This window comes from Pholcus phalangioides, unplaced genomic scaffold, assembly GCF_987345545.1.
Source record: "Pholcus phalangioides strain wild (caught in Gottingen) unplaced genomic scaffold, Ppha-v1.0 ptg000012l_1, whole genome shotgun sequence".
Taxonomy (NCBI): domain Eukaryota; kingdom Metazoa; phylum Arthropoda; class Arachnida; order Araneae; family Pholcidae; genus Pholcus; species Pholcus phalangioides.
Genome location: NW_028301605.1, coordinates 11242736 through 11314824, shown reverse-complemented (window position 1 = coordinate 11314824; position 72089 = coordinate 11242736). Strand labels below are relative to the sequence as shown.

Genomic DNA, 72089 nt, shown 5'->3' with positions numbered 1-72089 from the left:
TCAAAGGTCGTATGAAAATGGATCGTTTTCTTTCAAGGAAAAACACTACATAAGTCACCGTAAAAAAAAAATTCAAGTTAAAAAAAAATTCTAATAAATTTTCTACTAAACCGACACCATCGCGAGAAGAAATTTTTATCATCCGATGCTGAAGGAGCGTGTATCCCCCCCCCCCATATTCTTCGCGCAATATTCGAAGGAGAAACGATGCTTGTTTTCGAAAATAGTACAAAAATTTCCCTTTTACCCTTATTGTCATAATCAGCGCGGTTACGGATAGCGCTCTTGATAAGCATTAATAGATAGCATAGGCACGGAAACCTAGAAAGCTGACGCCCTTTGAGCCCCTCTCCCCAATACAATTTTTAAGGGGATACTGAGCCCACCCACCCCCCCCCCCCAATTAATTTCTAAAAATTAAATGCAATGCACGTTCTCTCTGTCCTGCTTACACGCTTGAGTCTCGTGTATACGGGACGACAAGCAACTTTATGCCTTCCTTTCACCCCCCCCCCCAATATTTTTTTCATGTCGGCGCCTCTGATAGATAGTACTGCCCAAGTGGGGCTTACTTAAGTCATGAAAATCGGTCAATATAAGAGGATTTAGTAATATCAAAATTTTGATGAAAAAAAAAATACATTATCGTACTTACGGCGTGGATTCAACAAACATCTTCTTCCGCATTACATTAATTTCTTTTCGGACACCATCGAAATTACAAATACAAACACAAAGGCCTCAAGAGGCAAATCGCCCAACGAGGTGGCTGAAGCTGATATGCATGTTTGAACCATGAAATGGGTCCATCCGTTGTGTAACAAACACTTAAGATATGTGACTTTTTTGCACGAAAGTTCAAGACTGCTCGTCTGTAATTCATATTTTGGTACTTCCACACACGTTATCTTTGGGTTTAAGTAATTCACGAATTTGAACGAATACATTACAAAAATTTCCTATTACAAAGTTCCTCAAAGTGAGCGTCGGGGTTCCTAGTGGTGTCGTGACGAGCTGTTGACCATTGATGTTTGTGTCTGTTCCCAAGCGGTTCTTTTATAAAAAAAAACCCAGCATGCAAAAAGGCCATAGCCGTAGGTGAATGAACAGTGATGCTAAAATTATGCCCCCACCCGCATCCTGCCTCAGGGTCCCGAGGCTAGGCTCTTTTCGGGCCACAATCTGTATTGAATTTATGAGGTGAAAATGACGAGAATCGTCTCGGGGCCCTGAAACCAGCTGCACTTTTTTGGGGGACGATAGCTCCAATAATGAATAGTCATTAGCAAAACCAGTCATTCCCAGATGGTGTTGAAATCTGCGACAGAAGGCTTTATCGATCAATTACAGTTACAATACAACTGGAATGTACAGCGCATATTCGGGGGGGGGGGGGTACACACACTTTAGCTCTGCTTCCTTCCCCTGCCCCTTCCCACCCACAACCTGCCGCAGGGCACAGAGGCTATTCTCTTTGCCGAGCCGCCACTATAGTGAATTTTTTAACGTGGGAAAAAAGAATGATTGGAATCATCTCGGGCTCTGAAACCAGAATCCTGATCCTAATCCCATCTTTGTGGGGGTTGGGGGGAAATGGCTCGAATAATGACAATATTCATTAGTAAAACCAGCCCCCGGGGATGCAGGACCCCAAATGGTGTGATCTGTGACAGTAGGCTTTACCGATCAATTTACAGTTACAATACATCTGGAATGTACAGCGCACATTCAAAGGGAGAAAAAAACACTTTAGCTCTGATGAAACAAGTACGAATTTCTGTGTGCAATATTCGTTTTTTTTTTTTGTTTTTGTTTTTTTTTGCCCAAGGCCCATATTTACAAAGGCTTCCTTTGTAAAATGGTCTGAGTTTTCGAAAACTGATGTTTTCCTCTCGTCCCCCCATCACCTCCTTGTGTCCATTCATAGCCTGAATAGTCCTACTTTGGGAAACACCGATTCCAACACTCCACCAGAGTTTAGTTCAGAGTTCAGTTTAGTTTAGTTTTCACGACTCGAGGTTTATAATGACGAGCGATCTTCGAAACGGGCAGCGCGAATGTTTGGAAGAATTCATTGAAATGTATAGGAATAAGAAATGCTTGTGGCAGGTGAAAACTAAAGATTGCCATAACAAAATTAAGAAAGATGATAGTTATGAGAGATTGGTGTGGAAAATGAGAGAAATAGATCCTCTAGCGAAAAGAGACAGTGTTGTTAAAAAAAGAAACAGTTTGCGAAGCAATTTCCGAAAGGAATTGAAAAAAAAAAAAGCTTTGAGTAGAGGTATCTTGATCCATTCTGAGAAAATTATGCCAATCTTTTGGTGCAAATCTCAATTCCTGTAATAATTTAACGTGCGAATATTGTTGCCTTTTTTTTAAAACCAATCTTTGTACCACGTTACCCGTTTTTTTCTTTTTTTTTGAGTTAATAATTTTCAGTGCCGTAACCAATCCATTTACACCCAAAGCATCATCTGTGGAAATCATACTAGAAAATTCCGAACTTTATAGACTATGAAAAAATCCGAACTGATCAAAAGACCGCGAAGACAGAGATCGAAGAACGAAAATATCCCCACAGATTGCCTAGAACCGGTTCCAGAAGCTTCGCCTGCACAGGTATAACTGAATGGTGTGGATGCATCGAACCGTTCAGTTATGCCTGCGCAGTTATGCGGCATAACTGAACGTGTGTAGGCCCCTTTAAGAGACTTAATTTCTCTACTATAGGCACTTTAAATTCGTAAAAGTGGGGGAATACACTTTCGAGGGGATGTTTTGCGACAGTCCTGTTGGAGTGGTCAGCCAATGATTTTTTAAGCGTCGTGGTAAACACAAATCACGCAGTTCAAATTCTTGACCAAGACTTGGGATTGCTTGAAAAAAAATACGTCAACCACCTTTTTTCAGGAGGGGTCTAATTGTTCAACATAAATTCGATGGATTCGAAAATCTGGTGGTCAATGATCGTAGTGAAATTTTCAATTTTATCGTTGTTATATCAGTTTTTTATGAGTTATAAGTTTTTTTAGCATCTTTTGAAAAAAAAATGATTGGACCTTTACAATTAGACCAGAGACAATGGTTCAATGCAATTGACCAGACTAGAGAGTTCCACGGTTAAGTTAACGCGAAACCTTCGATATCTACAAGACTTTTCTTCGGAAACCAAAAATCGCCTGATATCACTGTAGATGGTTTTTGTATCAACATCAATGAAAAATTTTACAGCTTATGACATTCTGTAACTCTAGAGAAGCTCTCACGGAGACCTTATTGGAAACTAACAGACGTCTGAAAAAAGGTAAGTCCATTTTTTATGTTTTTTATCTTCCCTTGATGTGAGTCTTGAATAAGAATTAAACTGAACTACCGTATTTTCTTGCGTATAATCCGCAGATGCGAATTTCGCTAGTTTGAGGATGGAAAAAGTACCGTGAAGTTCGTAGCAGGGCGTATATCCCTCAGGGAAAAAAATTCCATTCACCAATTTAATTTTGAGGTATAGAAGGGGTTGTTTGTATCGTTTTTGCAAAAACAAAAATGTCTATTTTTCTATTTATACGCCATAGATAAATCTTTAAATTAATTTAAAAAATATTTACTTCAATTCAAACTTCTAAGAAAAATATTCGGCAGATACAAACGTAGCGGTATATAGTGTCCTCAATAAGAAATGAATTTTTAAACGTATATAAAAAATAAATCCGTATATAATATACGGTAAGTTTACATTGTGATTTCCATGGAAAACAGAAAATAAAGTAGTACCCCTCTCTCTCACATATTTGAAACAAAAGAATGAGAGTGGCAAATCCGTTTCGAACAAGATAAATTTCAGATATAAGTATCTTCGTAGAGGTGAAATGAGGTATTTTAAAGCTGATAAAATCTATCTATCTATATATATAAAATTTGTGACGATTGGTGAGGTGTATACGAAGCGACGAACATGAAGCATTCCTTTATTTTGCATTAACCTGCGAAACATACAACCCTTCGTCATGAAGGTTAAAATCGAACTCTTCGAGAATGTCTTCGTCTCTCGATACAACTTAAATCTCACGTGTCTCGTGAATAAAAGTATTACTGTACATCCTTGTTACAGCTTGCCTGTTACATACTCCCCGTTTGGTTTCGCGGACGTTCCGGCAAGGAACCAGCAATAGGCGTTATGGGAAGTTGTTCAGTGTTCTTGTTAGTTCCAACTTTGAGTGGTCGTCCCTGCTTTCGTGATGACACTACGGATACAGCATCCGGTTTCACACATGGTGTGAGAGCAGAAGTACGATATACGCTGACAGAGACACCCGATTTGGCCGGATCAGCGACTATGTACCTCGTAGGCGATCTCTGGGCTAGCACAGGGTACGGTCCATCTCGTTGTGGCGTGAACTTTGTCGACCAGTTCTTTCTTCGAGAACTCTGCTTGGAACCGTTGTTAACATAACCTTTGCGTTCATCCCGTTTTTGTTCCACCTTCTGCTTCACAGAAACTCTTGTAAGGCTTCGCATGGGAGTCAACCTGTTTTCACGACTTCTTTGGGCATGGCTGCGAACTTCTGATCGACGCGCGTTAGGGTTTTGATCAGAATATTTAAAGCCGCTCCCCCTACATTTATCGTTCCTCTCTCTAGCACTGCTTATACTTGTTTGGGTCTTTGACTCACGGAAGCTATTGCTAGACGTTATTGTTTGGCTTGGCATTTTACAACGATGCCGTATGGAATAATATCCTGGTGATCCTGGACTGCGTCGCCTGGCACCGGAAAGTTCGACTCGTTCGTTCCTGCGGAAACGTAAGTCTAGTACTTGCCTGCCTGTCGGAGTAACTCGTGGTTGCCTTTGCACCGGTTGGTGATGAACACTTCTTGCGGATTGGTGGATTTCGCTATGGACAGCAGGGCGTGGATAGCCAGAAACATGACGTGGATAGTCACGGATGCGACCTGTTTGGTTCCTGAGACGTCTAGACCGATCCCACCGCTGAGGTTACGATGCCATATCACCATGGGGAACTTCGCCTTCGGGAGTGTCTCCTCCCTCTGGACTGAAAAAATTTTCATTCCTTTTCCACGACCTGTTCAGCACTTGTTTCCGTTGCTCTCCTTCAACTTGTCGTAGTTGGCAAGAATTCATGCTCTACTACATGTTGAACAGTTTTAATCGTAGACTCGTTCACAATGTGGAATCGCTTCCGAGTGTTTTCCCCGAAGCACCATTGCCTTCGCTTGAGATCCAACACGATACCAGCTTTCTCTAGAAAGTCGATTCCCAAAAGAGTTCTGTTACCGACGATTCCAGGAAGAACTATAAATTTCGTCCTGAGTCGCTTCCATTGGATGTTGACCAATACCGTTGTGGTCCACACATTCACCGTTGATTGCTGTCCGTTTGCAAGACGCATCTCGATAGTTTCCCGATGGAATTTGGCGTTTTGCTCTTTCAAAATACGATGCAGAGTATCACTTGCGATACAGTGCGTAGCACTACTGTCGGCACAGGCAGTTCCCATTTTGCCGTTTACATGAATTTTTAACAATGCTACGGGTTTTGTTACAGAAGAGCATAAATTCAGTTCCAACTGACCAAACTGAACGGTTGTCGCTGTGGTTTCAGGATTACAGGTTGGACACTGCGCTCTAATTAACCCCGGATATCCGCATCCATAGCAACTTACAGGTCGCTGTTCATCCAGACTGATCATGGGAAGTGTCTGTTCATCTGCACGAATCCCTGGTTTTGATGACGTCCATGGATATTTCCTCGGTGTTTGCTTTCGACGACCCTCGACATCGTACTGCTGGTTGAATTTCTTTGTGAAAGTACTCCTGGCATCTTCATACGCATCGAGTTTATCCGCTAGTTCCGATGGGGAGATCAACATGGCCCATACATCGATGAAATGTTCTTTCACTTGTGGAGGGCACTTCTTCTTCATCTGATCAGCTATGATCAGATTAATCAAGTCCTCGAATGTTGTGACCTTAACTTCTGTTAACCACCCTTCAAGATACGTTTTCAACTCAAAATAAAAATCACGCCATGAACTCTCCGAGTTCTCTACAAAAAGCTGTCGAAATCTGTCCGCATGTAGCTTAAATCGCTTTAACAGCAGTTCCCTGAGATACCGATAGTCCTTGAACTTCTCGTCAGGCTCCCTGGCACAGATACTAGCCACCTCCTTCGGTAAGCTATTGATGAGATACGTAAACCACAATTCTTCCGGAATCTGGTGTAATCCCATGTGTCGTTCGAACAGGACCAGGAACAATGAAATGTCATCTGATGATTCAAAACGCGGAACCGACACTTGAAAGTCCCGATTTGTCACAGCCGGTCGAACGGAAGCTTGGCCCTTCTCCGCTTCTATCCTCAGTCTCTCGAGTTCGAACTGCATTTCTGCTCGCCGGTTCCTCTCTTCGGCATCTTCCCGTCGAATCCTCTCCCCTGTTTCTTCCCGTCGAATCCTCTCCTCTGTTTCTTCCCGTCGAATCCTCCCCCTGTTTCTTCCCGTCGAATCCTCTCCTCTGTTTCTTCTCGTCGAATTCTTTCTTCTGCTTCTTCTTGTCGAATTCTCTCTTCTACGAGGGTCTGTGCATAGCCCACTAAACAATTATGTCTAGTCGGCCGTGGTCTGTGGCACTTCTTTTGCGAAGACCTCATAGTATTCTTTACTGGACGTAATCAGCTTCTTCAGCTCTATCACTTTCATCTCGGGTTCGGTAGGTTCGCCCATCTCTTCGGCAAGGCGGCGGAGTTCGTCTTTTCGATATTTCGCCAAGTATGCCATTTTTACTCACTTGGTACCTAATTAGGATGTCCGCTTAGCTAAAAACACTCACGCGTCTATTTTAAAAACGTTGGGTGCCAATGTGACGATTGGTGAGGTGTATACGAAGCGACGAACATGAAGCATTCCTTTATTTTGCATTAACCTGCGAAACATACAACCCTTCGTCATGAAGGTTAAAATCGAACTCTTCGAGAATGTCTTCGTCTCTCGATACAACATAAATCTCACGTGTGTCGTGAATAAAAGTATTACTGTACATCCTTGTTAACAGCTTGCCATTTAAACAAATTAACAAATTCATTTTCTGTCTGTCTGTCTGTCTGTCTGTCTGTCTGTCTGTGTGTGTGTATGTTCTCTATACAAATCCACAATTTTAGATCGATCGTCGCCAAATTTTGCATATATACCAAATGGGACCCGACTTGAACGATAGGCTACTTTAAAATTTCGTCAGCCCAGGGCAAATGACCCCGAATGGGCAAAAAACCGTAGGGCAACAATGGTTATTGGGCCTCAACAATCACTTTCCGAACGTTTACTTTGGCTACCGTGGTTCCCTAGCAATGCGTTTAAGACGTGTATATGCCTTTACAATGGTTTGTCATTTCTTAAAGGCTGTCAGTATATCTTATATATAAATGTGAAAGTATGTATGTATGCTCTTTATACAAATCTACAGTTTTAGACCGATCGTCGCCAGATTTTGCATATATACCAAACAGGTCCGGGATTGAACCGTAGGCTACTTTAAAAGTTCGTCAGAGCTGGGAAAATGCCCCAAATGGGCAAAAAAACTGTCGGGCAACAATGGTTTTGGGGCCTCAACAATCACTTTCGGAACGTTTACTTTGGTTACCGTGGTTCCCAACAATGCGTTTCAGACGTGTATAATGCCTATACAATGGTTAGTCACATCTTTAATGCTGCCAGTATAACAGTTTATTCCTTTATAATGGTTTGTCACTTTTCCAATCCTCCCAGTAATTGAAGAAAACCCGGGAAGAGCCAGATATTTTTGCTTGCCAAGGGGCCATTCAAGTATTACGTCAGCATCGATGGGGGGAGGGGGGGTTTCCGATTCGCTGACTTTTGATGACAAGGGGGGAGGGGGTTTGGATGATGCTTACGTCATCAACCACCTTTTATGAAGATATGAAATATTCTTAACGGCATCTTATTCGGTGCTACAAAAACGGAAAAACCTTTCGATAGTTATTGGGCAAGCGAACTAACATTCTACCTATTGATATAAGTGTTCTACAGAGCCACTTTAATGATCTCTAAATGTTTCACGGATCCTTAAAGTGCTCTGAAAATGTTTCCGGGCCGCTTAAGTGCTCTGGAAATGCTTCCGGGCCACTTAAGTGCTCTGGAACTGTGCCACTCATCACTCAAGTGATCCGTAATTATGCCGCTTATTATTATCCGTAATTATTTCCACTTGAGTAATTTGGGAATGTTCCGCGGGTAACTTGAGTGATGTAGAACCACACTGGGGCCGCTTAAGTGCTCTAAAACTGTGCCACATGTCACTCATGGGATCTCAAATGAGCCACTGGCCACTTAAATGCTCTGGAATTGTGCCATGGGTCATTTAAGCGAGTTGTAAATGTGCCGCTTAGTTCATTTTAACAAAATTAGGTTTGGGGGGGCAAGCCACATCCGATAACCTTCAGGGCTACATTTGGTCTGCTGGTCAAGGTGATATATGGCTTAAAGGGTGGGTAACAGTGAGTTTCTTGAAGTGAAATTTTGAGTTCTTACGCTTGAAATAGCATTGAAATTAACATAAATCGACTAATAAAATAACATATAAAGTATATATTGAGTAAGGTATTTTCGAAATTTTAATTTTTTGCATTAATTGTTTTCTTGCATTAAAAATATATTTTTCGTCTGTGGGGGGAGGCGCACGAACTCCCTATGCCCCTTCCCGCGTACGTTACTGATCCCACCAATAGGAGGTAGGGGGTGCGTTAGGATGTAGGAGGCAGTGATGACAAAATCTTGCTGACAAGGGGGGAGGGGGTCAAAAATGGCTAAAAATTTGCTTGCGTAATACTTGAACGGCCCTCTATATATACAGGGTGTCCTGTAAGTGCTAATGCGGCCTTTATCTCATCAACCGCCCAATGTATAGATATAGTTTCAATTAAAAAAATGCTTAAAAGGTGTTTGTATAATATTCGCTGCACAAGCTGGACGCATGACGTCGCTAACATGTCGCTAAAAATGTTCAACGCCAGCTGATGAACTAAATGCTTGCCTCAAATCATCAACACTCTGACACGAAGTTAAAAAAATATCATTATCGATCAACATACGAGCTTCAACTGCAAAATGACTCAGCACTGCTATCATTTTTACATCAGTTGATCAAACTTGACAATGGAAGAATTCCCGTAGATCCAAGCACTGGACTGATTACGTTCCCAAATGGATTTTTCCAGTTGTTAAACTCAGTTCAAGAAGTTGCAGACAAAGTCTTCCCAAACATTCAACAAAAGCACCGACGCCATGAGTGGCTTTGTGAGAGAGCGATTCCGGCATCGAAAAATGACAGTGTGAACAAGATCAACGAAAAAATTCTAAAAGTTATTCCGGGAGACACCACATCTTACAAATCGGTTAACACTGTCACAGACACAGCGCAGACAGTTTTGTATCCTGCAGAATGTCTGAAGGGATATTTTTTGGATATTCCGGATGTTCCACCGCACAACTTGACCCTCAAAGTCGGAGCACCTCTATTGCTTTTAAAAAATTTGGAGACACCGAGACTCTGCAATGGCATCAGACTCTGTGTGAAGAAATTGAAGGATTACATCACTGAAGCAACGATTTTAACTGGATGTGCCAAAGGATAGAAGACGTCTTCATTCCACGTATCCCAATTATCACTGAAGAAATGCCATTCACTTTCAAGCGATTACAGTTCCTGATTCGTTTAGCTTTTGCCATGACAATCAACAAATCGCAAGGCCAGTTGTTAGCAATGGCAGGTATCAACCTACTTGCGCCCTGTTTTTCACACGGACAGCTTTACGTCGCCTGTTCGCGTGTTGGTAATCCTAAAAATTTGTACATCTACACACCAGATGGAAAAAGAAAAAATATTGTGTATCCACAAGCGATTGCCTCAAGTTTTAATGAAAATATTTAAAATAAAAGTAATTTTTTCTTACTTGATGTAGAAATTTTTTTGATTAAGAAATAATTAATAAGCTATATATATATATATATATATATATCTTTTACGGGGCGAGCAACGTCGCCGGGTATCAGCTAGTGTATAATATTTATGCCTTTTTATAATGGTTTCAGGGCCATCTTAACAGCATCATGGGCCCCCGGGCCAAGACATCTTTCTGAGGCCCTACCAGGCAAATTCTCGGAAATTTCAACCAGATTTCATTTTTGTGAGGCCGCTTTTCTCTTGAGGCGCCCGGGTGGGCCCATGCCTTAAGACGGCACTGAATGGTTTGCCACATTTTCAATACTCCCAGTAATGAGGGTTTTTGAATGACGTCGTAATAATCATCAACATCGCTTTGAGGGTCAAGAAAAGGGTGATCCTCATAGAAATCAGTGCTAAAATTGCCGATTCTACTGTATAAATGCGGAAATTTGGTGGGGTTTTCTGTCACATCAATAATTTTAAAAATTGTATTCAATACTCGATTTTTGAAATATTGAGTTCGCTTAGAGGTATAAGAAGCCCAGGAGATTAAATATAAAGTAATTAGCCGGACCTACTTTCGAGTTGGATATCCATGCAATACCACTGATTTCAACTTTTTATTTATATCTTCTCAAGCATGAAAATTAATGCATCCGTATTGTCTTTTGATATTCAACTGCATAAATTCATGTTGTTTAGGATGTTTTAAAATGAATTATGGGCCCGTAAAAAGTACATCGAAAAAATTCCACAGCTTTAATTAAGCATTTTTTAAGCAGAAACAGGCAGAGATGGATAACTTGAAGTTCAATGGGGGCAGAATATCAAGCATATCGAAATACCTGGCAGCCTTTAAAAAAAGAAAAAATATATATTTATTTTTACGTTTCTTCAAATCTAGATTTGTTTCTATCATGAGTTGCGCAGGAAGTCGCCATATTGGTGATCTTAGACACGGTCCCTCAAAGAAAGGGAGATATCACGTGATCCAAAAAAGCCTCATTGAAGAAAACCCGGGCAACGCCGGGTATTATAGCTCGTTCATAATAAAATAACTTTATTTGGAGTCCTCCAGAGAGTATATACAGTTTTTCAGCTTCTGTGCATCGGTGGAGTGCTCTTCAGAAACATGTAAAAACACTCACTGTTAAACCTCTGAATGAAACACGATGGGAGAGTCGCATTGACAGCGTCAAAGCTGTCAGATTTCAGACGAAAGAGGTATATCAGGTGCTGATGGAGATATCGGAAATATCTGATCCGGGTATGCGGCACGAAGCCTGCTGTCTAGCCGAACAAGTTTCGGATTTCCAATCTTTAGTTTCGCTTTGCTTATGGTATGATATACTGTTTAAAACATACGGCATAAGCAAAACTTTCAAATCAAAAAACATAAACTTAGTTGTAGTCAATACCTTGATTGAAGGAACATTAACTAGCATTTCGTCTTACAGAGAAGACGGATATGCTGAAGCAAGAAAAAAAGGCTGACGGGATAGCAGAATCTTTAGAAATAGAAGCAAAATTATTTGAAGACGTACGAGTTAGGAAGAAAAAGTTGTTCGATTATGAACCACCAGACCAGGGAGCAGTGGAAACTCCAGAAGATAAATTTAAGCATGAATTAATTCTTTTACCCCACATTAGATAAAACTTTTGTATCCTTACAAGAGCGCTTCATGCTATTGAAAGAGCATTATGCCTCGTGGGGATTCCTTTATGACATAGAGTTTCTGACAAATGAAAATTTAACTTCCCGCTGTAGAGCCCTTCATTTAGCTTTGCAAGGGGACAATGATGACATTAGTGGAACAGAGTTGGAGCACGAACGCAAAGAATTGAAACATTTTATTCGTCCGGGTTCGCCTATCCAAGTTCTCCACTTCATCAAGGAATCCAATCTTCAGGATTGCTTTCCCAATGTGTGGGTGGCATTGCGGATTTTATTGACCATTCCGGTGACCGTGGCAAGTGCCGAAAGGAGTTTTTCTAAACTCATAAAGACGTATATGCGTTCGACGATGACAGACTATGTAGTTATATTTTTGTATTCCATTTATGTAGTTTTTTTTTTAATAATGTGATCAGCACGTATTCCCAAGAGATTGTTACGACCTGTCCAGGGAATTTGTTAGTGTTAGTAGACATCCATGCCAGACCCAGGATTCGAACCCAGACCTGCACAGTCAGAAGCTAGCTCCCTAACCACTGGACTGGCAGGCGGCGAGTTTGTCTGTTTAGTAGGTTTATCTAGTTCTAACTTTTCCTAAACTAAGCACAATCTATTTTCGGGAATCAGAATTAAAAAAAGTAATTACAGCCTTTGTGATTAATTATTGTGTATATTTTGCGTAAATGCGTCATATTTTTAAATATTTATTTGTTAATACTATTATTTGTTAATACTAGATTAGTACATTTTTTTCAATGTTACTAAATCTCCTAATTAATTAAGTATCACTTAGTTTTGATGGTTGCTAAAATGTTAATTACAGGAATCCTTGTATAAGAAGAGGGCTTGACCAACTTCGTTCCTGTAACTGGGGGGGGGGGGGGCGCCGACAGTAGGTTTTGCACCGGGAGCCACTTGGTCTAAGACCGGCCCTGCTTACAGCGTTTTCCAAAATATCATGAAAAACGTTGCAGGAAAGAAAACGCTTTAAATGGGAAATTTCGATAAGTGTTAATAAAAGTTAGGATTACGAAAATAAATCGTACTAAGCGAGAAATCTTTCGCAGTGGGTACGTTAAGCAGAATATACTGTAGTAATTTTACATTAACCTACATTTTCAAATACAGTTCTAACGTATTTAAAAAGGTTTTTCCTTATTTGTATGAATTCCAGTACTTGATTTCTTTACTTCTGTTAATTAACATTAATTAAACAAAAACAGCAATAAAAGATTGGAAAAATGATCAAAGCTATCGAATTAGGCCCGTAGCCAGAAATTTCGTTCGGAGGAGGGGACCACTTTCATTTCGGGGGGGGGACCAAAGTGATGGAACAATAGATTTAGCCATCCTTTTCCCCTTTTTTCGGTCATTTTCTCACATTCCGGGGGGGGGGGGCAGACCCGCTATGGCTTTGTATCGAATTGCAACATTTATTTGATAAATATGATGAAACGCTTTAAAAGTACGTCAGAAATGTATGCCTGTTCAATATGATTCGAACCTCAGCAGGTGGACCACGCTAATTATTATTAATCATTTATAAATGTTGCCAAATTAATTGAAATGCAATTTCCTCTCAATGGGTTGTGTTTGATAACTAGAGCCCGGATGTTAAAAAATGCCTTAAATATGTTTTTTTGGCTATTTTCAAGCTTTCCTATAAAAAAATGCCCTTTTGGATTTTTTTTTTCTGCCATAAATGCCCATTTTACCATAGTTTTAAGTTTATTGGTGCATTTCAGAGGCCATAATATGTAAAGCTTGGACATTTTGAGCATTCAGAAAAAAATGGTTTTTTAAATTTTTTCCACACAATCCTTGGTATTAATTTTCATCAGAAAGTATCCTGAAACACCCCCCCCCCTCCTCCAGTTTCAGCTCCATTTAAACGCAATGGAGGTACACATAGTGAGGTGGCCACGAGGTACTGGAGTGGCGTTATAGCGACTAGTGACGAAAACAATTGTATTGTTTGTTCTAAACCGCACATACTCGGGGAGCGATACAAAGAATAGAAATAGGCTACTCAACGAGGTGCGGGAGTCGAACAAACATGTTTGTTTTCACCTCGATCTGCTGATTTTTGATATCTGCTGACTGGTCCGTTCTCCCTTTTTTTTTCCTTCCCTCTTCCGCGTAGGGGTCATCATCATCATCATCATCATCATCACACCATTACATTTCGTAACCCCCCCCCCTCCGGCCATTTTCTATATCCTCTTCTTCTACTATTCGCGCACGTCTCTTCCTCCACCCCTATGCATTTTTTCTTCCTAGTCGCAACTACCGTACCGCTTAACCTATTCGCTCCACTACAACTGCAGCCAAAGTGATCTGAGAGATAGGGAACTTGGTGTTACATGAATTAACTTTACTTTGACCGTACGGTGTTAGCATATGACCCCCCCCCCCCACATTCTGCAGCAGCTTTCCCAGGCTGGGATATTTGGCGGGCCTCCTTGTCAGATGTTTCACAGGCCCCAAAGTAGTGAATTTACTGCATGAAAAAACGAAAAAAGAGTGGTAAGAATCGTCTCGAGTTCCCATCTGGATCCCTGTCAGTCGCCACCCCCCTAAATTTTTCGGCCTGGAGCAGTTCCCCTTCCTGCCCCCCCCCCCCCCAGTTATGCAAGTATACGTATTATGAGCCTGCAATCAATTTCACTAGGATAATAATGTAGTTATTATAAACTCTAATTGAAACAATAGACGGATTGAGTACAACCAATTTTTAAGCTAGTTTTTGGACCCTTAATACCTAAGTTTTTAGTTATTTTCCCTTCTTTCTATAAATAGTAAATGCCTTTTTTTGTGCCTATTTCGACCATTTTTAATGCCTAAACTCATGGGCTCTATTGATTACGATCAACTATAACTCGAAAAGTTGGGGAACGACTCCATAAAAATGCTTTGGGGAGGGAGGGGGGGGGGCCCGCAAAACTTTTTCTGCACCGGGCCGCGAAATTCTTAAGCCCGGCCCTGGACACGACCCACAATTTGGAACTCGATGTGGGCATTTGGGGGGGGGGAGTAGAACTTTATCAATTTATTGTACACACCTGGGGGAGGGGGGGGCGGTAGCCAATTTGTTTCGAAACTGCGTCACAACAAAAACCCGTTTTTACGGGACCCGATCGTTTCGCGCTGCCCCCCCCCCTTCCTCCCAGTGTAGTTGTGGCCAGGGCCGCAACTAGGGGAGAGCAGGTGGGTCTCGTGCCCCGGGCGCTGGACTCGGGGGGCGCAAATTTCATTCCGAAACGTCTCCTTCAACATTACAAGGGGTGTCAAAATGCGCGCTGGCTCCGGGTGACCAAGTTGCGGCCCTGGTTGTGGCACGCGTGCTGCTCACCCTCGCATCCCCCTTTTCATCGGTTAGAGAGAGATCTTGGAGACCCCCACGTTGACGCCACCTTCGTGGAAAGTTTCCATTATAGCCAACGACTGTTGCCTGTGCGGTTGTCTTCTTAACGCGGTTCAACACCATTTTGAACAGAAAATCGGTTTTGCCGCTCTAAGGCTGCGGTGTTAGTGGAAGAGCGAAGAGTTATAAGAATAGCGACTAGGGGAAGGAGAAATGCATCGGGGGTGAAGGTAGAGGTGCCCGCACATAGTGAGCGAGGCGAAGGAGGGGTTCTGAAATGTAAGGGTGTTATGATGATGATGCCTCTGCAGAAAGGGGGAGTAACGTACCAATCAGCAGACAGTGAAAATTCTTTCCTCACGGTAAAAACAAACCGGATTGTTCTTGTCGCGCCCCTCGTTGAGTGGCCTCTTTGTCTCGCTGCTCGAGTGTGTACGTCGCTCGTCTCTATTACGCACACCTCGTGGTAGGGTGAGCGATAGGTCTTATATGCTCGACATATGCCCCCCGGTACCACATTGGAAAACTGAAAGGGGGGGGGATGCCTGCACGCGCTCACTCTTAGTGACACCACTTATCGCAATTTCCACGATAGATGGCGCCACTATTCGGACGAAAATGACCGGTCGAAACAGCAATTTTTCCGAACTCTAAAACAGAAAAAGAAACAGCAGGTTTTGGTGGCTATTGGTCAATGGGAGCCGCGGGAACCCTAAAAAACAGTCATGTCTAGGGTCACCCAGCCTCCTTTTTTTTCCCGCGTCCTCCAACATGTGTCTCTTCAGTGACGGGAGTGAGTGTTTTTTGTGGTTTCAAACTCCCTCCCCAATTGACCAATAGCCGTCGAAATTCCCAAAATTCTTTGTTCCTGCTTTTTTTTTTTTAAGTTCTGTTTCAGAGTAGGGAAAAATTGTTGCTGCGCCGGTCGTTTTTTGTCTAAATAGTGGCGCCATCTATTGTGGAAATGGGGATGGCGTCACTAAGGCTAAGCGCGCGCAAGCGTCCCCCCCCCCCCTTATATACACCTGACCAGACCAGACCAGAATTGAACTTTAAGCCGATTCCCAGCCCGCGAGGGCCAACTGCCTGCATAAAAACTGGCCAAGAAGGCCTGTGAAGAAGAAAATGTGTACATGTTTGTAGATAGATATGTGTTTGCATGAATGTGTAGTGTATGTAAAAAGAACTGGTCAAATTGGTGAAAAGTCATGATCTGGCTATAATCAGGCAAATGTCATCACAGTTCACAGAAGCAGGTTACACAATCTGCAGCTAGCAACATCTATTCGAAGTGGAATGGGGGAAAAAACATCACGTGGGAGTCGTGACGCAAAAACCCCAGCTGTAACATCAAAAATGCAATACAGGTAATAAAGTTCTGTTTCAACTCAATGCATCAGATATCAATGGGGATTTACCATTGACAAATTTTATGTAAGCAAAACAATCCAAAGTTCAAAAAGAGTCTTCTCATTTTCTTACACCTTTTTCAAATGTACATCATATGCAGGTCAAGTTCAATTGGGAAATATATGTGTATATACAAAATTCAATAATGAGAAGATACAAATCGAATAGATGCGAATAAATGTCAAAAGTGGATAGATACATAGTATGCAAGTAATGTGAGTATATACAATTGAATGAGAGAATTTATGTATTAAAATAGTATGTATACAATGAGATTTGTAGAAGAAAGCATCTTTACAAATTCTCCCATGTAAGGCGCCCAATTTGTTTGGACCTCCTATATTTCCTTAAGCAGTCAGCATCATAGTCAACAATTTCCCTCAGATGTTCGAATTGGGAACTAAACATTCGCTCGAATTGATCATTGTTTAATTTCTTGATGTATGTGAATATGTGAGGTATGTCCAAGTCTTGTCTGATGTTTATTCCACGAACAAGCCAAGGGGCTCCAACAAATCTTCTGAGTATTTTGTTCTGCATAGTCTGTAGTTTTTTGATATTCGTTTTACAAGCATGCGCCCAAGCTGGCGAAGCATAGAGTAGAGTAGGCCTTATTATGGATTTAAAAAGAATAATTTTGTTCTTTAATGAAAGTTTTGCCTGTGGAAATGTGATGCGATTGAGCATACCCATAATTCAATTAGATTTGTTTATTACATGATCAATGTGTGAAGAGAAAGATAGATTTTTGTTGAGGATAATTATATACACCTAGCATGTTCGTATGACTTGTATTTCCGTGGTCTTTCCCGTTTCCCTCCTCATTTTTGGCCCCACCCTCACATTTTTTCTAGTGGAAACGTCCCGTTTATTCCCGTATTTTAATTGGTATTTACTTCTCGGGTTTTCTTTGGGCTATTGCAGTAATAATTAGCAATCTTCATTCACATTTAGCAATTATTTTCCCGGCGACGTTCAGAAAATTAGGAACCCCACACGAAGAAGGAACATTCTAGCCCCTCGAGCAGAGTGACTGTTTTCTTCTTCTGCCAGCCCGCCTCACCACCCCCCCCCCTTCCTTTCCTGATTGGCTAGAATAGAAATGTTAACCTCTTAACATGTGATCACTCTCGGAAATTTTAACCAGATCCCATTTTCATGAGCCCCCCTCACCTCCGCTTCTTCTCACGACCTTCGAGCCCACCATCCGTTGAAATAGTATTGGGTGGCGACGATTGCATCCCGTGATAACGGGACGTATGATCGGAGCCGTTTTGACGCATGGGCCTACCCATGGGTGGGGGGGTGATACGGAGATCTCGTTAAGATTTCGGACATCAAGCATATAAGTTGGTACACGATCAATCAGGTAGGAGACCTCAGAAAATACCAATTTGTCCGAGTGGCGCCCACCATGATCTTAAGACGGCCCTACGCATGATGTTGGCATAGGTGGGGATTGACTTGGAAGTCTGGGGGGGGGGGCTACGATGATGATGATGTCAATTTATATATACATTAGATGAGTCGACCCCACCTTTGACGATGAGGGGGGGGCAATTTCCCCCCACGCCCCCCCCCTGTATCTCCGCCCATGGTTGCAGGAGAATTCGAAAACACACAGTCAGGAACGAGGAAGGCTCCTATTTCGCCCTCCCGAGCCTCCCATTGGCTCTCAAAATGAGCGTCGGGGATGTTTTCTAGTTTTTTTACCCACTTCAACTGGTATAAGTATGCACTGCCATCTGTTTTTAAAGGTGTGAACAACTGTCATCGGTCATTAGATGGCAGCACCGAAAATGTGGTGTCTTTCTCTCCCCCCCACCCCCCACCCGCCATTGTCAGCTGTTCCATAGCGAACCGGGCTCGCACCAGTAGCTTCCCTCCATCAGGAACACCTCGGCCCGAGAGATTTCTTTTTTTTTGTCAGTGGGGAGGCCCGAGATACATTCACTACAAATTGCAGACTAATGTACAATGATGAAGAAATGAAACCGTAACTACAATTAACATTAACCAAGCTGTGGGGGGTGGGGCGATTTCGGGTATACACTTTCACAAAATGTTAATTCTGGTTATTCGAGACAATCTGACAGGCCTTGCCTCTCCCTTGTAGGTGCTTTCGTCTTGCCGGGGGTCGCAGATGACGGGCTTTGGGAGGTGGGGATCGTCGCATTCTAATCTGGGCGAGAACGGGTGAATTCCGTGGAAACATATCAGTTCTTCGTTGGAGAGCTTCGGTCGACCCTCCCATTCGCTCGGCCACGGTCGATTCCGAGACCAGACCAGACCAGCATCAAAATTTTTCCCCCATTCCCAGCTCCAAAGGGCTGATAGTGGGAATAAAGACGGGCCAAGATAGGCCTATGAAGAGGGTGAAAGTTGTGTATGTCAGTTAGTGTGTGCATGTACGGACCAAGGACTAAATAGGTGCCATGTTGCACAAGAATCCGTAAAGGAAAAAACATATTTACACACTTTGTACAGTCACTTATTAGTATCTCAAATTTTCCCAATGAAAATGAAAAATTTGTTTTGGCCTCTATAAATTTTCCTCCGTGCGTTGGATCGAGGCGGAGGAGTTTCATCATAATTAATAATGTTTTTTATATGCTGAAATTCAGAGTTATTCATTAGCTCAAATTGGTTTTTATTGAGCTGTTTTATGTAAGAAAAAATTTTAGGAAGTGAAAGGTCGTGGTGAATGTTATGATTACGAATGAACCAAGGGGCCCGTACAAATCTCCTTAATATTTTGTTCTGCATTCTTTGCAAGATTCTAATATTTGTTTTTAACGTCGGAGCCGTTTTGGGGAAGCGTAAAGTAGTGTGGGTCTGAGAATTGACTTAAAAAGTTGTATTTTATTTTTGAGAGACAGCTTTGCCTTGGGAAAGGTAATTTTGTTTAACGCTCCCATAATTTCATTAGCTTTAATACAAGCGTATTTGACATGAGGTGTGAAGGTCATTATCTTGTTAAAGATACAGCCAAGATATTTAACACTCCTAACAGGCCGAATTGGTTGATCGTCAATGTACAATCGGCGAAGCGGTGGGATTTTTCTGCGTTTGGCAAACCAAACAAATTTGCATTTATCTTGGTTGAGCACATCGTCATTTTCTACGCACCAGTCAGTTATTTCATCCACAGTTTCCTGGAGGTTATTTACAGCCCTGTTGACCGTTCTTGCACTGCACAGGACAACCGCATCATCGGCAAACAAGGCCAGAATTCCAACATCGGGTGCAGGAAAAGTGTTGATGTAAACAAGAAACAACTGTGGCCCAAGATGGATACTTCCAAACTAGATGGATACTTGCCAACTGTGGATACTTCCTTGGACGAGGCTCTAATATTTTTTTTTGAGGATAAAACATCACCATTCTTCACCTGAAAAGTTCTTCCAGTGAGATAGTTGTAAAAGAAAATGATAAAGTGAGCAGGAATTCCAGAGTCTATCATCTTGGCAAGAAGTGTAGGGTGATCACACCTATCAAATGCCTTACTTATGTCGAAGAAGGCAGCAGCGACAAATTCAAAATGATTAAATGATTCAGTGATAAAATCAGTGACACGGATAAATTGGGTAACACAAGAGTGTTCCCGCCTGAATCCATGTTGTTCAGGACGGATGATGTTGTTGGTTGTCAAGAAATTTTCAAATCTATGAGCAATGATTCTTTCAAAAACCTTACTTCCGTTAGAAAGAAGACTGATAGGTCTGTAGGAGCCTGGAAGCAGGGGGTCCAGACCATTTTTATGAATAGCACGAATAATTGAGTGCTTCCAAGGGTTTGGAAAATAATGAAGGTTGATGGGGCTGCATTAAAAATATTAGAAAGAGTAAGAAGCATGTTATGTGGAAGGTTCTTAAGTGCTAGGTTACTAATATCATCGTGGCCGGAAGCTTTTTTAGTGTTAAGCTTGTTAATGATGTCGATAACCTCCGTTATGTCAGTGGGTTCAATATGCTGTGTGTGATTATGCATATGATAATGTATATATTCAGCTACTCTTCTCCTAAGAGAGACTTGTGTATCATATGGCTGAATCTGATTAGGTGAAAATTGTCTCGGAAAGGATGTGGCAAAAGCGTTATCTATTTCACTGTCTGAGACAATAATACCACTGGGGCTTTGCAACTTGTTTACTATATTAAAACCCTTTGGTTTACAAAACTTGCATGCTTTCCATATACTATTATCCTCTGTGGTAGCAGTTTCAATGAAGTCAGTAAACCTGCTGTTTACATGATTTTGGACTTCATTTTTTATTTCTCTGTTGAGCCTATTAAGGGCAATTTTGTCTGTTCCCCTTCGATAACGCTGCCAAAGGCCGCGAATGTGATTTTTGTGACGAATTTTTTGAAGGATGTCTCTAGGTGGTCCATATTGATGTTCAGGCTTGACAATTTCAGTAGAGGATTCTTTAAGAGCATTTTGCATGGACTGCGTGAATTGAGTAACAGCATCATCGACACTCTGTGCAGTATTTAGATCATCTTGTGACACAGTGTGTACATTTTTCAAAAGGTCTTGATATACAGGCCAGTCAGTTCTCCTCACAATACGCTTTTTGTGAGTACATAGAAAATCAATTTGAAAAAAGATGGGATTGTGAGATCGAAGAATGTGTTTTGTATACATTTTAATGTTGTATAGAAAATTTTTTGAAAGGCTAAAATCAATAACATCAGGTTGATACCTGACTTGAGGTGGAATATGTGTGGGTGTTCTCGTGTTCTTGACGAATGTATGTTTATGAATTTGTTAAGACAGTACCTTCTCAAAACCCTACCACATCTATTTGAGCCAAGACTATAAAAAATACCATTTTTGCAATTCCAATCTCCTCCAATTAGCGTTGGTAAATTTGAGCTAAAAATGTGGTGAAGAAGAGGAATGTCAACGCTGTTCCGTGGGGGTTTATAAATTGAACAAAAAATCATTGTTGTTCTGTTGATAAGTATGTTTATAGCAATAGCTTCCATTTGTGTAGAGGAAGGAAGAGGAATTTCGTAGAAGGAAAAAGAATTACGCACAAAAATTGCGACCCCACCGCCTCGATTATGTAATCTATCTTTGCGTACACCAGTGTAACCATTAATTTTTAATTGCTGGCTAGGTAAGAGCCAAGTTTCATTCAAAATCAGGATATCAATTTAACTATTAAACAGTTCTTCTTTGAGGTTGTGAATACTTTCCTTGATGCCATTGGCATTCCACGCCATCACAGTTAATGGCCGTGATATTGAATCTTGTAAATAAATAATTGTTAGGGAGTGAGAGGATGCTAATCAGAGCTTTAACCGACAAATTGACTTTTTCTGTTGAAAAACCAGCAGCATATAAAAGTCCAATAAACATTCCCTTAAAGAGAATAAATTCCGGAGAATTTTCAATAAGTTCTTGATGAGATTCATTTGTGTTTACATATGGTATGTGCACAAGGGGGTTCATTGTATTATTATCACCCTCAAGAGCAATATTTGCTCCCTGAGGGTTGCAGTTCAAATCGTATCTCATATCGGGTATCAAATTTTGTGTAGTCGCATCAGATTGTTCAAAGTTCATTACATTGGGTTGTTCACAAGAAGAGATATCTGATGTTGCCGTAATATTGAATCTGTTGGTATGAAGTTGGTGCAATATCTCTCTGAAGGAAATTTTAGCATGTAACTCAGTGAGTGATAGCCTAGCCTCTTTTACTGATTGAGTGATTGATTTACCCTTAGCAAGCGGATGGATGCCAATTTTAATTGTATTGTGTAACTCAATTTGTTTTTTAATGTTGTCTTGAATTTGATTGTGATTTTCCATTTGTTCAGTGTTTTCAAGAATATTCCACCTCTTTTTTTGTGTGGAGGGGCTGATGGTGAGTGTTCCAGTAGACGGTGAATCATTTTCATCAAAATTTATAAGATCTGTGTTGATATCTGTTGCAGCATTTTCATTTAAAGCAGCGCTTTTCCCGCAAAAGATTTTTGTAATTCAGGAGGAACCCGTGGGATAAACACTCGGTCCCTATTTGTGTTAGCTATAGGTCGTTTTGGGCAGCCTGAGTATGTAGAGGTATGCTTATCGCCACAATGAAAACACCAGATTTTCTCAGGGTTCCCCTTATCTTGACATAATTTTGTTTCGTGAGGGGAGCTGCAAAACGCACAAATAGGTGTCCGTCGGCACCTATAGGCACTGTGTCCGTACTCCTGACAGGAGCGGCATTGCAAGGGTCCCTGTACACTTCTGTACCTCTCTATCTGAATGTTGAACCAGGCTATTTCCGTAATGTTTGCAAAAAGCTTCTCTGAAACTGGAATTTCCACCAGAAACAGCGGGAGAGCTCTTCCCGTGTGAAAATTTCTCATATTGTAACCTTTAAGGGGTTAAAACTCTTATTTTCGAGGTTTGACTAGATATCATTAGTATTTACATTGGCAGGCAAGCCTCTAATTACAAATTTTAGAGTGCGTTCACCAGGTGTTTGATAAGTGTAGTATTTATAGTGCTTCTCATCAAAAATTCTAGTAACCAGCCTGTGGTCCTTCTCTGTGTATACTTGAAATACTAATGTGTCCGTAGTCGTTTTGAACTGGGAAGGCACCTCACATTGCTTCTTTATTGACGCAAAATCAGTGAGCCATTGTTTGCCCGAGTCTGATAAAATGATGGGGGGGGGGGATGCCCTTGTAGCCCATTAATCTAGTGTTATGTATTGGGGCTGCCATGTTGACATTATGAGTGTTCCTATTATCAATGTTATTAGCAGCTGCTGTTTGTACAGATTTCTTTTTTTTCCTTGACACAGAAATAAAACCATTGTCGTTCACATTAATATCACTAACCTCATTGTTAAATGGTAAAGATTCAATTGGAGGGTTATTATTAAGACCATTATTACTATTATTGTTGGTATTATGTAAAAACTAATCAACTTTTCCAGGCTACCAGCTAACACCCTGATTTATAGGGGGCTCATCAGCAGGCCTATTGGGGCTGTTTTCAGGTGATATTGGGTGCAACACAGTTCCAGTTCGATTATTATCTACTTCATCAGAAGTATTACAACAATCATTTGACCTTTCAGTACCGCTGCTACTCGACGATGACGAAGAACTGTTGTTACCATTAGAAGAACTAGTGGTAGAAGATTTACTACCATCAGTACTGTCCCCATCAGTACTAGAATCAGATTGTTGTCGGCAATTTTGCCCATTATTATCAACAGCATTTTCAGATCCCAACTGGGAGTCATTAGAAGGGGTCCGTAAACAATCACTCACCAAGTCACTGCAAATTTCCTCAGATTTATCCCTAGATTTCTCCAGAGAATTGGTCATCTTTTTCTTTTTTTTCTCCTTCCCAACTCTATGAGAATCATTTTTCGGGGGTGACATCAGAATTTTTTTTGAACAAAACAGATTGCTTATGTTTACATGATTCCAAATTTAATGCATCAAAATATGTTATAGAATTTAACACAAAATTTTCATACTTCTGTATCTTGTCTTTATTACAAGAAGTTTCCCGCAAAACGTAATCCGCCATGACAATTATGTCAAACTCTTTAGCAAGGTTACAGTTATTACCAATGTGACTAAGATCATCACTCTCATGGTTTTTTTTTTAACAAAATCCAGCAACAGTTTCTCAAATTTATCTCTAATCTTCTTAGATTCATGAGCTTCAGTAGCCCTTGAAAATAACTTCCTAACAACCTCGAGATTGGAACTTGCAAAAGGGCAAATACGGCCCATATTTACACGAGATACCACTTACCTTGCGCAGGAAAATCTCTATCCAACAAAAATGCACAATGGGAAAAAAAATTTGGGGCAGACGTAACACTGGGGGGGGGGGATAACAATTAGCCCAAATTGAGAGCGAAGACACACGCAGATCCTCAAGAGACCGTTATTCCGCATTGCAGATGTCCGTACAGCCAATGAAAATCCTCCTCGATGGCAGGTCGCAACCAGCACCGTAGAATACCTGAAGTCCGTAGCGCAATGGACGAAGAACCCCGGAGCGTTATGATACTAACGCTAGCGTAATTCCGGAACGATATTCACTCGGCAACGAAGAGCGAAGAAAAAACACGTCCGCTCGCTTTGAAGGCTGTTTCAAAAGTTATGTCGTTTTAAAGTTTCCACCAATCACTGCACGACCCGCCGGTCCAGGGGTGGACGGGCTCTCTTTGGTCCACCCTCAGATACAAATCCTTATAACTCGCGAACCAGTAGTCACAGAGCCATGGGATCACCGCCAAGATCCACTGAATGACCCTTGGTTCAAAGGATGGAATGGGTCCCGATGCCCGCTGGTGACGGAGAGAGGAACTTTTTTTCAAAAACGTGTTTTCCAGTTGCCTCTGCCTCTTCCCTATACGTGCTTTCGTTTTGCCGGTGATCGCAGATAACGAACCTCCGGAGGTGAGGATCGTCGCATTCTAATCGGGTCGAGAACGGGTGAATTCCGTGGAAAAATGTCAGGCCTTCGTTGGAGAGTTTCGGCGAGCCTCCCATTCGCTCGGCCATGGTCGATTCCGAGACCTAGATCTTTGTCCCGTCTTCCTACGTGCAACCGTTCAAAAGTTAAGTCGTTTTAACCTTTCCACCAATCAGCGAATGGCCCGCCAAGGGTGGGCCAGATATCACTCGTCCACCCTCTGATATACAAACCCTTGTAACTCGCGAACCAGTGGACGCAGAGAGATGGGACCAACAGCTATTCCACCAAATCCACGCTCGCGGAAAAGATGGCATGTGCCTCGAGGGCCCCCTGGCAACGGAAAAAGGAACTTTTTCGGGAAACGCCTGTTCTGGTCACCCGGCGATAAGCGGGAAGAAAAAGAAGGGACTGCGATTTTTCCCCACTGACACGACAGCATAGGTCGCGACCTCGTGGTGTCGGAAAAAGGAACTTTTTCTGGGGAAAAAGTATAAAATAAAACAAGCAGTAATTTGACAAAACACGCTGAACAGAGAGAGGCAGTGATGGTAACCCCGTCAAGCAAAATTTCCCACAAAAATTTCCCTTCTGACTAAATTTTTCCCACACATTCCGAAATTTTTGCTGCCATCTATCGGTGGAAATATGTAGTCAATTATTTTACACTAGAAAAGCATTGTTTGGCATTTATATATTATTTTCAACAGAAATTCTTTTGTTTGACCAAATTTCAAAATTTTTCACAAACGCCAAGAAATTTCCCATATGGACCAATTCTGGCCAATTTTTCCCACGAATATGGGAAATTTCCCACGAGTTACCATCACTGGAGAGAGGTGTCTCTCACATACAAGAAATCTCGTATTGTAAAAACTCAACGAACTACTTATAGTACTGCTGTGGTGGCGCTTATATATATACCGGTGATTTCCAATGTGGGGCCCACGCCTTACAGGGGGAGCCAATTTGATTTTTCAGGGGAGCGATTTGAGTTTTTCCATGAAGGCTTGGAACATATATTCCGAACTATCTTCATTGTTTTATTTCAGTTAAAATTTCTAACAACTCAATCAGTTCAAAATTTTTAAACAATTTCTTCCTTTTATTTTTCTCTTTCAGTTGAAGGGGGGTTTGCATAAGGGTCCTTAATGATTTGTGATCCATGGAAAACGTGTAATAGTAAGATAAATTCAACGGACCCCCCCCCCCTTCCCCTCGCCCCGTGCCAGTAAAATGAGGAAAAAATGAAGACCGCGACACACTCCTTTAAAAAATGATATTCTGCGTATAACAATGTAAAACCAATGAGTTAACTATTTTCTCATCCATGCTCACAGAAACCCCCCTCCCTGAAGTCTCTCCGAGGTGGACCCCTGATTAACCCTTTATATCCTGACGGTACTTTAAAGTACCGCTTCAATCAAACGTGGAATATACCTTCGTAATATGACCACTCTTACTGACAGTATTTGAAAGTACACGATGAGCGTAGTTCCGACAGGAGTCAGTCGATGGCAGCTGAACGCAGAATTTATTTCATTTTTGCTGCGAGCATTTTATCTTTGCCATGTAGCATTTTGCAGTAGAGTTGATTTGCGTGTTTGTTTATTTGAGTGAATTTGGCGACTAATTACCAATTTATTGGTGCTATTATTTTTTTATTCTACATACTGTACAGGTAAGCATTACCTACATTTCAGTTGAAAACTACTATTTTGTTTTCTATCATAGGGTCGAAAATATATGGCGGTACTCTAAAGCGGTGGTCCTCAACCTTTGGAAGGCCGTGGCCCCTCTGTTGATTTCTTTTATGTGTGAGTGGAAGGCCCGGTGATACGCACGGCTAATGGGGGTAAAAATGAATCGATGAGCTATTCACGGCCCGATTTGAATGGTGTCAGGGTCCGGTACTGGGCAGCGACCCGGCTGTTGAGAAAAAGTGCTCTAAAGCACCGTCAGATAATGAGAACGATTTTTTTCCCCTAAAATCAAAATTACTTAGGAAAACAAAAGAAACCGGGTGATTTTTACTGGGGCAACTATATTGAGTCTTCCAGATCGAGATGGGACGAAAAAATACTTTGTAGCACCAATGGTATTCATCAATGGGCGTAGTGGACAAGGCAGATATGCTGCGCTCACCATATGACAGGGACAGAAATTCAAAGAAATGGTGGCACAGACTGTTCTTCGCGATTCTTGAAATGGAATATGTCAACGCCTATGCCATTTATAAAGAAAGACATGGAGATATTTCACTATACTGGAGTTTCAAAGATACTTGGCAATGGGACTCATAGTTGAAAGAAAAAGCCTAGTAAAGAAGAGAGATCGCCCCACTGTCAGCACCACACCAGAACAGCTAAAGAAGAGAACGAAGAGTAACTTTCCTGTTCTCCCAAAGACATGCAAACCGTGTCCAACTTAATTAATATGGCGACTTCCTGCGCGACTCGTGAAAGAAACAAATCTAGGTTTAAAGAAACGTAGAAATGAATAGGCCCCCCCCCCTTTTTTTTATGGGTGTTAGGTATTTCCATTCCCTCCCCCTGAACTTCAAGTTATCTATTTCTGCCTGTTTGAGCTTCCAAAAATGTTTTATTAAAGCTGTGGAATTTTTTCCATGTACTTTTTACGGGCCCATAATTAATTTGAAAACATCCTAAACTATATTAATTTATGCAGTTGAATATTAAAAGACAATACGGATGCATTAATTTTCATGCTCGAGAAGATAAATAAAATGTCGAAATCAATGTTATTGCATGAATATCCCACTCAGAAGTAGGTCCGGCTAATTAATTTATATTTAATCTCCTGGGCTTCTTATACCTCTAAGCGAACTCAATATTTCAAAAATCGAGTATTGAATACAATTTTTAAAATTATTGATGTGACAGAAAACCCCACCAAATTTCCGCATTTATACAGTAGAATCGGCAATTTTAGCACTGATTTCTATGAGGATCACCCTTTTCTTGACCCTCAAAGCGATGTTGATGATTATTACGACGTCATTCAAAAACCCTCATTACTGGGAGTATTGAAAATGTGGCAAACCATTCAGTGCCGTCTTAAGGCATGGGCCCACCCGGGCGCCTCAAGAGAAAAGCGGCCTCACAAAAATGAAATCTGGTTGAAATTTCCGAGAATTTGCCTGGTAGGGCCTCAGAAAGATGTCTTGGCCCGGGGGCCCATGATGCTGTTAAGATGGCCCTGAAACCATTATAAAAAGGCATAAATATTATACACTAGCTGATACCCGGCGACGTTGCTCGCCCCGTAAAAGATATATATATATATATATATAGCTTATTAATTATTTCTTAATCAAAAAAACTGGGAGTATTGAAAATGTGGCAAACCATTATAAAAGGCATAAACTATTATACATATACTAACAGGATTAGAGAAGCGACAAACCACATCGTAAAGGCACGTCTCATATACACGTCTGAAGCGCATTGCTAGGGAGCCACGGTAACTAAAGTAAACGTTCGGAAAATGATTATTGAGGCTCAAAAACCATTGTTGCCCGTCAGTTTTTTTTTTTGCCCATTTGGGGCATTTGCCCTGGTCTGACGAATTTTTAAACTAGCCAGGTAAGGTTCAAATCGGGTCCCATTAGGTATATATGCAAAATTTGGTAACTACCGATCTAAAATTACTGATTTGTATAGAGAACATACAAACTCACACACACGCACACAGACACACAGAAAATCAATTACACTCATGTCCATAAATTAAGGATAATGCCAGTTCCGGCAAATAAAGGTTCAGAAACAAAACAAACGTTACTTATTCATAAAGCCCATTTATTTAACAAAAGATAAAGAACAAAAACGATGGTGTATGTATGATACCATTCATAAAAACTACGATTTTTGCTCCCTGGAGCAATTGTAAAAAATATCTCCTTTACAAAAACTTACTATTACATGGTTGGTATGATGGTTAATACATTGTATGTCTCCCATGCGATGAAATACAGTCCGTACAACCAGGGTTGTCTTAAGAGCATCATGGGCCCCCGGGCCAAGTGGTTTTTCTGAGGCCCTACCTTGTAAATTCTAAAACATTTCAACCGAATTTCATTTTTGTGAGGCCCGCTTCTCTTGAGGCCCCCGGGCCCATGCGTTAAGACGGCGCTGTGTACAACGCCTAGGCATGCTGAGTATCAAATTATCGATCTGATCTTGGGGAAGATCACTCCACTCAGCAAGCAATGCTCTCCGAAGTTCCGGTACACATGTAGGAGGTGGTTGACGGGCTGCAACTCGTCGGCCAAGCATGTCCCACACATGCTCTATCGGATTCAAGTCAGGTGAGAATGCTGGCCATTCCATACGGGTTATATCCTCAGATTCAAGGCATTCGTTTACGATGGTTGCTCGGTGAGGACGGGCGTTGTCATCCATAAACACAAATTCTGCGCCCATGGCACCCCTAAACAAACGTACATGTTGTTCCAGAATGATGTCCCGATAAATTTGGGCTTTCGTGGTTCCGGTTTGAACATGCAGATCTGTTCTGGAACCCAGTATAATTCCACCCCAAACGAGCAATGCTGCACCACCGTAACGGTGTCGTTCAATGATGTTGTCTTGGTGGTAACGGGTACCTGGCGTTCTCCACATGAAAGTCCGACGTGAATCAGACTGCAAGCTAAACCTGGACTCGTCGGAAAACATCGCACAAGCCCACTGTGACGATGTCCACATCGGGTACTAAAATGATCAAGGTACTAAAACTGAGTCCCCCTTCTGATGCAAATTCTGATGTTACACATACACCTTCTAATGATCGCTCATCAAGTAATGAGGATGAAAATAGGGAACCTAGCGAAATCACTGACCAATTGTCCCGTATTTCGTGTGCTGTTGAGGAAAAATCCTCTGTGGATGACCCTGATTTATCGAATAGTGCTTCCTCGAGCAGCACTGATGGCACTTCGGGTTCTTCAACTTCTAACGGCACTAGCAGTGACGGGACTTTGAATGGTCTCAGTTCAAATAGTGAGGTGGAGGACTGTAACCTCAGCCCATCTGTCCCGCACAAAACAAGCTGTGAATGTAGGTGCTAGCACCTCCGGAGTACACGGAGAGACACAGAATGCTAATGATATTGCTAATGCAATTATTTCTGATGTATTGTCGAATGACAAATTGCAAACTCTAAGACGGGAACTCTCCTCATCAAACAACAATGAGGTAATGGTTCCTAATACAGATAAGGACTTTATTACGGTCACTCACAGAAAGAAAAAATTACAAAACCCCCTTCTGATGGAAGTAATGACAACAACATTGCCCATGGTGCAAACGGTGTTGGGAACGCGAGAGCCAACAGACAAATGGGACATAAAACATTCCTGCTATAGTCCTCTCTACTTGGGGTAATGATTGGCTCTCTGATTTTGCATCAATTAAACGTTAGTGTGCTGTACCTCCCCAATTTAAGACCACATCTAACACTCTAATCTTTCAAGTATATACTGAACAGGAGGACCACAGATTGGTCACTCGGATTTTTGATGAAAAAAAATTTCAATATTTCACTTATCACACAATATTGGTGAAAGGATAATCTCTCTTCTCTCTCACCCAAAGCCGTGGAAGCATGCAATGATCAAAGCTATACACAAATCGGGCTCGGCCCCATGCTACCAGCTTCGTTCCAGCCCATAAGTCTACTATCAAATATTAGCAAAATCTTCGAAAGAATCATATCAGCCCGACTGGAGATTTACCTGTCCACCACCATCATTAGACCCGAACAGCATGGCTTTCGCCATGAATGTTGGGGAGGTTACTTACGATATTTTCCGTATTATATATTACTTGACAATTATAAACAGGTATTTGCGAAAATAATAATCTTTCCAATTAGAGAATTACAATTTAATTTTATTCATTCATTGAAAATTACTTCGACACGGTGAATTACACTAAACTCGATACAATTTACATTCAACATGGACACTCTCACTCCACCAAATTAAACACACAATAATTATATATAGTTTGAATCACTCACCGTCATCTCAGGGCAAGGTTTCTTGCGTCCCCTACGTTGAGGGATCTCGAGCCGGGGTTAGGAGGAGAGAGAGTAAATTAATGACTCTTCAAGCGCGACATGTTGGTCGTCCAACCTCCAGCAATACTCTCTAGCAAAAGCCTCGTGTGTTCCCAAACCAAGTTGGTGAAGACCTCTGCTATTGGTCAAAGGCAATCGCCTGATTTCTGTAAGGGGTTTTTCATTGGTCCAGAGGCACAATGTGTGTGTCTGTAGAGTTGTGATTGTGTTATGTAATACGTACTTATTCGGTGCTCAAGTGTGTCTTAGAAATACCTGGTGAGGGAAAGGAGAGCACACGTGTTGCATCCCATGTATTGATGTATGTATGATGTGTGGTTTCTTTATGAGAAGGTGAGAGGGGGAGAGAGTGTGTGTGTGTGTGTAAAGTGCACTCGTGACATATTACCTACGGGAAGGGGGGAAAAATTTTACAAGGTAAAATTTTTCAAATATGAGATGAGTAAGAGACCATTACATATGGCACGAGAGAAAAGGTGGGAGTGAATCGCATACATGACAACCATAATGTAACACTGTAAACATAATGTGTACAACAAACACACAAAAAACATGAAATGTTATGCAACAAACAGAGTTCAACAAGGAGAAAAAAATATATATATATATATTTATTTATTTATATATGGTGTATGTGCGTGTATATGTATGCATGTTACAAGTGAGCTTCAGAATACATGTCAAATACATGTCAGGAAATAAGACAGTATATGGCAATAGTAACATAAGTTGTGAAATACATAATCAACAGTGTTATACCAAATAAAATACATAAAGAAAAATTCAAGACAAACTTGTGCTTTGTAGTTGCCAATGAAGATATAATCTATATCAGAAATGTCCATCTATGTACATATCCTCTGCTCCAAGGAAAAAAAAATTGGCACTTCTCTTTTTTTTACAAAAGAATGAATCGCAATTCAACATCACAACTATATATCAACAACTTCAAAAAAAAAAATCAATACCACGATAACAAACTTCAGCATCTGGCACCAAGAATCTAAACTTCCAGCCTAAAAGAAATAAGCTTCACAATAGGACATCAACACTAGAACTACTTTTACATGAAAACCCAAAAAAAAAGCATGTCACCTTCACAAGGAGCAGTATACACAAACACATATCATCAATGATATAACTTCAATGTTGACAAAGAACGAGAATTCACTGGAAAGAAAAACTAGAAAAAAAAAATCAAGAACGTGCACACACATACAGCAATATCCGAGACAAACACACACCAATACTTAATTATATATAAACATAGGGAAGGTGTAGGAGATGACGCGTGAATGGCCCAAAAGGTGAGTGAGAGTGCCTGTAACAACTTAATGATATACCATAGTGTTAGAGAGAATTTAACGTATACATCATAAATGTGTAAAGGAAACCTCAATGCTGAAAAAAAAGTAAATTCAAAAGCAATTTTTAAAAAAAACACGTTGAGTTAGGGGAAAAAATGCAATGACAGATAAATTTTAAATGCAGAATTCAATAGTTTATGGTGGAAAAGGGACAATAGCAGCGACAAAATTACAAGATTTGCTGACCTGAAATGACGTTGAATACTGTTAATTCTGAACAATAACCTCATGATAAGCGAACACCCCTATCAGTCTCCAGATGTACCATAACACATATAAAACATCAACGGGATCAGTCACCATTATCAGAATGGCCCGGTAACCCAACCATAATAAATCAAGGGCGACGACAGAATCTGTACTTTTTTACGCCAAATATCAATTCTCAAAATATTCATCAATAAATCTCAAAGACAACACAAGGTACAAGGGAGAAACTGATTTGTCACAGATGAGTCGACACACGAAAAATCATTGATCTTAACAAACATCAAATCATGGGAGATAGCACTGAAAAAAGAATATACATTGGAACATAGCAAAAGTCTAATGTGGTCTGACGGACGAGTAGTATGCCTACCGAAGTAGTATGTCTGCTAGTGACAGGTGACAGTTCGACGTAGTGCGGATCCAATGTAAAGTTCTGAAGATAAGTGAACAAAGATGACAGTTCAGGAAAAATGATGACAGAATAGCACTGAGTTCAAGTAAAAGCAATGAAGAAACAGTTGCGATGAGCATTCATGATTAACTCTTTAGCGTCGTGAAGAAAAACAGCAGCAACAGGAGGAAAACCGGAAAGTATTTCGAGTGTGAGCATGTTGTAACATGTCATCGGCAACGAGGCAGGCATCCCGGCTATGTTGACAAACAAAAACGATGATATTAAGATGGCTCTGACCACGATCCATCAGAGAAAACGAACTTTTCTTTTTTTCCACAAGTTCCAAGAGAGGAAGATGAGCACAAGACGAGGCGAAGATTTCCCATAAGGCAGTGCGAGCGAGAAAACGCCTTGAATTTCCTTTTTTTTATTTTCAACAATCGCTCACCGGATCGGTGCAAGAGGCAAAAAAAAATTCCTTTTCTCTGACGACGTGAGCAAAGGAAAATATACGATTTTTTCACATAAAATCATGAAAATGGCTATCCGGCATTGTTACACACACACAATCAACATAATATGTACTCGAAATCAGATTGTCGACAATAATCGGAATTCAACATGAGAAACACAAATTATACGTTCAAAATATGACTCAAATCACACACTCAATAAAAGGAAATATTTTAACAAACGGTAGAAACACAATCATATTAAGTTATTTTTTTAAATTATGTCAACTGTGGAAAAATACGCTAGCACAAATACGTTACAACGATTGAAAAATAATAATTACGACAGTTCAGTATAGTTACGCCAAGTTGATCCTGACAATATTTAAGAGTGCCACACTAGCAAAATATACCACAGATTCGCCGGTCGACGGCACCACTATATTAATATATTATATATTACTAGGAAATTATGAACATGACATTGCGAAAATAATAACCTTTCCAGCAATACTCTCTGGCGAAAACTTCGTGTGTTCCCAAACCAAGTTGGTGAAGACCTCTGCTATTGGTCAAAGGCAATCGCCTGATTTCTGTAAGGGGTTTTTCATTGGCCCAGAGGCACAATGTGTGTGTCTGTAGAGTTGTGATTGTGTTATGTAATACGTACTTATTCGGTGTTCAAGTGTGTCTTAGAAATACCTGGTGAGGGAAAGAAGAGCACACGTGTTGCATCCCATGTATTGATGTATGTATGATGTGTGATTTGTGGTTTCTCTATGAGAAGGCGAGAGGGGGAGAGAGTGTGTGTGTAAGGTGCACTCGTGACATGAACACTCTTGTGTCACGCAACTTATGCGGGTCACCGATTTTATCACCACTGCTAAAAATAATTACGAATTTGTGGCGGCGGCTTTTCTTGATATCAGCAAGGCCTTCGATCGATGCGATCATCCGACCCTTCTTGATAAATTGGTAGATCTCGGCTTTCCCCCCCACATTATATACTTTTTTTCTATTATTATTTGACGGGGAGAACGTTTCAGGTAAAAGTTGGTGTATCCTCAGTGAAAAAAATAACAGCATCAGTCCCTCAGGGCAGTGTACTTGGTTCCCAGCTTTTTTTGATTTACATCAACTCCTTTCCGGCACCCCAGGTGGGCATACTCGCCCTTTTTGCGGATGACGCTGTGGTGCTCTGCAACGCCAGGAAAGCATCGCAGGCTGTTAACCTGCAAGAAACAACTGATGAAATCATGGACTAGTGTGAAGAAAATGATCTTGTACTTAACCAAGAGAAAAGCTAGTTTGCTAGTCGGACGAAAATCCCGCCTTACAGGCGGTTATTCATTGATGAGCACCCTCTGAGACCTGTTCACAAGGTGAAATATTTGGGGTGTATTTTGAATAAAACTATGACATCTACTCCTCATGTAAAATATGCCTGCAACAAGGCCAATAACATATTGGGGGCCCTCAATAAGATCACCTTCCCCCAGGCGAAGCTCTCGATTCAGAATAAAATTTTGCTCTTCCAGTCAATCTTACAACCCACCCTCCTGTACACCTCCCCTGTTTGGGCACATGCCTCGATAACTAATATTCGAATTCTTCAACGTTATCAAAATAAAATTCTCAGACGCTTTACTGGTGCCCCTTGGTTCATCAGGAACGCAAACATTCTCAGAGACCAGAGTTTGGACAAAATTTTCTGCTACATCAAACAGCTTAATAAGAAGCAGTATGAGGCCATGGAGAACTCGGAGTATGAGCATATCAGAGAGTTAGTAAATTATAATGTGGCTCCTGCTCCTAGGACTTCGGCCAGAAGAAAAAAATTTCGCATTCCGAAACAGATTTTTCACCTCAGATGGGAAAATTTGAGGTAGTCGTCATCTTGTATATAGTTATTTAATCGCATCATATACTAGCACTTACTCATATATACTCGCATTTATACGAAAATTGGAAAAAATGGAAAAAAATATATATATGTTACGGTAAAAGCCCGAAGAGTGGTAAAACCTAGGTTTTACCAAGCAGTTCGGTAAAAGCTGACATTTTGTAACTGTCATAAAAATTAGTAAAAATGCGAATTTTCTAATTTTCGTAAATTTTAAAGCTTGTTATTTATTAATCACAACGATCCTGGGGGTCTATTACGCTCACGTCGTTATACAACGAGGTCGTTAGTGACGTCACGCCCTTAACGAAAATTCTCAACGAGCCTCATAACGCAAATCTCAGCGATCATTGTCAAAAACTTGATTTTTCTCAGCAACCCGCCGGGGCTAACGAGAAAGAGAGGGCTATGGCACTCCGAGCAGAAACGACGATCACGTGACCAACTGGGTCCTAACTTTTTTTCCCTGTTCCCCTGTAACATGGCTTTCTTGCAAAACATCCTCTGCAATAGCCAAGTTCTTCCAACTTTGCAGAACATTCCCTGCGATCTTTCGCAGCATATAAATACGCATTCTGCTTGCAAAATATGTTCTGCCCAAAGGAGTTTAAAGATAAAAAATGATATAACACTCATATAACGAAATATTAAGCTTCCAAGTCTTTCTACACAAATTTGAATGTCATTTTCCCTCAATTATTGGATATATTTTCTTCTTACTAGACAATTACTGTATACAAATCTCATGGCCCCCCACATCCTGGAGCAAGGCTCCTAGGCGATATAGGGCCCCCAATGTCAAAGGTTGAGTCGACTGGTCTAATATATACACGCAATATATTATGCAAAAACCTGTGAATAAGACTGTTCTTTGAAAAATAATAAACACTGGAAGAATAAAAAACATTTTTTACCCTTAAAATTGGGATAACAAACTGCTGAAAATACACTGCACCGATTTACCTGCTTTTAATAGCTCGTATGCACTTCATAAACTCTAGAAATATCTGGAAAAGAACCCTTCAAGTAAATTTTATCAGGTTCACTAAGTATTATATTCCAATGCATTTTCATAACCCTCAAATGACAATCTATTGGTCAAACACATACTGAAATAAAGTATATTTGCATTAGCGATTCAAGATCTATAGCTTAATTCTATGCAGTAAAATACAACTTTTTGCCCATTAAAGAAATTTTGTAAACTGCTTATTCACTGTGAAAAAATACTGAAATACGAGAAAAAAAACCAGACAGGTGTGTACAAAATTTTTATTTTTCAATTCATAATTTGTTACAAAGCTGAAGTTTCGCAAGAAATAAAAACCAAAGTGTTGAAGCTACCAAATACTACAAATGTAAACAACAATTTCGCAACAACCACAGTTGCTATTACAACTAGTTACAATTCAACCCAATTTTCCTCACACCCCCCCCCCTCCCCTCCAAAAAAAAAACCACTCCGGTAGGTGGGTTTCTAGATTTTAAAATGATAGAATCCTATCATTTTTGTCTTGAACATGGAGAATATTTATTTTTGTTTATCGTGTGCTGTTTTGCAACCTACTTTGAAAAATTTTCTAAACGACATGAGTTTGTTCAAATATAATTTTTAAAAGAAAGTTTTTTCTAACTAAATTTTTCTAGAAATAAAATAAGTTTGTGGGAGCATACTACCACCTTGATATCTTAAATCAGTGATTTTCAACCAGTGCTCCGCGGAAACCTTGGAGCTCCGTGTGCAATTTCTAAGGGCTCTGCAGCGACTCGAGGAAAATAAAATAAATCAGTAAATTTGATAGATAAATAAAAAAAGGTCTACTGGGGTCCGCCATAGAAATTATATACAGAAAAGCGAGTCACAAAAAAGGTTGAGAACCACTGTCTTAAGTAATGCTCAAAGGAAAACCTATCTTAAAGCAGTTCTGTGTGTTTGGAATTCCAAATTATTCTCTACTGAAACTACAGATTCCTGTTCATAAGCTCAAAAACCAAATAAGAGTAATAATAATCTTTCAAGTTGTTTTAATTATTGAATGAAAAATGCACACCAAAATACAGTATAATATTTTAACGTTTATAAACATGGATGAAAAATACAGAATCTTTTCCAGAAGAGGAAAACGTCAACTACCGCACTTTCTTTCTGGAATAAACATTACTTACTTGAAATAAAGGGCCTTCAACTCACTCACAATAAAATGTCATCTTAAGAAAAAATAAAATGTCTTCTTAAGAAACAGTATCACAAAAATTGCAGATCACCGTAATGACATCAAGAAATTGATGTGCACGATTTGACACTCACAGGAATGAAATCACCACTCGAAACACTGGGATCAATTAGAAACGTAATACTTGGAACCACTGGAATGAAACTAAAACATCTTGCCATGCCCCAGTCGAAGATAGGGCCAGTGGGAATCTCGTCAATCAATCCATGCGCATCACTAATCAGATGACAAGGCATCAAGAGACCACAGGAGAGTCATAGTAACTCCAGCTGTTTAACCCACACTCGATCACAGGCTCATCAGAAACATACAGCAACACGTCAGCGAGAACAACTACATAGAAGAAACCAGCATATCTTTCTGACGAGACAAAACTATTCTCAGATGCATTCAAACCTTCAGAAAGTTCCCTAAAAAACATTAAAAATAAATTAAGCGAAATCTCCAGGATTTGTTACAGATGTTAAAACATTGTCATAAAAGATACAATACACAGCAGGAAACAAAATCAGCACTGTTTTTCAACGGGCCTCCATGGGCCCTGTGACAATTATTTACTATTATTACACAAAGAACACATTTAATGCTGTGCAATTGCAATTTAGTACTTCAATTTTTTTTATATATAAATTATTAAAAAAAACACATTTTGGATTTCACGGGAAGGTAACATGGAATTTGCCCTTCGCTACAGGAGTCTGTGTTGTGTGTCTTGACATTCACTAAGGGGTCCACTACATCAAAAAGATTGGGAAACACGCTCTACAGTACAAATACATACACTTTCAAAATGAACAAAGCATAAACATATAAAATGTAGGCTAAGTTCTTACAAAAACTATTCAAACTTATTTTACTGTTCATTAACCTTCTAAGCGGTGAAGACTCATATATGAGTTCGAAGACAACTACCGTCATTTCGGCCTGAACTCATATGAGTCCGAAGACAACTACCGTCATTTCGGCTCGAACTCATAAATGCGTTCGCCAGGAACCAGTTCCTTCCCCCATCTCATTGTACGATTAGTGACAGGTACACAGTGTCGTCAAACTGCCCCTTCCTGCAACAATACAGTCCTCTCCTCCCCAAACTCATCAATGTTTGAAAAGAAGAATAGCTTATTGAGAAAAGAAGGATTACTTGGTTTGAAAAGGGCGCAAATACCCACGTTGTAGTTGAAAAAAAGAAACAAAGAAAAGGAAAGTTTTTACCAGTAAATTAGAGATTGTTAATTGATTTGACAAAAATATTTATTATTCGTATCTATGAATATATATTCAAACCTATGAAATTTAACCACTGTTCTGAGGTTTATTCCGAATCCAATAATTCATTCATCATCCACGCAGAAAACTACAGCTTGTGCTAAGAGAACAAATTATTAGTTCTTCCTCTAGTTATTCCTGATTATATTTGTGCTAATTCACTCGTTAGTAGCTTGGTTAGGGCAGCGGTTCTCAACTGGTACTCCGTATGCATTTTCCAGGGCTCTGCGACCGGTCGAGAAAAATGAAATGAATAAACAAAATATGATAAATCAATTAAAATGAAAGGCCCACGGGGCTCCGTGAGTGAAAAAAAATTCAAGAACCGCTGGGTTAGGGTATTTTCGTGCATATTTTTTAACGAATGTTCTATATATCATTTGTTTTATGTACTATGATTCTTGGGCAATTTAATGTTCTACTGAAATTGTCACCAAATTATTGAAGCATCTGATGGAAAAAAAATCTCCAGCGTGGCTTCGTTAACATCTTGAGCAGGACCGTCATTTGGGGGGGTCGTGGGGGGGGGGGGGGGGGCGTTGCCCCTCCCGGCTTTTGAAAATACACTAAAAATGGTATATATATATATATACACACACACACATTGAGTGAATATGCTTTGCCCCCCGTCGTTCTCGTTGGTACGTTGCATCGTTTCAAAAGCCGTCCGTTGAACAACGTTCTAAAGGGTTTTCGATATTTTTTGCTTTGAATTATTATTATCTACTCTATAATATAAAATCCCAAACTCGAAAAGGACCTGTTTCTAAGCAACAGAAATTAGTGATGATTTTATGTAACGAAAATCTGTTACGTTTTTGGGTTACAATTTGGGTACAAGTTTTCATTTAACTCTTGCATGCCCCCCATCGGGACTAATTTATGTGTATGTACCGAGAGGCTCCCACTTCCTACAGTAGGGACCCCTAGGATGGGAGAGATAGCGGGCCCCAAACCAGCTTTTCCACGGGCCCCTCTGTGGTTAATTTATAGTGTGAAAAATCAAAAAGTGATAAGAATCGTTCCAGCCCCTGTCAGCCCTGCCCTTGTGGGGGTCATGCCAACATTGTATAATATACATAAATCACCGGTGCTCCCAACATACGGGGTCTTGGTACCTTGGTACATTGTACATGTACCTTCATGGGGAAGTTAAAAGGTTTAATTTCCAGAGGCCCTTGATGGACCTCATTGTTTTCTTGCTGCTTTAAAACAGAAAAATTTCCGATAGCAGAAGCTGAAGATATTTCCAGTCCGGAATTCGGTCCGGAGTGATTGCGTGGGGCGCTGGATTTTATTCGTTGGTAAAATGAATACAAATGAATATTTTCCATGGCCCTCACAGGGGTATACCCGATAAGCTTCCGAGTCGGGGACCGCGTTTCATTTTGGGGGCCCAGGATGAATCTTATTCTCTTCTGGGTCCGACGTATTTTTTTGGGGGCGATGGGTTTTATTCGTTGGTAAAATTAATACAAATGAAAATTTGTCGTGGCACTCGCAGCTGTGGACGTCGGAAAAGCTTCGAGGTCGGTGACCAGGGCCGTCATTTCAACTTTTTCCGGGGGGGGGGGGCAAAGGACATGTACTGAATATATGTATATATATAACCCCCCAATGACGAGCCTGTCGGGGGCCGATGTGGAAATTGATAGGTTTCATTTTGGGGGCCCCGGATGAATCTCATTGTTGTCTTTTGTTTAACATTGTGGAACTTGCAACAGCTGATGCTTGAGATAAATGTATTTTGTAAACGTATTTTGTTGGGAGCGATGGGTTTTATTCGTTGGTAAAATGAGTACAAATGAAAATATTTCATAGCACTCGCAGCGGGGGATGACCGACATGCTTCCAGGTCGGGGGCCCCATGTGGAAATTGACAGGATTAATTTTGGGGGCCATGGATGAATATAATTAATTTCCGTGGAATTTTGCAACAGCGGAAGCCCGAGATGAATCCAGTCTGGGTCCCTCACTAAAATTCAGCGAATTGGAGTCTGGGGACCCTCGTGCTGAAGTTTTTCTGGGTTACTTGATGGATCACATTTGTTTTTTGTTGCTTTATTATCTTAAAATTCAGTAAGCTGATGCTTTCACGTGTCCCTTTCCATATCACGCTGATGAAGTGGGACGACATAAGTCGGATGAACAAGATATGTTGGGAAGGGAAGGGGGGGGGGCAGAGCCCCCCTTGCCGCGCTGCTATATCTTAATACTAGGGGGCAGAGCCCCCCTAGTATTAAGATATTCTTATACAGGGTGCATGTCATTTTACTTGCGAACCAGTAAATTCAGACTCGTAAATACAGCAAAATAACAGGTGCTTGAGTTTAAAAAAATCTCATCTCTGTTGTACTTTCAATTGTCTATTGTGTGCCAATACAACAGCTGTTTTATCGGACTTCTTAAAACTGGCTATTCTTCTAGTACCCACAGTAGGTACAACAGATAAGTGTGCACAAAATGACCATGGTACAACAAAAATAAATCCAAAATGAAAGAGAGAGAGAGAGAGAGAACTAGCGAACGCTTTTTCTCAGAAAAGGAACTTGTATCAAATAAATGCCGAGCCAAGTTGGCAAACCCCTTTTTTTTTGACAAAATGGTTGATGCAAAGATGGAATGTCGTGTTTTTTCTCCTTTGTGATGTCACTAATAGTTTTCTTTGTAAAGATTCGCGATCCCCAAAAAAAGTTGAGGAATGTAAACTTCCTGGAAAATGTGCAGAAATCTCTCTTGTGATAAGATTATCTGCCTTAGGCGGAGATAAACTTGGAAGTCTGGGGGGCGCGGTCAGTATTGCTGTGGGAGCAAGGTGATGATGATATCTATACACATATACATTAGACTAGTCGACTTAACTTTTGACGTTGGGGGGGGGGGCGAAGTGCACCCCATGCCACCTCCCCGTATCTCCGCCCATGTGATCTGCTATTTTTTAAATTCGAATTCAGTCATTTCCTTGGATTCCATGCCATTTTTCACAAAAATAAAAAATACCAAACTATTACTCGATTCTCGAGTAAAATGACTTCCCCTCATTCAGTTTTTCGCTCGATATAATCAGATAACTCAATGATTTTTTTTTTTTTTTTAATAAAGTATTTTACATTGACTATTGTTCATTTTGAGGCATGTTTCTGGAAATTTTTAAATGCATATTTTTGCACTATAAATGCGTTTTCTTTTTTTAGCATATTTTTCATTTCTGACTTATTTCTGAATTCCGAAATGGACGATTTTTTCTTTTTTTTTCCTGGGTGTATTTTCTCTTAGGGAAATTTCCGCACTTTAAATACATATATAAATGAATAAATATATATATTTTAATTATACGTATATTTTTCAATACCCCTCCCCCCCCCACATATTCTGAGCCTTTAGGGCAGGCATATTAACGCATTTTTTAAGGCACATATTTTTATATTTTATGCATATTTCTGCATTATAATATGAGTGTTTTTGCTTCTTTTTTTGATTTGTTGGAACATTCCAATTCATTTTTTATCTCTTTCAAATGCATATATAATTTTTTTTTCAATTTTGCGTGCATTTTTCATTTTTGATGCCATAATTCGGGATTATTCGACGATGGTTTCAATTTTTCGCATATATACATCCTTTCCAAAAAAATTAGAACACCCAGAAATTTACGAGTTTCCTTTTCTATCATGATCATATCATATGAGCTTTCATATCTTGAGCATATCGGTGGCAAAAAATTTTCATAAAGTAGATTAAATGCGTCGTAAAATACCAAATTAATTTTTTCCTCTTTGTTTCAAAAAATTGGAACACTCCGAAAGCTGTTTGAGAAAATTAGAACATTTGGCTTAAAACCTATTACTGTATTACATGAATATTTTCATGCAAATTTACATCAACTTGATCGAATAAGTGTTTCATATCTTTCCTCATTATGTATGCAAACCTACAATCATTCGATGTTCGCAATACGGGTAGAAAAACGGGAAAATTCTGAAAAACGCATAATTACGCATGTATTTGCTAGGACTGTGGGGGGGGGGGGACGCGTGCTGATATCGTACGAATACATTGTATTTGTACTGTGGCCATCTTTGGTCCTGGCCATGGATTTTATGCATCAAGACATTCAATTTATGAGTGTCCGGCACAGACCCGAATCGGGCCTCAGCTATAAATCCCATCTTCGCTATCGGCTCTCCGATAGCGGTTTACAATTGATCAGTTTTTATTAATTTATTTATTTTATCCCGAGTCCGCAATCTCTTGATAAGATAAGTATCAGGTACAATCATCAGATATCACGAAACCATCGAAATATCGATGAGGTTTGATACACGTTGGCGAATTCTTGATACTATCTGCGTTTTTCATCTTCAACCGAAGTCTTCAGTGGAAGCAAAAAATAGAGGCCAATAGATTAGAAGGCATCTCTGGATGGAGGTGAACGTTAGGCTCTCTACCTTTTGATTCCAGTTGAAGACGTATGGTATGGAGAAAGATCATGATTTTGACTCTTTCTAAGCTATTACTTAATTGCTGCAGCAAGTCACATAGGTGGAAAGATGAAAATGTAAATTACAACCATACCCTTAATTTGAGCTTTCCAACTTGAGCTCTTTATGAACTGCTCTCGTAAATTTCTAGGGTGTTCTAATTTTTTGAAAAAGATCGGGTATTTTTATTTCATGGTATAATTCGACATTTTTAAAAATGCAGATTCAACTTTATTTTTAATGCATGTTTCATCCGGGCTCTAGTTACAACTTTCTTTCACGTTTTGAATTCCAGAGACTTTATTTACTTCGAGTATTTGTGTATTTAAACTTTTTCTCAGTATGCTACTTGTGTGTTTTCATGTTTTTTTTTTTTTTTGGTAAGATGATTTAATGCACCAAATTTACATATTTCAGAGAGAATTCTTTTATTATATTCCGATGCAAATGACTGTATATCTAATATGCGTATTCAATCTCACTAAACCTACGCTCATTTTTGAAATTAATTCCACGATCATAAGATATCATGGAAAAAAAGAAATGAATATTCAAAAACAATGTGAGTAAAGCATTGAGAAGCAGTTTTATACCCGAAAGTTTTGATAAATTAATTATTTAATGATGTTCCAAGGTTGGGAAGTAGCTGTAGTTCTGCTCGAATAGATTTGTATCAACTGACAAATATCAGTTGTTACAATGCCTTGCCTCGAATAGAAGTAATTCCAACAACACTGATTTAATCAACGCACATTATTTACGAAAAAGCTTTTCGATTTTCAAAAATAATTCACATTTTAGGTGAACCTCAAAATCGCGAGAACATACTTCAACACTTGCAAATTTAAAAAATACAATTAAAATATTAAGGGGCATATATATAGAATGCTTCTCGAGATTCAGAATATTTATAGTGTTCAACTTGGAAAATATTGGGACATTTTCAAATACCTAGTGGATGGATTAGTAATTTATTTTTAGTACGCTGTGACATTTCGTTACTAAATTAATCATATCAATATTTCACAAGCGAAAGCAAGGAAATTTTATTGCCTGTTAAAGCTAATCTATATTGATAGAGTTATTTACCATAGAATGCTGAGCATCTATAAACACGCTACAATAATTTCGTTCAAAATTTTGAGTATATCCCGCCTTTATGTGTTTTTTATTTAGTTCGGAAAATATAAAAACTTTGGAGAATGAAAGGAGAAAGTACATTTCTGGGAAGAAAGGGTCAATCACCGGGCGTTACCAGCCTGTCACTTCGGTTCCGCCCCCTCTCGACGGCTTATCATACATGCCAATTACCCATTGTCACATACTGGGGGGAAAGCATTCTAGAATCACGTGACCCTGTGGTCATTTTGAAAAGATTTTGTGAAAATAAGTAGCTTTTTTTGAAGAGGTTTTGTGTTCGACCCTGAGCCGTCGATAGGGTTTTAATAAATGATTACACAAATGTGTATCAATGAAATCTGCATGAATATAATACTTGAGTGTAACTTTTACAGGGCGTTCAATTGAAGCGTTGATGAAGTGCTCGCGAGCATGAAATCAGACATGAGCATTGAGCACCTTAGTGCTTCTGGGAGAAGACTGCTAATGCATAACATTTGCAAACCTGCTACACAACATTGCTGGGGCATTGTAATATATACAGTGGATCCCGCTTATAAGGTTTTTAAAAAATCTGGCATTGAAAAATATTGTAAGTGGGAAACCGCTTTTAATGTGGGAAATCTTAGTACTTCTTACTAAGTAATTCTTATTAAGCATTATAAGCAAGAAAACATTATAAGCGGGATCGACTTTATACGGATAAACAGAAGAGAAAAAAAATTTATCCAATATTGAATTTAAAGGAAAATTGCTTACTTTTTTTACTGTGACCTCAGAGGCTCCTCGCTTGGCGAACAAATCGTTGATCACCAACTTGCCACATACATCGCTTGGGCAGTGCAATCTATCTATAAACAGAAAAAATAAAAACCTATTAGCCAATATTGAATTTAAAGAAAAATTGCTTTTTTAGTTTCTTGAAATATGCAATAATAAAAAAATTATACACAATGCTAATAAAAAGTATTGTTCAAAGAAAACGATTTTACTTTCCTTAATATACCATTACATTTTAAATTGATAAACCCATTCATCTTTTAAAATTCTATTTGCATTATACTAACCATAGCCATAATTTTATTTAAGTGATATGAGTGTATACGTGCATTTTATTTACATTATACTCTCATCATAGGCAAAAAATTTGCACCATACATGTGTATCAACGCTTTTCTAGATGATTTGAATAATAATTATCAGTTACGTTAGCCAAGCTGTTCATCATTTCGCAAATTTATTAAATTTGTGATTTAAGGTATAATAATTAACACGTGGTAGCATACACAATTTGGTTTACTTTATACAGACAAATATATTAAATTAATAATAACAAAGATGGTAAAAAATGGATTTAACACTCACCTGCATTTGGATGTTTCTCAGAAGCTAAAATTGGCAAAGATAAAATATTATAAAGCTTGAGATTATTGGATCGCATATTCGAAGCACTGAAAAAAATGCCTTCGTCTCAGCTAAAGCAAGCAGCAACACGAACGAGCAACGAAAAAAAGTAGGACCCAGTTGGTCACGTGACTTTCGAGTGCCGTAACCCTCTCTTTCTCGTTAGCCCCGGCAACCCGCGGTATGTCGTTATCTATTTTACGAAAAACTCCCTGGTCCGAGAGTTGCGTTAGCTTCGAAAGGGATGGACCAATCGGATAATTTTTTCCGCTGCTGATAATAATCATCACTATCAACGAGTGCTGCAGCACGTGCGTTATTATTATTTTATTTACTCGTGCGCGTTGGTCGTCCCTAATTTTCTAAGCCACATTTTTTTTACTTCATCCGGATTCTTTTTATTTTCATCAAATATTTGAGAAAAAGGTAGGCTATGCACGCACATGATACTGGCACGGGGAAATTTTCTAAATTATTACGTTTAAAAAATGATTTTCTATTGAAGTTCAATGACGCTATATGAATTTGCAAAACGACTATCAAAAATATCATCATCATATATTACCATGGTTTTTAACACATTTAATCTACTGTCTTGATATTAAGTCAAAATCAAGAACAAGTAGCCTTTTATTTACATCTATAAGGGGACGTCGTGTAGTAGGTGCGTCTCTTTTCCGGGAGATGGCGGAATAGTTCTAAACCCTTGATATTGGAGGGGTGTCCAATTAAACCACGAAACTGCGGAACTTAAAGAAGAAGCCTTTATTTCGAAGCACACTCAAAACAGACAACCTTACAGAACGGAAGCCACATTCCAACTCACGTTCTCTTCTCTTGGAAGATAGATTTTCTCTTCTCAACTTCTTTTAACAACGTATAAACAAACAAAACGCATTAGGTGTTGTAAGGCCACAGAGAGTTAGTAAAAATATCCATACTGGGAAAATAGATTCGTTACAATCTCCCCCTCTGGCTCCGACGACTTCTCGGCGAGGAGCCAGTAACAGCCATCTTTCCTTTGGGAGTAGTTCCCGACGAATAGAACGGGAAGCTCCGGGCAACTGCTGACACTCTTGTCTCAGGTCGAAGTTCAGTCCTCGAGTCACACCGGTTCTGAGGACGTCGACTAGGGTTAGCTGTCATTTTGGGTGGACGGCCTCTTGGTTTCAGAGGGGCCACGGGCGTAGTCTCAGTGCCTCGGAAAGGTGTCAAGGCCGATATATGGTAGGTTCCGATAGGTTCGGTGGGCTTTTCTAGACTTGAAACCACATACGATGTAGGAGATTTCTGCGTCAAAATGAGATAAGGACCATCTCTCTTCGGCATGAATTTGGAGGTTAACTTTTTCTTAGCATTGCTGACGGAATGCAAAGATACCCATACTTTGCCACCAGGGTCTAGAAACAGTTGACGACGATTCTGATCATAATATTTCTTGCGCTGGTCTTGCTTCATCTCGACCCGATCCCTTACATAGTTTGTAATCGATGCGAAACGCTTCAAGTAAGGAGTGATTTCAGATACGAAGTTGTCACTTCCCACCACCGTCCGCAAATCTTGAACTACGTCGTCCACGGTCCTCATTTCTCGTCCAAATTGTAAAAACGCAGCGGTACAACCAGTAGAGTCACATTTGGCAGTATTCATGGCAAAGCGAATGACTAGGAGTTTGGAGTCCCAGTTATCGTGTGTATCCCCAACAAGAATTGCTAGTCGAGGCTTCAAATCTCGATTCTTCCTCTCCACCGGGTTAGCTTGAGGAAAGTATACTGGGTTAATGTTGTGGTCTATCTTTAACGTGTAGCACACTTGTTGTAGAACCGAGCTAACGAATTGCGGTCCATTGTCACTTATAATCCGCCGTGGTATCCCATACCGCATGAACACTTCTTCGATCAGGACGGAGGCACACTCACGAGCAGTAGCTCGGTCGAGGGCAAACAATTCAACCCATTTAGTGGCACAATCTTCGACAATGAAGATCCACTGTTTACCGGTTTCGGTCTTGGGTAATGGTCCAAACAAGTCAATAGAGATGATCTCAAAGCGCTGAGAATACACGGGAGTTCGAAGTAGTCCAGCCGGCTTCTGATTCGTTGCTTTGTAACGGGCACATTCAGGACAGTTCTTCACATAGTCAGCGATGTATCTTCGCATGCCAGTCCAGTAGTAGCGCTTTGCAATCCTATGATAAGTTCCTTCTTCCCCATAGTGTCCAGCTGCTGGATCATCATGGTGATACCGAAGTATGGATTCACGCTCGTTGTTCGGTATGACCAATTGGGCCTCTTCTGAGTCGGCATCTGGGGCATATCTGTAAAGCACTCCTTGGTTCAACACGAATCCACGTTCTGTCCAGTTCGCGTAATCTTCAGTTTTCCGGGTAGATTCAAAGCTTTGAATAATTTTCCTCAAATCTTCGTCGCCAAGTTGGGACTCTCGAATAGTTCTAGGAGTTCTTGCTGGTAGGTCAGCCACAAATATATTCAAAACTTCGCGAGAATTCACTTCAGCACAGACTGGGCGTGACAACATATCAGCTATACTATTCACTTTTCCAGGTATATACTGTACTTTCAGGTTGAAAGATTGTAATTCCAGCGCCCATCTTGCAAGTCTTCCCGATGGCGATTTGAGATTGAGAAGCCACTTCAATGGTTGATGGTCGGACGCTACCGTTATTTCCGCTCCTTCAACATAGCCACGAAATTTCTTTAAGGCCCAGACTACAGCAAGAGCCTCCCTCTCCGTCGTAGAACAGTTTTGTTCCGCTGCTGTGAGAAGTCTGCTAGCATACTCAATAGGGTGTTCATCCGACCCTTGGCTTTGGAGTAACACAGCTCCAAGGGCATAGTTGCTTGCATCAGTACGAATAATATATGGTATGGTTCCATCAGCCTGTTTCAACACAGGAGGGCTGGTCAGCCTCTTTTTAAGGATCTCGAAGGCCTGTTGCTGGAGGGTTTCCCAATGCCACTGAACCTTCTTCTTTGTCAGATCACTGAGTGGACGAGAAATTTCGGCAATATCCCGTATGTATCTACGGAACCAGGAGCATGTCTGAAGGAAGGATTGTAGCTCCTTGATGTTCCTTGGTGGGGGGATTTTTTTGAATTGAAGAGACCTTGTCGGGATCTACTTCGATACCCTCAGAAGTAATCCAAAATCCTAGATATTTTACACGAGAGCACGCGAACTGACATTTCTCTCTGTTCGCATGAAGTTTGAAGACAAGGAGCCTTTCAAAAACAGCTTGCAGATCTGCGCAGTGTTGCTCAAAGGTATCTGACAAGATTATGATGTCATCAAGATAAGTGAGAGTAAGAATGTCTCCAAGTCCACTTCTGAATCGATCTATTAGCCTCTGGAAGGTGGCAGGAGCATTTCGCAACCCAAATGGCATTCGTAGATATCGGTAAGTACCAAAAGGACACACAAAAGCCGTTTTGTCTTGGTCAGCGGGATGCATCTTCAGTTGGTGATAGCCTGATCGGAGGTCAATAGTTGTCATGAAGGATTTAGGTCGAGCCTCATGGAGCATGTCGTCCATTCGTGGAAGAGGATAAGAGTCAGCAACGGTGATGGCATTGAGTTTCCTGTAGTCGACGCACAAGCGAATTGTACCATTAGGCTTGGGGATGAGTACCACGGGGGACGCATATGGGGATTCGCATTCCTCAATTATCCCTTCAGCCAAGAGCTTGTCGATTTTTTGTTTCAGAATCTCTTTTTTGGTGGGATTCATTCTGTATGGAGGAACAGCTACGGGCATATGGTCACCAGTGTTGATGCGGTGTTCGATGAAAGGGGTCGGTTCTCCCCCTGGTTTGAAACATCTCTGATACTTTTCAAGGAGAGAATCAAGGACTTCACGTTGCTGATGGGTGAGGTGGGTACCTTCATCTTCACGAAGTCGATATGAGGGTGATTCAGCCGGTAGTGCCAGCAGGAGTGCACTGTTTTCCGATGGGCTCTCGATGAACGGATATCGCGTCTCAGGAGCTTCAGAGAAGTACCACTTTCCTTGCTGAACGTCCAGGACGATCCCGGCATCTCCGAGAAAGTCCATACCGAGAAGGGTTCGGTTTTCTCTGGCGTGTGGAAGCACCATCAACTCGGTGGGAACCATTTTAAATTGGACGTTGATGTCCACAGTCGTTGTTAGGACTTCGGCTCTACGAGCATATCCATCGGCTAGTCTCATAACGATAGTCTTGCGGGAAAAGGGCAAGCCATGTTCTTGTAGGAGATGGTATAGCTTCTCCCCTGCCACTGAATGTGTGGCACCCGTGTCAGCACACACTGCTCCACGCTTATGACAGATCATGACTTCGATAGCATTTCTTTGACGTCTCTCAGTTGAGAAACTGTAAAAAGCCAAGGCGTCGACACTAACTTCTGGGGTGTTCGTAGCAGGATTGCACGTTCGACATCGGGACTTGACGACACCAGGTTCTCCGCATCCGTAACATCTTAGGATATGACTGCTACTGGCATCTTTCGATTCCATATTAGGATGGGATGATAAACTGTATAAGTCTAAAGCGTTGACACTGGGTCCTGGTCTATCCGTTGGAGGATTACACGTTCGGCATCGGGACTTGGTAACACCAGGTTCCCCACAACCATAACATCTTAAGACAGGATGACGTCCTGCATCTTCCGATTCCGGATTCGCACGTTGATTAGAATGAATGTCTCTTTGTCGCACTGGGGACCTAAGGGGTTCATGTTGCTTTGACTGCAACCTCTTCCTCTCATATTGGATCTCGCTCTTTTTGTTTCGAAGGTTATCATAAGCATCCAGCTTCTCCACGATCTCTTCAGGGGTAGTCCACTCGCTCCAAACATCCAGAAAATGTTCTTTAACTTAAGGTGGGATCCTCTTCTTCATCTGATCCGAAATCATCAGATCTTTCAGCTCGTCAAAGTTTCCAATGTTCAGTTCGGACAGCCAGCCTTCAAAGTAACTTTGGATCTCAAAGTGATAGTCCTTCCGGGTACTTCCAGGTGCTTTTCTGTGAGTAGAAAAGAGCTGCCGGAACCTTTCCGCACTCAGCTTGAAACGGCGTAAGAGAACCTCCCGGATGTGGTCGTAATCATGAGCCTTATCTTCAGGTTCTCGAGCAATGAGTTTAGCAACTTCATTCGGCAAAACTCCCAGCAGATATGCAACCCAGTTCACCTTCTCCACTTTCAAGAATTTTAGCTGTCTTTCAAACAACTTTAGGAATAGCGACATATCATCTCCACTCGGATTGAAATTCGGGATCAACCTCTTCACGTCGAACTTGGGCTGATCGATGAGAGCGACGGATGACTCTTCTGCCGGTTGCGAGAGTCGTTGAAACTCAAGCTGCAACCGCATCTTTTCAAGTTCAAACGAACGTTCTAGTGCGATTCGTTCTTTCTCTCTTTCTTCGGCTATTCTGGCTCGTTCCTTTTCTTCGGCTATTCTAGAACGATTTTCCTCTCTCTCTCTTTCTTCGGCTATTCTAGCTCGTTCTTTTTCTTCGTCGATTCTAGCTCTTTCCTCAGCTATTCTAGCTCGTTCTTCTTCTCTTTCCTCAACTATTCTAGCTCGTTCTTCTTCTCCCTCTCTTTCTCCGATAATAGTAGCCAGCAGGGCTTTCACGAACTCTTCCTCATAACCGGAGGACTTTGTTATTATATGCTTGAGATCTACTACACGCGAATCATTCGGAACTTCCTCTCCTAATTCTAGAGCGAGTAGGATCAAATCACGTTTCTTACCTTTGGCCAAGTACGCCATTTCGATTTTAGGAGCTATCAGGAACCTCACAGTTGAGATCGAATGTCCGTTTCGTACTGCCTTGAGTTCGAGCCACGACGTTGGGCGCCAGTTTTATAAGAGGACGTCGTGTAGGAGGTGCGTCTCTTTTCCGGGAGATGGCGGAATAGTTCTAAACCCTTGATATTGGAGGGGTGTCCAATTAAAGCACAAAACTGCGGAACTTAAAGAAGAAGCCTTTATTTCGAAGCACACTCAAAACAGACAACCTTACAGAACGGAAGCCACATTCCAACTCACGTTCTCTTCTCTTGGAAGATAGATTTTCTCTTCTCAACTTCTTTTAACAACGTATAAACAAACAAAACGCATTAGGTGCTGTAAGGCCACAGAGAGTTAGTAAAAATATCCATACTGGGAAAATAGATTCGTTACACATCATTAATTAGACAATTGGTTTCCTTGTGTCACACATGAAAATGAAGTGACACCAAATTTACACTGTTGTTGACATCTTTTTTATACTCCGATCAGAAAATGCACTTAAGGATTAGAAAAAATTTATTTGTTGATTAATAAAATTTACTTTGATTTTTTATAGTGTACTTAGTGCGCAGAGTATAGTGTGTGTTATGGTGTTTACTGCATTACACTTCTGTGTACTGCACAGAAAGTAGCAATACTTAATTGATATCACAAAATATCAATGTTATTAAACGAATTAAGAAAGGGAAAATCTGGAGACGTTTAAATATATATTGACGTCGATTTTGAACGAGGTGTAAAAAAAATATTGAGCGAATTTCAAAATGTCTTGAAAACATCGCGATAGAGAGATTTACCAGTTAAATGATATTCTTATATTGAGATGAGTTTAAGATTAGAATAAAGGCATTTCCATGCAAGATTTAAAAAAAAAAAACCCGTTGTGTAGAGTGATTTATCTTTGTACCGAGTATAATAATTTATAACGATTTACCACTATGAATAATTTTTTCCAATCAGTATGTGTACAGATAACATTTTAAACGATAATGCTGTCTCTAAATCATGTTACTAAATTAAGTAACGTAATTCAGAGAATTATTATTCATTATAATGAACAACTTGATAAATTAATTTCCAATTCTAACTAATTTGTCTCCGTTGCTCTCACCTTCATCGAAAAATGTACGCGCGAGCGGCCATGTTTATTTCCGTGAAGGTCTGGACACACATATCCGCACCGTGCCCGACACGTGCGTCGGCCGAGTGTAGGTCATCACACGGTCAAAGAATAATTCTTTGCTAAGCAATGCAGCCGTTCATACATATCCGCACCGTAGCCGAGCACCGCACCGCGTCCGCACCGTCACCAACTAGTTTATTTTATATTTTTACGGTGACGGTGCGGTCTCGGGAGAGAGAGAGAGAGCGCAGATTTTTTTTTATAAAAGAGGAGAGAGCGCTCATTTATTTTATGTCGCTTCTCAATTTTCATCAATTGCTGAATTATTAATTCCATTTATTTCTTGATTTTAATCAATTTCTGCATTATTTCTTTTATTAATTCTGAATTTTCATTGGTACTGAAATTATTTCTTTCAATTATTTTTAATCCATCGATTCTAAAGTTTTCATTAATTTCGGAAACGGTTTCTCACATTAGTTTAAAATTACCTCCATTAATTTTTGTGTTAATTCACATTTTTGTAGTTATTATTTTTTTTGTATGGGGGTATTTCTTAGCGTTCGTGTATATTCAGTATGCCGATTCCCTCTTCCCACAAAATATATGAAATCTTGTTAAAGGGAGGGGTGTCCTAAACATTTTTCGTGCCCCGACATTGTTTAGACGCACTTGGCCTCGCTTCTGTGGTACTAGCGTAATATGTAGAAAACATATGGATAAAAATTTTCACAACTTTGATGGGAAAACAAAGTTTAAAATTATGTTTCACATAGCATATAACGAAATTTTGCCGGGGAGATTTTTGTTAAAATAATAATGTAAACTTGGAAAACTAACTGGGTTTAATTTCCGATGCTCTATAAATGAATCATTGTTTTGGTTTTAACATAAATTATATACAGGCGCGGATCCAGGGTGATGTGTTGGGGGGGGCGATTTTTCACAATGAAGATGTCGATCCGTGAGACCCAACCTAGTGTCCGCAGGTGCCAAACGTACTTAAAATAAAAAACATAATAAAAAATTAATTAAGAATTAAAATTATTTAAAACTTTCAATTAATTTTCATTTAAAAAATTAATTAAAATTAACATTAAAATTAATTACGATTACATTTTAATTTAAAATAAAAATGAATTAAAAATTGAAGGCAGTTAAAAATTAAATCTAAATTAAAATTTATATTTATAAAAATTATATTTTTTCAATATGCAGCATACTTATTTAAAAACTTGCTTGCAGCAACTGGTGTTACAATTAATGAATAAGCTGTTTTTGATAATAAATTTGAACGTTTGTGCCGGCTACCCTCGCAAAAAATACCGTACGAAAAAAAAGTTTGAGGTGCAGACTGAATAATGTGTGTTATATTTATAAACATTGTAAGGAATTCTGATGCACATTACCAGTTAAAAATGTTTTTTTATTAACAGTATCATGAGCAATTGTACAAATAAATAAACACTTTGCAGATGAAAAGAGAGCATAATATGAAAAGCGTATGAAGAATTGGTATTTTAAAATGTTCCTAGAATACTACTTCTTCCTCCTTCGCTTGATAAAAATTAAAAATTAAGGCTCACAGTTAACCGGACAAAACAATGCGCACAAATAAAAATTCATTCGAATGTATTCGATAAATGCTTTTTTCCAGCTTTTCAAGTCAAAGTAGAGAGATACTTTCCGTTAAAATTTAATTTTTTTGATCCCTGTGAAAGTATTAAACGTTTCTCTTTGTGACGTTATGATAACAATTAGGCAAATTAATATGAATAAAATAAGGATCTCGGTCAACCAGAGGAAATGAATTCTAAGCTTACTCGGATACAAGAAACCTCGTTTAAGAGAGACGATCCTTGAACATTTGAAGGAAAAAAAAATTATCTAAAGCCCTGACCATGGCCTCCACATCCTAGAGCGGGCCCCTAGGCTAAAGCCTCTAGTGGCCCCCCAGACCAGACTTTTCACGGGCCCCTTTATAGTTAATTTATAGCTTAAAAAAACAAAAAAAATGATGAGAATCGTCCCCGGCCCTGTCAGCTCCACCCTTGGGAGCATGAACTTTACGCACAACAACAAAGTAGTTATCAAATAAATAGGTAGGCTACTACGCGCACACCGACAGCCCCCTTACCCGTAACGAGTCGCACTGAGCTTGCGAAAAATTCTTGTGACCGCTCAAACTTTAAATGACTTCATGGCTTCAGATAAAAAGCTGAACCTATGCGGCGCAGCTTTTGTCCTCTCATATGTATGGTCCGTGATAAGGCAGTTTCGGTTTCAGTACAGCACAGGGTAGATGTTTTCCCTGTTCAGATTTTGAATGCCGGTGATGGGATCGGCCAAATGAGCTTTGTTTACATCAGTGATTCCAGGTGAGCCCTCTGTGGTCTGTCTCGTTCGATAGAGAATCGTTTGCCGGCAGATCCATGTGGGGCCTCAACTGGCTCTGCTTGTCTCGTACTAATTCATATCAGCTCAGTACTCCCCACTCGGCACTGGACCCGACCAAAGGGACTTTGTTTCCATCTATGGGGTCCCTAAGGTGGTCCCTAAGGTGGTCCCTAAGGTGGTCCCTAAGGTGGTCCCTCTTGTTTCGTTCAATACCTTGTTTAGTATTTACTCATGATCTGCTTGGCGTATGCACTGAAAAGGTTCGGAACCACTGCTGGAAACTCAAGCATCCAAAGCCGAGCTACACTCACTCCAGCAACTTTTCGTGTTCACGTATACGCTTCGAGGACTTGGCGATTGATGTAAAGAGCATTAAGCAGTCTTCTTTCAGTTACTCACGTTCTAGACAGTTAATTTTTTCTTTCTGTGAACAATTTTATAGCACACCAAACTTGTATCCTTTCTTAAAATGAAAATAAGTACTACACACAATAAAACACCCATTTATGACATGTCTGTATTTGCAAATAATACCTTTAACTTCCTCATTTATCACTTATAATTTTCAAACGAGACGATAAAATTTAAAAAATCACAAATTTCCAGCTTTGTATACCCGATTTATGAAAATATTTTGCGTCTGAAACCCATTTTTGTCTTCAAATAAAGTTTCCCATCCTACTACGTATAGAGTCAGACTTTCAATAATCCCTCCAGTAATCCGGTGTTTTTAGGCCGGTTTTCTCCGAGCATAGAAGAAGAAAACATAGTGCGCACATGTTTATGAGCAGAAGTTTGTTATTTAAATGGACTTTTTCAATCAATCTGCAGTAATTCGGCGATTTCGTTAACCCAGTACACCCTGGTGTGATATGTGCCAGATTAGAGAGAGTCTACTGTACTAATAATTCATATCTCTATTAGTTCTAGAAAAATTGAATTCCATCAGCCTTTTTTTTTTTTTGCTGGTAATTTTTCAGTTTTTCCCCTCAATTTTTTTTCTGCAACACTGATTTTAACCATCCTCATGCCCCGTTACTGAAGACAATGTCCTATTTACAGAACTAAATGGGCTATAGCCCAGGGCGGCAAGTTCAGAAGGTCGGCAAATTTGAGGATTGAGTGGCCAAGAAAATGAGCAAAATGGGAGAAGGGCGGTGAAATTTTTATAACCGTCAAATAAACCCACCTCTTCCCAGACAGCAAGTGACCGTGTCAGTGAGTGACCTAGAGAGTTTGCAAGCACGTGAATGAGCAAAAGCGTGACTTAGAGCGGGAGTAATGAATGATCAAATGAGTGACATAAAGAGTGAGGGACCAGTTCAGTGAGTGGCCTAGAGTCAGCCGTCAGAAGCGTATACTGGGCCCTCGGAAAAAGTAATTTTTCTGAGCCCCCTACCTGGCGAGACACGTTTACTTTTAAAATTTTAAACCAGAGGTCCCTCTGCATTTGAGGCCCCCGCCCGCGGGGAATGCGTTAAGACGGTATTGTCTAGAGCGCGTGTAAGTAACGAAACAATTACCAAAACCAGCGTCAAACACGTGTGTGACCAAACAGGGTGCAAACATGTAAATGACTAAAACGTCCGTCCCACGAGAGTTTGCTAGGGGACGCTGGGTAAGATAATTAAAGTTAATAAAAGTCTTCGTCGGACATAAACCGCAAAAATAACAGCCGGCGTGAAGTAAACCGTGCTTGTTCGGTCATTCACAAAGGAAGACGCTCGTTCCTCTGCCTTTGTATTGAAAGCCTTAAAAATTATTGCTTCCCCGAGGCCCGAGACGACCGCGGATCCTGACAAAGACTTTTATTATCTTACTTTAATTATCTTATCCAGCGTCACCTAGCAAACTCTCGTGGGACGGACCTTTAAAAGAGTGACTTTGATACAGGTGTACTTGCACGAGTGGGGGGAGGGCTATAACATGGGATGGAAAATTCGTGGATAGAGTAGTCGAGAAAATTAGACTAGAGTGGAAGGGCGGTGAAATTTGAATAGCCTTCAAATCGGCAAAACCGTAAATGCGCTTCTGACTGAACATCAAAATTACTCTCAATCTCCTAACCTGAATCTCTGGTTCGGTTTCAAATAAACAACTCATAAAGGATGAAAACTTTAATTTGGAACCACCTTAGCAGGAGTTTCAGAGAATTACTAATCAGGAAATATAAAATCTTGGAAGCACAAATACACGAAATACTAAATGGTAAATCTTGCTTATTCGAATAGGACGTCAAGATAAAATATGAAAATGTTTTTAAATATGAAAATATAGCATTGAAAAGTTATTGAAACAAGTATAGACTGTTTTCGATAACAAGAAATAATTGACGCATATTTCAATAAAATATGTGGGTACTAATTTGTCTGCATAATTAAGAAAAATTTAAGAGTAAAAAAACTTCCTAATGAAATTCTAATATTGCGCGATTTAAAATAATAAATTTCTTATTCAATTTTGTGCAGACTATATGGTTGTCAAAAACCTATTCAAAAACAGTTTTTCGCCACAGATACGTTAAATAGCAAAAGCTTACTTTCATGCAAATTGAAATGATTTTCATTATTATTTAATTATGATTATCAAGTGCACAATATTAATTTTCAGATTTTTTGTCTGAAAAGATGGTGGTTAAATTTAATTCCCGCAGAGCATCCGACTCCACACAATCAATTTTATATAGTGGATTCCACTTATAACGTTCCTCAAGGCCGAAACATGGGAAGAGGAGGTAGGTTTGGTGCCCCGGGCGCTGGACCGGAGGGGGGGGGCGTGAATTTCAACATTTTACCTGCCCTTTAACAGGGACACCAAGATGCTGACCAAGCATCTGGTTGCGGCACTGCTCTTAGAACCTTTTCCCGCTTAGTGCGATTCATTTTCGTGGTTCCATCTTCAACTAATGCTCAGACCATAGAGACGCTTTAAACGGGAAATATTAATATTTCCGTTTAAAGCGTTTTTCCGCTTAAAACGATTTTATGGTGGTTTTTGGAAAAGTATTATACGCGCGATCCACTTATAATGTTTAATCCAGGTACTTATTTCAAATTACAAAGGCTTTAATTATTAGATGGGGCAGAGGCCTATATTTTCATAGATATTATAGAGAAGCTATGTGTGTTCAAATGCTCACCTTCTGGCGCAGGTCTTTTGAGCTACGTTTTCTAGGGGGGGGGGGGGGGCTTTGCTGAGATTTTCCATACTTTTAGGCCCCACTATAGTGAATTTGTAGAGTGAAAATCAAAAAATGATAAGAATCGTCCTGAGCCCTGTTAGCCTCACCCTGTGGGGGAACCCCCCGTTAATGTCATTATCAGTGAATCCGTAAGCGAATGCAGCTTCATTCTCTGGGAAAACCCCAGATGTGCTACAAAAAGTAATAGAATTAATTTTCTTAACATCCATTTATTTTAAAATTTTAAAATTTTTGCTTACTGAAAACAGTTTTTTTCGAAGACATGGTCATTTTTTGATCCACGTCAAGCTTGCGGGTTTCAGGACTGAATTTAAAAAAAAAGAGATAACAAAGGCTAGAAAACGATGATTCATCTTATAGGATGAATTGTGCTTTATTGAGCGTTACCAAGAAAACTGAAGGGTGTAAATTTTTTTGCCTCTCTACACGAGCCCTTAGGCGCTAGGGGGTAAGCGAAAAGGCAGCGTGACAGCCGAATCGTATGGAATCCCTGTAGAACCTTGGTGGGAATACAATTGACCCTCCTCCGGCTATGACTTCTTCATTTTTTCGACCTTACCAGCAGAAATCTCAAGGTGAAACTTGGGGAACAAATTTTAGGGAAAGGAACTTTGAGAAAAAAAGGAAATTAATTAAAAAAATTAAGGATTAATAAAGAAAAAAAGTGAGGTAACTGGAGTTATGTTTGCTTGAAGGCTCTTGGGAGGGGCGATCGCCCCTTCACCTATTGTTTAAAGGCTCTTGGGGGGGGCGATCGCCCCCATCGCCCCCCCCCCCTGGATCCGCCACTGATTATATATATAAATAGAAAACGGTTCGAAAACTTTTGGGGTTTTTCTTATGGGAAAATATAGCAGACATTTTAAATTTGGTACTCACATCAGATGCAGCATGTTAAGCCATAAATGCTTAACCCATGTCCTGTGCTCCAAATGCGGCCCTCGGAAGCATTTGATGTGGCCCGTGACAACAAAAAACAAAACAAGGCCCTCGAGTGGTCTCAAGCACATTTCAAAATTACTTGAGCGACTAACGGCACACCTCCAGTTCACTTAAGTGGATCGTGATACATTTGCAGATTATCCTATTTGAGTGGTTAGTGGCACATTTCCAGATCTCTCGAGTGGCCCGCGGCACGCTTGCAGATCACTTAAGCCAGGATTACGAGACAGCATTGTTTTGCATTGTCTGTTTTTACGAAGAGTGCATACCTGGTAAAAACAGACAATGCAAAACAGGGAACAACCAGGATTACGAGACAGGGAAAGAAAGCATTGAGGGCTAAGGGTCACAGGGAACAGACGACCCCACAGCACCCCCAGACATCTACCCCCGGAGCGCCGCAACGGAAAAGAACATCGGGCCCTGAGCGGAGAAAGAGGGACACCACACTGGAAGAGGACACAGACATCTCCGACTCAGATATTGATATACCAACAAACCGGGTCAACGGGGACGAGACTCCAAAAAATTATATAGATGCAGATGCGGAAGATCCCGCCTACATTGAGAAGATTCTAAAAGAACATGAAATTATAAAGAAAAAATACGGAGTTATAAATATAGCTGAAATGATAAGACGGGTGAGAGTCACCCTGCACTACAGCACCGGTCCGAACGAACGACGAAAATACAGCGTGCCCACCCACGAACGCCGTAGAGCGGACAAACTGTTAGATATTATCCTTCTATGGGCCGAGGCAACACTGAAAGTAGCAAGATCGACCGCTTGCCAGACCGAAACAAACGAGCAGAACGGACCAACGGCACAAAATGAAGGCACTAAAGATGACCCCAGCGACACACAGGACACTTGCCCCCACTGTCGACCAAACTGACAAGACGGAGGAGGAAATTTCCACCAGCATCCCCGAAGAAGCGAACCCTCAGAGACCTGAAGTGAGAGAATCTGGAGAGGGAGAGAACGGAGAAACCACAGGACCCCAGAGGCGAATCACCAAGACAACTGCGAACAGCAATGGAAGAGGACAGGTACAACAGACCACTCGAAATAACGCCCAATACGCCCCACTCAAATCACCATTGCATCATCGACCACAGAATGCACAGTGGAACAGATAGAGGGAACAACAGAAGAAGGTTGGAACACAGTAAATACTAGAAGAAAGAACAGGACCTACTTCAATCAGAACCTCCCAGTACATGATAGCAGAAGCGGCTATGAACAGGGAGGTAACAAACGTATGGGAAACCCGGACACTTGGCAACGAAGGCAACACATCGCAGGCTCTCATATACAGAGATACATGAGGCAGACTTTTCCAAGAAGGAATAATCAACAAAGATTTAAAGAGATTGACAGAGATCAAATTAGAGAACACAACCAACTGCCACACACACACTCCGAAGGAGTGCGTCAATCACCCAGCACAAAACCTTCGCTCAAGCCATCTCACAAAGGTCAAGCTTCACACTCCAAACTACTTTTTTGGAACGTATCAACACGCAGAGAACGAGACGAGACTTCATCGAACAAATGGCGTACTCAAAACTCGATAAGTACATTCTTAACACCAAAATGACCAACGACGGCATATAAATAGTGTGCTCGAGCCCAATCTTCGCCAACGCCATCAGTCGAGAGATCTCAAACAATTTCAAATTGAAATACCATCTCGCAATATCGTCCACAACACACCGCTGCTAAAACAACTACATATCTAAACGAAAGAAAAACACAAACAATGAACCAACAGAGCACTAAACTGCTTCAATATAATTGTGACAGGAGTGAGCCAGTCACTCATCTTCTGATTGAATTTATTCAAGAACAAAAAATAGACATGGTTCTACTGCAGGAGCCCTGGGGTGTCAGAGACGACGGAACACTGAAAGGATTCCCACAAAAATGGGCACAGTGGACCTCGATCAACAAGAAAGCTGCTATCTTGATCCCAAACAACAGAATTCAAGGAACAACGTTCGCAACGTCAGAGAACAGTGTAACCATCAAGACCAGTCTCACGAATCGAGAGTACATATTTTCATCAGCTTACTCGTCCCCATACGATAAACTAAAAGACACGACAAATGAACTCCACACAGTAATAAGAAGAGCTGGCATCACACCGACCATCATCTGTGCAGATCTCAATGGACCCCACACGGTGTTTGGATACAAAAAAACTAAACCCAGGGGCTCAAAACTCCTGGATTTTATAAGATCCTCTAACCTAACGATTCTCAATGACGGAGGAATCACATACAGCCACGATGAAAAAACAGGGTCCCCTGACGTCACCCTTATAAACGAACATACCACACTGGACCGCATCGAGTGGCAAATTCACGAAGAAGCAAGCCCAGGTCTTCACAAATACATAGTCATTCAGGTACACAATAGCCCCAAAACAGAATCAATCACAAAATTCTCAAACTCAAGAAGGCGGATCGAAAACTTTCTCAAAAAGCTAAAACCAAAGGTGAAGGGGCTGACACATAAATTCAACAGGGCCAATAACGAAAATGAACTCGAGCAAACAGTAGAGGAAACCTTCAAAATTCTCCAGAACATCGGGGACGAGACACTAAAGGTCTCCAGAGAGACAGAAAAAGATCACACCCCATGGTGGAGCCAAGACCTCGAGATCATGAGGTAACGATATCGGGCCAGCAAAAAACGATACAACAAAGCCAAGGACGAGGAAAAAATCAGGGCCAAGGAAACATTCCACAGAACTAGAGCAGCTTACACAAAAGCGATTAAAAAAAGCCAAACGAGATCAATGGAAAAAGTTTTGCATGGAAGCATCGGATCCATATGGTGCAACATATAAAGGCACAGTAAAAAGAAGAGCAAGACCAGCCCAACTTATGATGGAGGAGGGAGAAAATCTCACGATAATGGACGCAGCAAAACGCCAACTGGAGAGGATGTTTCCCGCTAGCAACACATCCAGGGAACTCGATCTCGAACAACTTTTAAGTACCCCCAGGAACAATAAAATCAGAGAAAGGCCGATTACGAAACCAGAAATATCTAGAATTATTAATCGTTTCAATGATAAGAAAGCACCGGGCCACGACCACATCAATAATAAACTTCTCAAATATATTAACCGAACGTTCCCCGGATTCCTGCCCGCTATGTTTAATAAATGTTTTCAATTGAGTGTATTCCCTCAGCACTTCAAGTTGGGGAAGATTTTCCTTATCCTCAAGAAAGATAAGGATCCAAGGGACATACACTCGTTCCGTGCAATACATCTTCTTCCAACTATCGGAAAAACGCTGGAGAAGATCATAACCCAACATATCATATACCACACCGAGAAAGAGAACTGGTGGAGCGACAAACAATTTGGATTCCGCCAGGGACGGACACTCAACTGAGCACGCATTGCTTGAAATAAAAGAAGAAATCGGCAAACGAAAAAATGCTATGCTCGACACAGTGCTTATCTCATTAGATATCAAACACGCGTTAAACTCGATCAAACACAGTACAATCATAGAAAAACTCAACAATATGCCAATCTCAAACCAACTCTTCAAAATCGCATGCAACACGTTGAAAGGAAGAAAAGTTGCGATACAGACGCAAGACGGACTAGCCATTCACGACCTTTCCAAGGGCTGCCCGCAAGGCTCTTGCTCCGGGCCAACACTTTGGAACGCAGTCATAGACAGCCTACTTAAAACAAAGTGGCCAAACAGCACCAGAATACAAGCGTTCGCTGATGATATTGCAGTGTTGGTATCGGATCATACCAAAGAAAAGACAAGGAAAAGGGCTATGGGGGTCCTCGACACAATACATAACTGGATGGAAGCACATGGATTAGAGGTGGCAACGGAAAAATCCAAATTTTTATGGATCTCCTCCAAAAACCCCGTATCGCTCCGAATGAATGGCTCACTAATAAAGAGAACCAAGGTACTTAAATACCTCGGAGTACACATTGATGGAAAGATGTCGTTTGTGGACCACATTCAGCAACAAGGAGACAAGGCCAATAGAATTCTCCCCACTCTACTCAGCTGTGCGGGCAGCAACTGGGGAATAAACAGCAGAATGCGGCGAATATTATACATCACAGTCATCCAAAGAATTCTCACATACGCGGCACCAGTCTGGGGGAAAAAACTGTCCCAACAAGCCAAAAAGAAGCTGGATTCTACGCAAAGAGGCTTCTTGCTATACATCACGAAAGCATATTCGACGACCCCGACCAACGCCCTTCAGACGATCACGGGTCTCCCCCCACTAAGTCTCTGGACAGAGTTTGAAGCCAAGATGGGACTGTTGACCAGGCTTAAAAGACCCGCCAGACCGGAGAGAAGCTGCGGGATAGTCACGCCCTCACAAATAGACCAAAAGGCTACAGGATGGTCGGCCCACCCAGCCACCAGCACCAAGCAGGGACAAATCTGTCTGAAAGAGGAGCAACCAACAACAGAGACAGAGATTTACACAGACGGGTCTAGAATGGATGAAGCCACGGCGGCAGCTCTCGTCATCATCGAAAAACAGAAAATTACACACAAATGGGCCCATAAACTAAATAACGAGACCTCGGTCTTCCAAGCAGAGATGCATGCTATTCTGGAGGCAGTCAAAAAGGCCCAAGTGATGAATCGACCAGTCAGAATAATAACGGATTCTCTCTCATCACTTCAATCGATTGCTGACCCGCTATCCAAAACGGAAGCAACCAGAATTATCAGAGGAATTCTTATTAATAGCCCAAACATCTCGCTCTCCTGGGTGAAGGCGCACGAAGGCAACTGGAGAAACGAGGAGGCAGACACACTGGCTAAACAAGCCACCAAGAAGGAAACCGTGGATCACCACCTCCCGTTCCCCATCTATTCAATAAATGCCTCAGCTTCAATATTTTCCCTACAGCATTCAAGAAAGGGCAACTGATACTATTTCTAAAACCAGGAAAAGATCCGAACAATATCAACTCATACCGTCCAATAGTTCTTCTAAACACAGTGGGCAAAATTCTCGAAAAGTTGCTGACACAAAGGATCAACTACTACATCGAGAAAACGAAGTGGATCAGCGATAAACAACATGGATTTAGAAGAGGATTCTCGACTGAGACAGCACTCTCAAAGATTCATGACAGCATACAAACATTTAAGAGCCAAAAACAAGATGTTGCCCTAATATCAGTAGATATTAAGGGAGCCTTCAATAACATTTCACATAAAACAATAGTAAAACAACTTCTCAACATCTCAATGCCGGACAATGTGAGAAGAACAATGATTGATGCAATCAGAGAAAGACATATATCCCTTTTTACAGATGAGGGCGAGGCCACTATAGTTCAAACGAAAGGGTGCCCTCAAGGTTCCTGTAGTGGGCCGATGCTGTGGAACCTTGTCATAAATGACTTACTCACAAAAAACTGGCCTGAAAATATAAAAATTCAAGTGTATGCGGATGATATTGCTATGGTAATTGGTGATTCTACAATCCGCAAGGTAACTGAGCACGCAAAAGCAGCAATGGTATTATTGGATACTTGGCTCACGAAAAATAATTTAGAGATCGAATTCTCCAAATCAAATTACTTGTGGATTTCTCACAAAAAGGGAAGACCAACCATTAGACTGCGAAACAATCCAATAAGACACAATATGAACATCAGATATTTAGGAATAATGTTTGATAGAAACCTGACATGGTTCAAACATGTGAATTATCTGATCACGAAAACACAGAAATGCTTACAAAATTTTAAAAGAATGGCTGGTCCTGCATGGGGCATTAATACAAGAATTAGAAATACGCTTTATAAAGTTGTCGCCATCCGCATTATAGCATATGGTGCCATCGCATGGTTCGGTGATCCCAAACAACAGTTAAGAACAAAAGTAGACTCTCTTCAAAGAAAATTCCTGCTATTCATCACTGGAGCCTTTTCCACAACACCAAACAGTGCTTTACAAGTATTAACTAACAATCCCCCACTACATGTACTTTTGGACAACGAAGTACAGAAAGCAAATTTAAGGCTAAAGCGTGAGATTAAAATAAACAATGTAACATATCTTCCTACAGATGTAGAGCATAAACATCCACCATGGACGTATCACCCGGTGAAAGATATTTTGCCGACGCAGGTCTTGACCACAGATGCAGAAGAATCAACAAATCGAATTATTTTCACAGATGGTTCAAAGACCGAGGACGGTGTAGGGGCCGCCTACGTCAGTATATATATGGGTGAAGTAACGGACAAATGGAACTGCCGATTGCTCAATAACAATACTGTATTCCAAGCAGAGTTATACGCAATCTGGATGGCAGTCAATTATGCAAAACATTTTGCAGAGAAATCAACTATAAACACAGACAGCATGTCATGTATACAGGCAATACGAGACGTAGAATCCCCTCATAGCCTAGTGCATGACATTAGAAAAATACTGATGGACAACAGGAAGATTACAATACGGTGGGTAAAAGCTCATGTAGGCATTGAGGGGAATGAAATGGCGGATAAATTCGCGAAAGAGGCTACAAAACATCAACTTGAAAACCACCTAATGAAATTGCCGGCATCCTATATTAAAAATCTGCTCTCGAAAGAAGCGTCAGAGAAATGGCAACACCATTGGCAAATATGCACAACTGGAAGAAAGGTCTTCGACGTTATACCAAAAGTGGGTAAAATGAAAGAAGTCATGCCGAGAGAAATAATAATGTTCCTCACAGAACACGGTCCATTCGGTGAATACATGCAAAGGTTCAAAATCAGCCAGACCAGCACGTGTAGATGCGGCCATCCGGGAAGCGTGATACACTATGTGACACAGTGTGAGTACACAAAGGGATACCATTTGGAGGCGCCGCCGAGCGGAAGAGAGATCTTGTGGAAACGGAAAATTATTTTGCAAAGATCTGCAACGAGAAAACTACAACAAGTTTTGGGCTATTTGATGAATAATAAAGAAACTATTTTGATAATAACTGAAAGCAGGGAACAATCCACTAATGATTCGGAAGTAGAATCTGAAACAGATGCAGATTCAACATTGAGGGGCGCACTTATATACGCTGCTAAACTATAATATTTTAGTAAAACACCCTGTATAAATTATGAATGTTTTTGTATATACAATTTCATAGTATGATGGTGGTTTAGTAATTGAATATTTGTATGAGCTCATTATGGCATTTTTTCCAATATATGTGTCGTGCATAGTAATGTTTATGTGTATCAACAATTATATAAAAATGGAAATTTATATTATGTAAATAGTGTATATTATATAAATATAATATTGTGTAAATATATGTGTGGGAAATTCAAATGTGATAGCTGCCACCCAGCACTGTGAACGGGGGCTGTGTTTGATTGTTCCCGCCGCACTTTTATAGTATGATAGTAATTTTGTAACCTTGAATATATATTTGTATGAGCTCAGGGTGATATTTGTACCCAATACTTCCTTCATAGTAATGTTTATGTGCATTCCCAATAGTATAAAAAAGGGAAATTTTTGTAAAGTAAATAATGTATGCATGTAATTCAAATGTGAATGCCCAGCACTGTCAACGGAGGCTCTGTTTGATTGTTCCCGTCGCAGTGCGGGCTATGTGTGTATTCTGTGTTGTATATATTGCATGTTTTGTAAGGGGAAGAGCGAGCAGAACACACTGTTCAGCGCTGTGGACGGAGGCTTTGTTTCTTCGTTTCCCGTCACAGTCGAGGCGCTGTATATATGTAATTTGTATGCATTGTGTATTTAGACCATTCTCAAATCTCTCCCACTTCAACATGCCAGCTTCTTTTTCTTCTTTCTTGTCCACAAGTCTTTTCCACCCTTCTTTTGATGTCCCAGGCTGCGGTCTCCGGCCCTTATGTGCCACTGGGCGCACGTGCAATTTTTCTCCCTAGTCATTGGATTCAGTCACCCATTTTAGTCAAATGGCTTGTACGTTGCATCGAGTTGATGGCTGTCTTCATGGGGAGAACGACGCGAGTAATTCGAAACTTGCGAGCACGGGGCAAGGGGAGCCACCACTATAAATCTTTGCTAACTTTTCCGACACAACTCTGCCTCTTTTGAGGTAACGGAAGTAAGGTGCTTTGCATCAGTCCGGGGCTGTGAGCGGTTCTATCTATCTATCTATCCCGTTACCCAGAGCATGGGTTAAAAACAAGTTTAAGCAAACCATGCTTCGAAAATGGCAACAACAGTGGGAAACCAACACCAAAACAGGAAGAAAGATCTATCAGATCCTTCCGAAGATCAAGATTGGTGACAATGGCTGGTCAAGGGGAATGACCCTGTATTTTACAGAGCACTTTCCCGCCTACCTCAAAAGATTTCATGTTCGATCAACCGACAGCTGTAAGTGCGGGGAAAGAGGCACCCCCATGCACTACTCCAGAAAATACCCCCTCACAAAGGAGTTACATTTTGGTGCGCCTTCAGAAGAAAACATATCTTTATGGAGAGCGGAACTTCTGAAAAGGGCAGACCGCACGGAGAAAATAGGAAAACTTATACGCCTTCTTGAACATAACCAAAACGACTACATGCCTATAGAAGCTCGTCCACAAAGTAACAGAAAACCCTCGGTGGCTGCTTCGTCAGAGGAAGACTCAGACGAGGTGGAGGAATAAAGTGATAAAAGGACATCGCCAGTGAACCACCCTCCAACACATCCGAAGATACGTTTTCAACTCTCAGCTTAGATACGAAAGCAAACGACAAGCACCGACAACATCATCTGCCCCCGAAGTGGCACAATGTCGCGAGGCAGAAGATGAACTGCACACAGGAAACACTGCGCCCCGAGGAGGCGAATGATCGCGAAGCAGTTTGTGACATTTTTGTAAATAATTGTTAAATATGATATTTGATGATGAAGAAATTCTGGAGAGGTAGGGCTTCGCTGGGTGGTGCGCATGTGCAACATCGGGAGCCGCAGCTTGGTAAGGAGCCAGATGGCAGAATTGCATCAAATCAGGTCGAAACGAGCGGCCCACAGGGACACCACTAATGCTAGGCTGCTTGATGGGAGGGGGGGGGGGGGACTGGATAGTGCCCTCATCATGGATAAAAAGAGGAAAGGGCTGGATGTGCCGGACCGGATGGCCTTCGAATGTATCTCGAGGGCTTCCCGGTCGGACACCTTCAGCACTCTCCAGCACGGACCAACTCAGCCGAGTAAATGGCTAATATCCCTAGCGGGACAGAGCCAGGTCCCTGCCTGGTAAGAAGAAGAAGAAGATCACTTAAGCGGCACGTGCCACTTCTTTTTAGATAATTTTGGAGGATCGAGACTCATTTCTGGATAACTTAAGAAGCCCGCGAAATATTCCAAAACAATGAAGTGGCCCACACCTTCCAAAAAGTCGAGCACCTTTGTGCTAAATATCTGACAAAGGTGTTTCAGCGACTGGGACTTTGGCAATGAGTGCTTTAAATTACTGTCGAATACTGGTGAGGCTTTATCATTGAATCAAGCCCCGGCAAACTAAACACTCCAATTGTTATTGATTTTAATATCCATTTGCCATCTGCAGAGGAGCCAATTTTCAGTTTAGAAGATTCCGCGAACACACACACACACACTCTGAATAAAAAAAAACGAGTGTGTAGGTGAGGAAGAGAGAGTACCCCACAGATTGTTTTAATTTCTACATGACTTTTTTTTTCTCTCTCTCCCCTTTTATCACTCCGTAAATAATCTCCTCTCTCCAAACTATAAACAAGAATGCATATAGTCAAACTAAGCAAATGGCCGTCTTTTTATTTTCAGCTGCATTAAATAGATCCTATCCTTTTTTGCGGGTTTGTCACATACAAAAAATCTATCGGAGATCAATCCAAAATAAAAAATTTATATACATGTATAGATTATTTGCAGAAATGTTTAGAACAATTAATTTTTGTTAATTTACGCTAGGGTTATTATATCCAAATCACTCTTGTTAATTAATTTACTGAACATTTTGATTTCACCGAACCGGCTGCGTTAAAGACTTGAAGCAATCGACACAGCTTCGTAGTCAGCATACGGCAGCGACACGGGCAACACACGGAAAGGTGTGGTCTGAAGAGGAACGAGCCGAGCCACGGCCAACTGACGGCCGAGCTACGGTCCTGGCGTGTGTCCAAACCTTAACGCGAACATAACGAGTGGTCTCCGGTTCTCGTTAGTTAAGGCCCCTTTCACACGGAGCGGGTGCGGAAGCGGGTCCGCATACCCTTTCACACGAGCGCTGAAGGTTGAATTTAATCATCTTTAGGTTGAAATTCGTGCATAAAAACTATTCTTCGCAATTTTTGTAACTATTTTTCTCCTTCACCCCTGATTCAGTGCCCATATGCAGCCTAGAGGTATTCTTTGGTGGTTTAGTCTAGAGTCACATAGAATATGGGAATAAAGATGTCTTAATTCCGATCCTCACAAGTAATCGATGGGAGAAAATGTCTTCAAATATTTTCAAAAGATTTTGAAAACAAATCTGTCTCTTCGGAAAAATATGAAAGAAAAATTCCAAAAACATCCAATGTTCGAAAAATCAAATCCAAAAACATCCAAAACTAATATGTTCCTAAAAAAAAAAATTCAGGAGATATCAAAGAATTTGCAAGTAGAAAAAAAGGGGAGGGGTGGGGACGTTCAAAATGTCTGTGCTTAGAAATATTCACATCACAATTCTGTCTTAGGCCGGGATTACACTATAAAAGTTTTGTAAAAGCTCTTTGATAAAACGTGAAAAATTCAACCAATATTATCTTATTGGTTGAATTTTTTTAATGCAAAATGTGTGTGTGTGTGTGTGTGTGTGTGTGCACCGGTTGCATTTTCTTGAATGCAACCGATGCGCCTATTGGTTGAATTTTTCAACTTTCATAAAAGTTCTTTTATAAAACTTTATAGTATAATCCCGGCCGGATTACACTATAAAAATTTTATAGCAATTATTTAAAAAAAAGCAACTAATAAATTTATCGGTTGCATTTGCTCTAATGCAACCGATAAATTTATTAGTTGCTTTTTTCAAGTTTTGTAAAATAACTTTCATAAACCTTTTATAGTGAAATCCCATCCTTAGATTAGTCATTTCTGAAATATAAAATTTCATTTTTTAAGTTTATAGACTAAATATTGAGTAAAATATACTTGTAGGTATCGGGGGAACCACCAAAAATATTCAAGTGCTAGGGTCTTCAAACGTCTTAATCCGGCCCTGAGTCAAACCGTACGTGGATAACGTTGTTTATGAAAAGTATTTGTTTTTAAAGTTTAAAAAAATTAACAGTTAAAAAATTTGAAAAAATAACAAATATTTAAAATAATATTTCAGATATTTATATTTTTAAATAATTTTAAAAATTTAAAAAGAAAAAAATTATCATTTTTAAATTAAATTTAAAAGTTATTAAAGTATTTAGTCAATTAAATATTCGTAATGAACAGAACGGCTTATAATTTTGGTCCCGTCAGTGGCCGTTGTTGACAGGTTTTATTGTATAAAATTGTGAAATATGGACAAAAGGCAGTTGAAGTTGCTATATCTCCATCTCAGAAGGCAACGGAGGGATAGACGTATGTAGGTACCTTATATTAATGAGCAGGGACCATGATATGGTGTTTTTAAGGGTATTTATGGCAAATAATTAGAAAAATTCCGTGAAAAATCACCTTCAAAAAGTAGCCAAAGATGCGGACGAATTCGCTCCGCATCCGCATCGTCTGAATAGCTCCGACTATACCTATTGTCGAAACTTCTATGTGCGGATGCGGAGCCCGCACTTAGGCCCCTTTCACACGGAGCGGATGCGGACGCGGGTCCGCATACCCTTTCAAACGAGCACTGAAGTTCGAAATTCGTGCATAAAAACTGTTTTTTCGCAATTTTTGTAATTATTTTTCTCCTTCACCCCTGATTCAGTGCCCATAGGCAGCCTAGAGGCATTCTTTGGTGGTTTTTATCATTGAGCCTAAAGATGCCTCCATTCCGATCCTCACAAGTAGTCGATGGGAGAAAATACACTGCTGGCCACCGTAAATGCAACACCCTGAAGGAAGCATGCAAATAATATGAAATTTACAACATGCATTAGCGGAGGTGAGATATGCAAATGATTAGAATTTCAGCGCAGACGCACATCACGCGCGCCTGTGGCGCCACTTCAAAGCGCTATTTAAGGCTTGGAGATTTCGACGATTTGAAGTACGGCAATGGTGTTTTTATTGTGTTTTTTTCGAAAAAACGATCAATTATGCCTCGTAGAAAACAGCGATCATCTTTTGATCAAGTATCCGAGTTCGACAGAGGAAGGATAGTGGCCTACCGAGATTGTGGATTATCTTTCAGGGAAATCGGTAGTCGTGTTGGACGAAACCAAACAACTGTAATGCGGATATGTGATCGTTGGATGCAGGAGGGTACGACGGACCGACGTGTTCGATCGCATCCACCTCAATGCACCACTTCACGTGATGACAGGCGTATTGTGCGTATGGCAGTGACGGATCGCTCAGCCACATCACGAACCATAGCACAGCACATTCAGTCTGTACCGCATCATCCAGTGTCTGCGCGTACCATTCGACGCCGTTTACAGCAGAGTGGTCTGTCCGCAAGACGTCCATTGCTTCGCCTACCCTTGACGCAGAACCACAGACGTCTCCGCCGCCAATGGTGCGATGAAAGAAGGATGTGGACGGCACAATGGAATGAAATTGTCTTTACTGACGAGTCACGCTTCTGTCTGCAACACCACGGTGGTCGGATTCGAGTCTGGAGACAC

General features: G+C 40.6%; 1 protein-coding gene and 1 long non-coding RNA gene across 2 annotated transcripts; one reads left to right on the top strand and one right to left on the bottom strand.

Moving 5' to 3' along the window:
• Positions 1-37285: 37285 nt before the first annotated feature.
• On the bottom strand, positions 37286-45862 carry LOC149079570 (uncharacterized). The gene is made up of 3 exons (XR_016193641.1): positions 45768-45862; positions 45162-45253; positions 37286-37946 (listed from the first exon to the last, which is right to left on the bottom strand). It is a non-coding gene; the product is annotated as an uncharacterized LOC149079570 (long non-coding RNA).
• Positions 45863-63261: 17399 nt separating this feature from the next.
• On the top strand, positions 63262-64218 carry LOC149079569 (uncharacterized). Its single transcript, XM_089240426.1, has one exon. The coding sequence runs from the start codon at positions 63262-63264 to the stop codon at positions 64216-64218; it is 957 nt and encodes a 318-aa protein (XP_089096552.1).
• Positions 64219-72089: the final 7871 nt, after the last annotated feature.

What these genes read in the sequence shown, in the direction of transcription:
- LOC149079569 (XM_089240426.1), top strand. Translation starts at nt 63,262, where the DNA reads ATGTCGTTTGTGGACCACATTCAGCAACAAGGAGACAAGGCCAATAGA.